A 72,089-nucleotide genomic window follows, 5' to 3' on the forward strand; every position below is an offset into this window, starting at 1 on the left:
TGGGAATGCATTACTATGGACTTTGTAGTCGGGTTGCCATGGACCTTGCGGAAGTTTGATGCAGTTTGGGTAATTGTTGACAGGTTGACCAAGTCGACACGCTTTATTCCGGTTGTGACTACGTATATTTCAGAGAGGTTGGCCCAGATTTATATTCAAGAGATAGTTCAGTTGCATGGTGTGGCAATTTCTATCATATCAGATAGAGGCCCTCAGTTTAATTCACATTTTTGGAGAGCAGTACAAAGTGAATTAGGGACCCGTGTAGAGCTCAGCACAGCCTTTCATCCGCAGACCGACGGGCAGTCAGAGCGGATAATTCAGATTTTGGAGGATATGCTCAGGGCATATGTGATTGACTTTGGAGGTCAATGGGATCGTTTCTTGCCTTTGGCCGAGTTTTCTTATAACAACAGTTACCAATCCAGCATCGAGATGGCACTATTTAAGGCTTTAATGGTCGGCGATGCCGTTCGCCCATCGGATGGTTTGAGCCCGGCGAGTCTAAGTTATATGGTACTGATTTGGTGAAAGATGCCTTGGAAAAGGTAAAGTTGATTCAGGAGCAACTTCGTACAACATAATCCAGATATAAGAGTTACGGGGATCAGAAAGCGCGTGATTTATCATTTATAGTAGGTGTAAAAGTTCTCTTGAAAGTTTCACCGATGAAGGAAATCATGATATTTGGGGAAAAGGGCAAGTTGAGCCCAAGGTTTATAGGCCCATTCGAGGTGTTGAGACGAGTTGGGGAGGTTTCTTACGAGCTTGCTTTGCCTCCCAGTCTATCGGGAGTTCATCCGGTTTTCCATGTATCTATGCTCCGGAAGTATCATGCCGACCTATCACATGTGTTAGACTTCAGCACAGTTCAGCTAGATAATAGCTTGGGTTATGAAGAGGAGCCAGTTGCCATTGTTGATAAACAAGTTCGCCAATTGAGGTCCAAGAGGATTCCTGCTGTACAAATCCAGTGGAGGGGCCAACCAGTCGAGGAAGCGACTTGGAAGGCTGAGGAAAACATGCGGAGTAGATATCCACACTTATTCAGCACTCCATGTACAATTCTAAACCCGTTCGAGGACGAACGTTTGTTTAAGAGGTGGAGAATGTAATGACCCAACCAGTCATTTTGACTTTTAGAATCCCGTTTCCCTAAATAAAACTCCCCGTATGTGCTTTATTAATTTATGACTTGCGAGGATGGTTGATTCAGATTTTCGGAAGTGATCGGGTTGAAATTGGAACAATTAGTTCCTTAGTTTGGCTTTAAAAGGCCAAGTTTGACTTCGTTCAACATTTTGAGAAAACAACCCCGGAATCGGGATTTGACGGTTTCAATAGGTTCGTATGATGATTTTGGACTTAGGCGTATGCTCGAATCGGGTTTTTACCAACCCAGGAGCATTTTGGCGCTTAATAGTGAAAGATCAACTATTTGAAGGTTTAATGTTCTTTAAATTTAATTTGGAGTAGGTTTTGGAGTAATCAAGGTCCGTTTGAATTTTCGAGTTTGTGAATAGTTCTATATGGTGATTTAAGACTTACACGCAAAATTTGGTATCATTCCGAGTAGTATAAGTATATTTCGGTGCGTTCGGAGTAAGTTTGAAAATTTTGAAATTTCTAAGTTGAATCAATTTGGTTTGGGGTATGATTCTTAGTTTTGGTGTTGTTTTACACGTTCTGAGAGTTTGAGCGAGTCCATTTTATGATTTCAAACTTGTTGGTATGTTCAGGCGGGGCCCCGGGTGTTAACTCGATGAGGCTCGAACCAATTTTGGAATTTGGAGGAAGAACTGAAGTTTCTGCTTCTGGTACTTTCTCACCTGCGCTTGGACAGGCGCAGGTGCGACCCTCGCAGATGTGAGCTTCATTCGCAGAAGCGGAAGGGGAAGGGGAGGCCTGCCATCGCAGGTGCTGAAAGTTTGGCGCACATGCAAATGCGCAGGTGCGAGAAAAGGAGCGCGGATGCAGAGCTTGGCAGCGAGGGAAATCTCGCACCTGGAGGCTTTTCGCACCTCCGCAGGTGCGAAACCACTACTGGGCAGAATGGATTAAAAATCGAGGCTCAGTCATTTTGAGCTCATTTTTCTTCCATTATTAGGCGATTTTAGAGCTTTTTGAGAGGGGATTTCAACTAGCAACTTGAAGGTAAGTTAATTCTACACACCTTGAGTTAAATATATAGATTATGGGTAGATTATTACAGTAAATCATAGAAATCAAGGGTTTAGATGAAAAATATAAATTTTTATAAAAATGAGATTTTAACCACGAAAATAGTTCTGCAATTGGATAGAAATTATATATTTGAGTTCTTACAATTATGGGTAACGTTTTCCTCTGAAAAATTCTAGAATCCGGGCACGTGGGCCCGAGGTAAATTTTAAGAATTTTACCATTTTGGATAGGGTAATTTACTTAATAGATGAATTTCGAATTATTGAGCATGTATTAATTATTTTATATAACTTTTGGATAGTTTCGGATTTTTCGGCATCGAATTGGGGGTTTTACGCGAAATTTTGATCGAAAAGTGAACTTTGAGACAAGGTAAGTCTCTTGTCTAATCTTGTGAGGGGAAATTTACTCCTTAGGTGATTAAATTAATAATTGATGCTAACTGCGGGGGCTACGCACTAGGTGACGAGAGTCCGCTAAAGTCCGAGTAGTTTAGGACTCAAATCATGAATTACGTGTGTAAATTTATTCCTTATTTGATTAAATTATTAGAAATATATTGTGAGTTGTTAGGGAAAGATATTAAAATATGGAAATATCATATACCTAATTTTCTGTTTAAATTAATTAATTGTTAAAAGAAATTGTTCGTCCTCTCGAATTAATCTTATAATAAATATACTCTCATTTCGGAGGTACATAAGAAAATGTCCTTCTTTGTTGTGGAGTGGGCCGAACGCCTCGGCAGTATAGATGCATCTATGGATCGCGCCGCACGTCCCTCGACAGTGTGCACGATACTTTGGATCGGGCCGTGCGACCTTGGAAGAAATCATGCCTAATAATAATAATAATTACACGATACCTTGATATTTTAATTGCAACTTGTGAATTTAATTAATAGATTGGAATTTGTTGCATTTGAAGGAATTTAATTATTTCTACTGGTTAAATAAAAATTTAGGTTAATTCTATGAACCATGTTGATTTAAATATTCCATTTTTATTTCAATTATTATTATTGACCCTCAGTGGGTGTCAAAGTTGACCTCTCGTCTCTACCTCTTCGAGATTAGGCTTGATACTTACTGGGTACACATTGTTTACGTACTCATGCTACACTTGCTGCACTTTTTGTGCAGGAACTGAGGCAAGCACTAGTGGAGGACCTATCATCGCACACCCACATTATCCAGAGGCTTAGTGGTGAGCTGCCTTTCTGAGCCGTTCTGTAGCTACCGATGCCTCTTCTTGTATTTGCATTCTGTCTATTTTATTTCAGGTAATATTTGGAGTTTTGTATAATCTACTAGATGCTCATACACTTGTGACACCAGGTCTTGGCACACACACTGGTAGAATTTTGATTTGTATTATTTTCTTGGATTTAAATTAATCAGTATCTTTTCTATTTTCATTAATATTGCTAGGAAAAAAGAATAAAATTACTTAGAAAATGGTTAAAGAATGATTGATATATTTAATTTACTAGTTTGGTTGGCCTAGCCGTAAGGTTAGGCGCCATCACGATCTTTATATGAAATTGGGTCGTGACAAGTTATGACTTGCAGAGATGGAGATCGAGGATGACTCGAGTAAGGAAATTCCTAAATACGGGTTATATGGCACTTTATAGAAATACGAAAATCCTGGAATGAATAAATTGTTATTTTGAAGAACGTAATGCGCACGAAGTATGAATTTGATTGGTGGTGTTAAGGCATGGTTACTTCTTTGGGGGTTGTTGTACTAATGGGGCTTGTGCCTTTCGGCCCGTTTGGGCGGTGCACTTTAGATTTGATCAAAGTGGGTGACTCCCGAGAAAATTCTAATGGGTTTCAGAATTATATATAGCAATTGAGAATGTATTCAGACTTGTGTATGGATAAAATCTGAGATTTGCATTTGAAGGGGTCGAGACTTGTGGTAATTTTGTATGACTATGGATTCTACATTTCAGTATAAGAAAGGAAATAGGTACAATTTTAAATTCACATAAGGTATTTTTAGAGTGAGTGTTACGGTTGTGGTAATTATGGGGTAATTATGATGTTGTGAGACTTTATAGAAATTCTGGTAGAAATATTTTTAGGTTTGGTGACATGCGTGGCTTGGTCGAGTTAGAGGGATTCAGTTCTGATAGCTTGGTTATGTGCAAATGGATTTCAAAGTGTTCTTAATGGTTTCTACCATAGGGTGAACCGGATATATTTTACCTATGTAGGGAACGTGTTGTGTATTATGAATTCCTCCTGGAAGGAAGCAAGATGAAGGTTACTGAATGACCGAGTATGTAATTTGCTGGTTACCCAAAGTTGATAATGAGATTCTCGTGCTTGTCACATGATGGCATGATAGATGTAGTGTGTGGCGTGAGATTAAGATTTACATGTACAAGGTGGCAATTCATTCTTGAAAGGAAGATCATGAATTTTGGACAGAATGGTCAATTTCAGATAATTAGATGAATGTTATAACTGCTCGATAATCCCTGAGAAGGGTGCGCATTTCAAAAAGGCGCATTGTGTTTTGACTTATGGATGTTCATTGGTATTGCAGTACTCACCTGGTTGATAGATTGTTGATATTCAAATTATTGCTATGTGGCACGAAAGAATTATGAAAGTATTCCTCATGGGAAGATCGTGAATGGAAGATGTGTTAGTCATTCTACTGTTGGAGTTGGGATCAGTTACGGTGATTCATGTGTTTGATGGATTTGGAGACTTGGAGTTCTTAGAAGTATATTGTTTCAGGTTGCGGCCTGTCTGAGGTGAGTATTTTATTTTAACTCAGTGGAGGCACTAGTTGCGTTAATTATTTGTGACAGCTACGCGCTATAAGTGTGCATATATATGAGGTTTGAGCCAATGTGCGAGCATCAGGGCAAATATTCATACTCGAAAGAATGCTTATGCTATGATATGCCTAGAGTTGACTGTTAAGCGTAAAGTTATAACATTTCTCGTGTTCGTACCTTTGTTGAGAACTATCTGGGCTATATTTGAGGTTACAAATAGGCTAATTCCCCTGAATAAACGGGGTAGTTACTATTTTTGCGTTAACTTGCCGATTTGAAGTGTGATAGCAGACTTTGCACATGCTTACGCTATGATGTGTTATTTATACCAGTCCAGGAGCATGAGAATCTTATTTCATTATCATATACATGTGTACTTGTTTAATTTCTCCTGTATGATATGCTGGGACTGGAGGCTTGTGACCATGCCATGCGATTTATATTATTGGCACATGAGTTGTCTGTGCCGTGTGTGGGGATTCTATTTCTATGATAATTTATCTGATTTATTAATTTCCTTCCTCTACAATTGTGCATATGTGCCTATGGTTATCCTCTTCGTGAAATTTGAGGAGTTGGTTGTAACGTTGCGGTTGTGGTGGTGCTTGTTGAACTTGCAATACGGTTCTCTTCCTTGAGACATCTCCCATATTTGGGTACACAGATTGCGCAGTTGTGGCTTGAGTTATATTGATGTGGCGTATCTGTGGGATAGTTATGTTTAATAATTAAGGTCATTGGACCTAGAATAGGTACTATCAGGTTTGATTACGGTATATTCGGGAGGATAATATTGAAAGTCGACTTAGAAAGTGATTATGGTTCTGGTTGGGACGAGAAAGCTCCATGACTTGTCTCTCTGATAATGGGTCATGAGATTTCTCCATGTTTCTTTTATTATCAGCAGTGTACGAAGGTTTTGGAATGAGGTTTGGCTTGATATGAGGTTTAATACTTGCCCTTGGTTGGTTTGGAGTAATAACTGTGATTGGGAATGGTGCTGTGAGCATGTGAGTTGTGTAGTATGTAATTTGATTATATCTGGGGTTATGGATATGGCTTGATACAACTTTCAGACTTATATGGTGTAGATATGAGATTTAGATCTTGAAAAGAATTCTGGATGTTAGAAATTGGGCTCCAAGTTTTGGGCTATGATTTTCAGTTGTGTTATGTTGTCAAGACTATATAGAATAGGGTGACATAGGATCACCCCCAGATATGTGCATGTAAGGAGGAACAATGATTTAAAGGCTTAAGAATAATTCTTGGCATGTTCGAGGACGAACGTATATTTAAGTGGGGAGATTGTAATGACCTGACCGGTCGTTTTGAGCATTTACGCTCCTTTTAACTATTTGAAATCTTGAATAACTTCCTACGAGGCATTATGACTTGTGTGAATTATAGGTTTTGGTTTTAAGGTATTTCAGAGTTAGCTTGGAAGAATGAATTTCATGTTGGAAGCTTAAGTTGAAATAGTTGATTGGGTGTTGACTTATGTGTAAACGACCCTGGAATAGAGTTTTGATGATTCCAATAGCTCCGTATGGTGATTTTGGACCTAGGAGCGTGTCCGGAAAAATATTTGGAAGCACGTAGTTAAATTAGGCTTGAAATGGCTAAAATAGAAATTTAAGTTTGGAAGTTTGATCGGGGAGTTGACTTCTTGATATCGAGGTCGGAATTTGATTCTGAAAATTTGAATAGGTATGTTATGTCGTTTATGACTTGTGTGCAAAATTTGAGGTCAATCGAACTTGATTTGATAGGTTTCAGCATCGAATGTAGAATTTGGAATTTGTTAGTTTTGAATAGGCTTGAATTGGAGCGCGATTCATTTTTTAGTGTTGTTCAATATAATCTGATGCATAAACTAAGTTTGTGTCATATTATGGGACTTGTTAGTATACTTGGTTGGGGTCCCATGGGCTCGGATGAGTTTTGGAAGAGTTTTTGGAAGAGCTTGGTGTTTTGAGCATAAGCATGTAATGATCCAAATGTCCATTTTTAGTTCTAGAGATTGAAATTCGATTTCGAGACTTCCGAGATTTTGACAATGAATTATAGGAGTGATCTGAAAAGTTTGGTCGAATTTCAACAAGTCGCGATTGAGTTTTTAGCACGAAACATGAGTTAATTGTTTAACGAGCAAAATTGGTATCACATTGAGCAAATGAGCTGCGAATTGAGTTTCGATTGAGTGACTAGGTTTGTATTATTATTTGTGACTCATAGGAACAAGAATCATCGAATTCCGAGTTCGTATGATGGAGTTAGAACCTTTTTAGTGAAAATAATAACTGTTGGTACAAGAAAGTTCTGGTGTGAACTTTTAGTGAAGGAAAATTGACTTTTAGTGACGGAAAATGGACTTTTAGTGACAGATGGGCAGAAACTTAAGGACCAAAAATGGTCATTTCCTTCATTTCGTTTTGGATTTTTGGAGGTTCTTAGGCGATTTTGAGAATTTTTTCACGACTTCAACTTGGGTAAGTGTCCTATATCCAAAAGTGATTATATTTCATAAATCCATGGTTATATTCATTATTTATTTCAGATTTAAATGGAAGAAATCAAGATTTTTGCAAAACTTTTCAAGAATGAAAATTTTAGATTTGGAGGTCGAGTTATTATCGGAATTTGATAAAATATGTATGGTTGGACTCGTAATTGAATGTGTTGTCGGATTTTGTGAGTTTCATCGGATTCCGAGATGTGGGTCCCACGTGCGAATTTTTAATTAAATTTTGGATTTTGTTGGAAAATTAGTATTTTCATATGAAATTAATTCCTGTAATTAGTATTGACTGAATTGAATAAACTATGGCTAGATTTGAGCCGTTCGGAGGCCGATTCGCAAGGCAAAGGCATAGCAGAATAAAGAATTACATAGTTCGAGGTAAGTAATAATTCTAAATTTGGTCCTGAAGGTATGAAACTACGGATTGTGTGTTATATGATCGGTTTTGGAGGTGACACACATGCTACGTGACGGACGTGCGAGCGTGCACTGCAGGAATCATGACTTGGTCAAATTCCATAGAGCTGTGTAGTTGGATAATCTGTGGTTATCTGTACATTCTCCATGTAGTAGAGAAATTGAACCACAAATCATGTTTAGATTATGTGTTGGCACTGTAGGGACCCACATACATCGTGTACATGTTGAATTATCTGCTAAATTATTATTTTGTACTCAGTCACAGTTTACTTGTTTATTTTATCTCAGTCTCTATTGTTCATTATTGATGCATCATATTATTGTTGTTTGGGCTGATTATCATGACTATTGAGAGCCTGAAAGACTTGAGAGATTTATGACTGAGTGAGGTTTTAGGGCCCGATTGTGAGATATTATACTATAGCACGTGAGTTGTCCGTGCGGATCCAGATATTATACTATAACACGTGAGTTGTTCGTGCAATACGTGAGTTGATCGTGCATCACGTGGGTTGTCCGTGCGGATCTAGATATTGATACTATAGCACGTGAGTTGTCCGTGCAGCACGTGAGTTGTCTGTGCGGATACAGATATTATACTATAGTCCGTGCAGCACACGAGTTGTCTGTGCGGATCTAGATATTATACTATAGCACGTGAGTTGTCCGTGCAGATCCATATATTATACTATAGCACGTGAGTTGTCCGTGCGGATTATAGCGCTTGGGCTGAAGGAGCCCCTCCGGAGTTTGTACACCCCCAGTGAGCATAGGTACTTACTGAGTGCGAGTGATGAGTGCTGGGTAAATGTAATGGCTGAGTGACTGTGGTCCTGAGAGGATGCATATTATTTCATTCTTATTGAACTACAATTGTCATATATTACTGTGTTGGAAATTTCCAAAAGATATTATCTTCTTTTTCAGTCAAACTTGATATGAAATTATTGTGGAGTGTTAAATATTGAACATGAAAGCATGCCCAAAATCTTATGTTGGAAATTACTGTAATTTGACTCAGCTATGAAGCTCGTCACTATCTTCAGCTATTTATTTAGTTTTGTTACTTACTGAGTTGGTTGTACTCATACTACACCTTGCACCTAGTGTGCCGATCCAGGTACCTCCGGACACGGAGGTTGCTAGTTTTTCAGAGCTTTATATGCAGAGATAATCGAGGTAGCTATTTGGCGTCCGCAGACCTTGACTCTCTTTTCTTTCAATTATTTGTATTGTTCTATATTTCCAGATAGTGTTCTATTCGCCAGACTATGTTATCATTTAGATGCTCATATACTCAGTGACACCGATTTTTGGGAGTGTTTTATGTCGGTATTAATGAAATTTTGTATTGACCTTAAATATTATATTTTTAAACCTAAAACAAATTATGGTTTATTAAGGTTGTCAACTTTCCTAGTATCGAGATAGGCGCCATCACGACAACTGAGATTTTGGGTCGTGACAGTGGTGCTCCTTCTGGGGGCAGTCTTACCACAGCAAGGGTCGTCCTTATAGGCCCACTCAGATGGCTCGTCCGGTTTATCGTGGCGCATCAGCTAGCCATGGTTCATACAGTTCTCGTCCAGGTCAGTCATCTCTCAGTGCTTTCCCAGCTCAAATCTCATCCCGTGTTCCATCGGTTCAGGGTTCATTTGTGCCAGGTCCTTCTAGAAGTTAATTATGGTTCTCGGGGTCCGATTAAGTCCCCACTACCAGCGGGGAGTTGCTTTGAGTGTGGGGAGTTTGGGCATGTATGGATACAGTTTCCCCGCCACTTGGGAGGTCCAGTTCAACAGAGGGCTTAGGTCATGACTTCCATACTAGTTACTTCACCACCCGCCCAGCCAGCTCGGGGTGGGCCTCAGGCAGTAGAGGTTGCCCTAGTGGAGGAGGCTGATCAAGTACTGGTCAGGCTTGATTCTATGTTATTCCTGCCAGGCCAAAAGCCGTTGCTTTAGATGCAGTGATCACGTGTATTGTTTCAGTGTGCCACAGAGATGCTTTCACATTATTTGACCTTGGTTCTACTTATCCCTATGTATCATCCTATTTTACTCGTTATTTGGATATGCCCCGTGAGTCCTTAGTTTCACCTTTGTATGTATCTACACAAGTGGGTGATACCATTGTTGTGGACCACGTGTATCATTCGTGTGTGGTGACCATTGGAGAGTTGGAGACTTGAGTTGATCTATTATTACTTAGTATGGTTGATTTTAACGTGATTTTGGGTATGGATTGGTTGTCTCCATGCCATGCTATGCTAGATTGTCATAAGACCTTAACGTTGGCGATGCCGGGGTTTCCAAATTTCGAGTAGAGAGGTTCTCTAGATTATGCTCCTAACAGGGTGATATCTTATCTAAAGGCCCAACAGATGGTTGGGAAGGGGTGTTTGTCATATTTGGCTTTTGTGAGGGATGTTGGTGCTGATACACCTACTATTAATTTTGTTCCGGTAGTGTGAGATTTTTCGGATGTGTTTCCTCCAGACCTGTCGGGCATGCCACCCGACAGGGATATTGATTTTGGTATTGACTTGGTGCCAAGCACTTAGCCCTTTTTTATTCCTCCGTATCGTATGGCACAAGCAAAGTAGAAGAAATTGAAATAGAAGCTTCATGAGCTTCTTGATAAAGGAGTTTATTAGGCCTAGTATGTCTCCTTGAGGTGCACCGGTTCTGTTTGTGAAGAAGAAGAATGGTACTATGCGGATGTGCATCGACTATAGGCAGTTGAACAAAGTTACAATAAAGAACAAGTATCTTTGTCATGCATTGATGATTTATTTGACCGGTTTCAGGGAGCGAGGGTATTTTCTAAGATCGATTTAAGGTCTGGGTATCACCAGTTGAAGCTTCAAGACTCGGATATTTTGAAGACGGCATTCAGGACCCGCTATGGTCACTATGAGTTCCTTGTGATGTCTTTTGGGCTGACCAACGCCCCAGCAAGATTCATACATATGATGAACAATGTATTCCAACCGTATCTTGATTCATTTGTCATAGTATTTATTGATGATATCCTGGTGTACTCACGTAGCCAGGAGGAGCATGCACATCATTTGAGGATTTTAGTACAGAGGTTAAGGGAGACGAAACTTTATACCAAGTTCTCCAAGTGTGAGTTTTGTCTTAGTTCGATGGTATTCTTGGGGAACGTGGGGTGTCCAGTGAGGGGATTAAGGTTGATCCAAAGAATATAGAGGCGGTTCAGAGTTGGTCCAAACCGTCTTCAGCTACTAAGATTCAAAATTTTCTTGGGTTTGGCCGGATATTATCATAGCTTCGTGGAGGGTTTCTCGTCCATTGCAGTATCTTTTACCAGGCTGACCCGGAAGGGTGCTCCATTTAGGTGGTCGGGTGAGTGTGAGGAGAGCTTTCTGAAGGTCAAGACTGCCTTGACCACAACTCAAGTTCTAGTTTTTCCTTTAGTGTCGGGTTCCTATACAGTGTATTGTGATGCTTCTCGGATCGGTATTGGATGTGTCTTGATGCAGGAGCATAGAGTGATTGCTTATGCTTTGCGCCAGTTGAAACCCCATGAGAAGAACTATCATGTTCATGATTTGGAGTTGGGAGCCATCATTCATGTATTAAAGGTTTTGAGGTATTATCTGTACGGTGTGTCTTGTGAGGTATTTATGAATCATTGGAGTCTCCAACACTTATTCAAATAAAAGGATCTAAATTTGAGACAACAGAGATAGTTGGAGCTATTAAAGGACTATGATATTACCATTCTGTATCATCCCAAGAAGATCAATGTGGTGGCCGATGCATCACATGTCCAGGCCTCAGACAATCAGTTCTTGAGGTTAGATGTTTCGGAGCCTAGTCGGGTTCTAGCTTGTGTGATTTCTCGGTCTTCCTTGTATGATTTCATCAGAGACCGTTAGTATGATTTTCTTATCCTCAAGGACACGGTTTAGCACAGTGATGCCAAGGAGGTTACCATTAGGGATGATGGGGGTATTTCGGATGCAGGACTTGAGGCAGCACTATTGGTGCAGGAGGATGAAGAAAAACATAGTGGGGCTTATAGCCCGGTGCCTAAATTGTCAGTAGGTGAAGTACGAGCATAAGAGACCAGGCGGATTGCTTCAGAGACTTGAGATTCTGGAGTGGAAATTGGAGCGTATCACCTTGGACTTCATAGTTGGTCTCCCATTACTTCGAGGAAGTTTGATGCTATTTGGGTAATTATGATTCGGTTGACCAAGTCCGGGCATTTCATTCCTGTTGGGGCTACTTATTCTTCGAGCGGAAGGCTGATATCTATACCTGCGAGATTGTTCGCCTTTACAGTATGTTGATGTCCATCATTTCAGATCAAGGCACACAATTTACATCATAGTTTTGGAGAGTAGTGCAACAAGAGTTAGGCACACGGGTTGAGTTGAGTACAACATTCCACCCTCAGAAGGACAGACAGTCAAAGCACACTATTCATATATTGGAGGATATGCTATGCGCTTGTGTCATGGATTTTTGGGGCACTTGGGATCAGTTTCTGCAGCTTACAGAGTTTTCCTACAACAACTGCTACCAATCGAGCATTCAGATGGCTCCGTATGAGGCTTTGTATGGGAGACGATGTCGGTCTACGGTGGGTTGGTTTAAGCTGAGTGAGGCTAGGTTATTGGGTACTGACTTGGTTCAGGATTCTTTGGACAAGGTTAAGTTGATTATGGATCGTCTTTGCATGACACAGTCTATACAAAAGATTTATGCCCATCGGAAGGTTCGTGATATTGCTTACATGGTGGGAGAGAAGGTACTACTCAACATTTCACCCATGAAGGGTGTGATGATTTTCGGGAAGAAGGGCAAGTTGAGCCCAAGGTATATTAGGCCTTTTGAAGTGCTTGAGAGGATTGGAGAAGTGGCTTACAAGCTTGTATTATCGCCTAGTCTATTGAGTATTCATATAGTGTTTTATGTACCATGCTCCAGAAGTATGTCGGTGATCCGTCTCATGTTTTGGATTTTAGTGTTGTTCAGTTGGATGGTGATTTGACTTATGATGTGGAGTCGATGGCCATTTTGGATTGGCAGGTTCGAAAGTTGAGGTCGAAGAACATAACTTCAGTGAAGGTGTAATGGAGAGGTCAGCCAGCCGAGGAGGCTACTTGGGAGACCGAGCGGGAGATATAGAGCAGTTATCCACGCCTATTTGAGACTTCAGGTATGATTCTAGACCCGTTCGAAGACGAACATTTATTTAAGAGGGGGACGATGTAACGACCCAGCCGGTCATTTTGAATGTTGTAACCCCGTTCCCCCATTTATTGCCTATTCTGTGTTTGTTTGTTGTCATGTAACTTGTCGAGGTAGTTGGTTTGGTTTCGGGGATGTTTCGTAATGAGTTGGAACACTTAGTCCCAAGGTTGGAAGCCTAAGTTGAAAGAGTTGACTGGATGTTGACTTATGTTTAGATGACTTTGGAATGACGTTTTGATGGTTCTGATAGCTCCATGTTGTGATTTTGGACTTAGGAGTGTGTCCAGATATTGATTTGGAGGTCCGTAGGTGATGTTTCTTGAAATCGCAAAAGTTGAAAAAATAGAAGTTTGGAGAGTTGAGAAGTTTGACCGAGAGTTGACTTTCTAGCTACCGAGCTCAAATTTTGGTTTCGGGAGTTGGAATAGGTCTGTTGTGTCATTTATGATTTATGTGCAAAATTTGAGGTTAATCGGAGTTGGTTTGATATGATTTAGCATCAATTTTGGAAGTTAGAAGCTCATTAGGCTTGAATCGATGCGCGATTCGTGGTTTTAGTGTTGTTTGACATGATTTAAGGCCTCTACTAAGTTTGTATGATGTTTTAGAACTTGTTGGTATGTTTGGTTGAGATCCTGGGGATCTTGGGTGTGATTCAGATCATGTTCGGCGTATTTTGTTGTTGCTGGTTTCCTTATATGCGATCCCGAGTGGAGGATCACGATCGCGAAGTGTGTTTGGCGACTAATGGAGGATTGTGCTATGCGTTCGCGAGAAGGTGTATGCGATCACGGGGTTTGGGAATGTAGTGTTACGCGAACGCTTGTGGTAGGTCGCGTTCGCGAAGAAGAAAGGAGGAGGTTGGGAGTCCACGTGACATATTCTTCACGTTCACGTTCGCGTGTGGAGTTCCGCGTTCGCGAAGAGTATTTTTGGCAGCTAGTGAATTTGTGCTTCGCGATCGTGAAGAATTTCCCCCGATCCCGAAGAAGAGCATTTGGACGGACTTTTAAATATAAAAAACTACGATTAGAGTTATATTTCATAATTGGACTTTGGGAGCTCGGATTGAGGCGATTCTTGGACGGATGTTTAAGGAATTAGTTGGAGTAAGTGATTCTAACTCGGATTTGGTTAATATACATGAATCTATCATTGTTTCTATCATTAAATTAGTGTTTTGGGTTGGAAAAATTGTAGAAACTTCATTAGCTTAAAAATGAGGATTTGCAGGCCGAGTTGTGATCAGAATTGAGTAATTTTGGACTGGTTGGATTCGGGATATAATGGATGTTCGGATTTTGTTAATTTTATCGGATTCCGAGACGTGGGCCTGGGGTTGACTTTTTGAGTTAACTTTTTGACCTTTGTTAAAAAACTTAGCCTTTTCATATGGAATTGATTCCTATAGCTTGTGTTGATTGTATCGAGTTATTTGTCGCTAGATTCGAGGCGTTTGGAGGCCGAATCGTGAGGCAAGGGATTGTTGGAGTAGATATTTTCACGGTTTGAGGTAAGTAACAGTTCTAAACTTGGTTTTGAAGGTATGAATCCCTAAATTACGTGTTACATGGTTGGTGTTGAGGTGACGCACATGCTAGGTGACGGGCGTGTGGGCATGCACCAAAGGAATTGTGAATCGGTCGATTATGTGGAACTGTGTTGTAAAATAATCTTGTTATTAATCATATATTCTCCATGTGGTAGAGAAATTGAGTTGTGATTCATGTTAGAAATCATGCTAGGCTATATATTGGTACTGTTGGGGCCCACATAGGTCGTGTTGCTGTTGAATTACTTGCTTAATTTGCAATTATGTACTTAGTCATATCTATCATTTGCATATAATATCTCAGTCTCTGTTGTCATATATTGATACATCATATCATCATTGTTTGGGTTGATTGTCATGATATTCGTGAACCCGAGAGACTGGAGAGATTGATGACTGAGTGAGGCCGAGGTCCTGATTGTGAGTATGTTTATGGGGATCAGGTTGCACGTCGCAGCATGCTTTATTGATTCATGCCATGATTGCACGTCGCAACATGCTTTATTGATTCATTCCATGATTGATTCATGCTTGGGAAGGATCCACCTCTCTAGAGTCTGACTTACCAGCAGTGAGCGCATGTACCTACTGAGCGCGAGTGAGAGTGCCAAGCGCGAGTGCTGAGCGATTGGGAGGACCGAGTGACTGTAAGGATTGAGTAACTGGGAGGACTGAGTTAGTTGATACTTCGAGAGTATGCATATGGTTTTGCCACTGCCTTGCATTACAGTTGGCATGCATAATTGACATGTAGATTTAGTGATGTATCATTCCTAAATTCAGTCACACTTGGCATATTTTATCGGTATTGAGCTTAAACTATTGAACTTGAAAGTATGTCTACATTTATGTACTATTAAATTCTGTATTTGGACTGTACCCGTTGAGCTCGTCACTGCTTTATGCCCAAGGTTAGTCTTGTTACTTATTGAGTACATTGGGTCTATTGTACACTTTGTACTTCGTGTGCAGATCTAGGTACTTCTGGGTACGGCAGCTGCTAGCTTTTGGAGCTTTATCTGTTGGAGACAATCGAGGTAGCTGCCCTGGCGTACGCATGCCTTGACTCTCCTTCTTTTCAGTTATTTTTACTGCTCTATCTTTCTAAACAGTATTTTTAGCAGTCAGTCTATGTTGTCATTTAGATGCTCATGTACTCAATGACACCCGAATTTTGAGAAATTTTGTATTGAGTCGCGGTATATTTCTTATCAGTTATTTATGAGATTTTACTCTTAAGCTTATTTTATTATGGTTTCAAACTTAAAGATGCGTGGTTTATTATTTATTGTCGGCTTGCCTAATTTTGCGATGGGCGGTATCATGACATGTGAGATTTGGGTCGTGATAAGTTGTGTCCACAACCTTTTAATATATAATACATTTCACAACCACTCCATCTTTTACTAGCATTTGTATTCTATTTATTCATATTCCACAAATAGAATACACGTCTATACGATATGCAAATTATAACACCTTCATTCATAAAGTAAATCCAACTTGCTATGGATTTTTATCTTGCCATATTATAGACCAACTTATTAATACATCCGTTTATGAAGGGTCATGTCCATATAAAAACGCACAGACGTATCTTTTCATGAAAAATCACAACCTTCTAAGTGACATCTTTTCATAAAAGAACTAAACAATATAAATTTTCAAGAAAGAATGATCTTCCGAGAAACACACGTGACCAACTTCCGAATTGGTAGTTTCGTCAACTAGTCTTTATAAGACTAAACAAATAATGAATTCAGTGACTATCATATCAATATCCACTAAAGATTTGTGGGGTCCAAAAGGTATATCATCTAGTTATTCTAAATAATATAGACATCAAGTCTAACATTGACTTTTGTCATGCATAAACTAAACAACCCCACATTTCAAATATTTATGTGCATTTTTTATTATTCGTTATCAACATATCATCCACAAATAAACACACAATGACTCCATGATTTGGAGTATTCTTAATGTAAACACATTTATTTACACTCATTAATTTTAAAACCATTTGACAATATTATTTAGTCAAGTTTCGTATGTCATTGTTTGGGTGCTTATTTAAGTCCATAAAGAGACTTAACACGTTTGCACACTTTTTTTTTTTTTCAGGAACCACAAACCCTTGGTTGTTCCATGTGGATTTTTTCTTCCAAATAAAAACTTAAAAAGCTGTTTTCACATCCATTTGAAGGATTTCAAGACCGTATACCGTAGCCAATGCTATTAACATTCATATGTACATTATACTCGTAACCGACAAGTATATATCAAAATAGTTAAGGCCTTCTCGTTGTCTACTCTCTTTGACAACAAGTCTTTACTTATACATGTCAATAGTGAGATCATCCTTTATTTTTCTCTTGAAAATCCATTTTGAATCCAACTGTTTGTTCCCTAGAGTAGTATCAACTAACTACCAAGTATGGTTATTTAATATGGATTCTATCTCATTATTGACTGTTTCTTTCCGAGGAAGACGTAACTTCTTTCAAAGTTTGAAGCTCATTTTCCAACAAGAATATCAAAAAATCTGATCTAAAGGAGTAGTTGTTGTTTGACGTTTACTACGTCTTGGATTTATCTCATTAGGTGTACTTTCCTTTGATTCTTCCTGAGGTTGCTTAGATTTTTCACTAGATGACTCAAATTTCTTTTTATACGGATAAATATTCTCAAAGAATTCAGCATTATCTGATTTTATCACTATATAAATATGAATCTCCATATTTTCTTATTTGGGAACTAGAGATAGATATGCTTCACTGTTTGTTGCATATCCTATGAAAATACAATCAACGATTTCGGTCAAATCTTTACCCTTTTAGGTTTAGAAACTTGCACTTTAGCTAAGAACCCTCATACTTTAAAATATTTTAAGTTGGGTTTCCTTCCTTTCCATTTTCATATGGAATGGATTGTGTTCTTGTATGGGGAACTCGATTGAGTATTCGGTTAACTGTAAGAATAACTCCCCCCGACAAGTTATGGGGTAAACGAGAACTTATCAACAAGACATTCATCATCTCCTTTAATGTTCTATTCTTTCTTTCCGCAATTCCATTAGATTGCGGTGAGTAAGGGACAGTCGTTTGATGAATAATGTCATATTCCAAACATATTTCTTCATAAGAAGATTCATATTCGCGGCCTAGATAATAATATTAATCTTTAAAACCATATTATTCCAGATAATGCATACAATTTATAATATGAGATCATCACATAATACACATCTATCCTATAAATTCCACAGAAATCACGCAAAGAATAAAAATTCATAAATAAATAATACGTAAGGTTAAGAAAGTGCAACCCGGTGTTTATCCCTTTCCTTAAATTGTCATCCTGTAGTTGACATTTCATAGCCAATTAAATGTAGCACCTCAAATTCTAATGCCTCTGCACCTGATGGTAACAGATCCGCCTCCAAGTCCAAAGATTTCCTCAAATCAAACACGTTGTCAAAGCTTGGAGTAAATTTGATACCACAATAGTTTCTTTAGAGGTATCTGGCACAGCCACCATTTATTAACTGATTCACTCCTTAGATTGTGACTTTTCATCAAATAGCACTTTGAATTAATACCACTACTAACAGCAGTTATATAGCACCGTATCTGTTGTGTCTTTTCGTTCTCAGGCATGAAGTATTGGAATGCAATTGCCATCACCCGAAACCAATTAAAATTCATGGTAGATTGTTTATTTGCCATCGGCAAGGCCATGTACGTAAGATGCAAGTTGGAGAATAGCGAACAGTTTTATGGCGTAGATAGATTTTAAATCCAATCTACTTCTCTCCTTTATGCACTTTTATATTCCTTCCATCTGTAATTTATTCTTTGCCAAAAACGGACTCTTCTCCTTGCCCTTTGCAATATTTGAGCAGTTGAAGGAAAAACAGATAATTGTAAAACAAATTCTAAAACTGATTTGGTTGTCTTCAAGATATAACTGGAATGTAATCGTTCAACTAGAAAATTTCGTTGTCCAATCTTCAAAGTATGTTGGGACAAAATATGCATTCCGCATATAACAAAATTATGCACCACCACCTTTATTTTACTTGAATCGTAACAAGATTTCTATCTATTAACCATACTCCACTTATTCTATTAAATTCCTTAAGATTGTTGGTATTCTATGTTCGAAAACCAGAAAATTAAAGAAGCAAAGAGACATTAGTTTAATAAACAAAACAGAAAATAATTCCGAGCTCACAAGTTGCTTGTGTGTTCTTAAGGAATTTAATTCCCTCACTATTACCCATGGTTTTGGATTAATTCCTCCCAGGATAGAACGGAATAACTATTCTGTGGAAGCGGCACTGCAAATCACAGAAATTAAGCGAACTCAACAAACGGACTAAATCACACTTGACACTTATGTTCATTTGAAAATATGCGACAATGTAGAAAAAAGGGGACAATTTTTCATATTTTCCATGTATGAAAAATGAGGCTAAGTCTCTAAATTTATAGACAATGAAAGGGTAAGATGAAGAGGTGCAATCCAAGAGGTGTCTTTTCCATTTTCATTTCTCTGTCTGTTGATTCACTACAAGTTTGAGCCTCTTGTTCGACTACTGTTTGCATATTAAAAACATTGTATTTTAGTTGATGTTTATGAACTATTTCTTTAAAAAAAAAAAAAAAAATTTAGCTATAGATTGATTTCACATATTATATTCTAGAAATAATACCTTCAAGAAAAGGGTTGTGTATGTATGATAAAGGGATGTGATACGAGTTCGAGTGTCACATACTATTGAAACCCTGTTATGTATATTCTCAGACATTGAGATTCCATTTCTATAGATTTAATAAGTTTACTTGAGTTATTTAAAGGAGCAAACATGAGGTGTTTAGATGGAAGTGTCGTGCTTTCCATTTGAAATATGTGAATACATGTATAAGATATTCATGTAGATTATTAAAGTATCTGTTAGAATCCATGCTAATAGCTGACTGTAGTTTCATTTAATATTATGCTATGAATACATGTGGTTTAGTGATCTGGTCAAATGACTGATTTATGTGATAAAATAGCATTAAGTCGTGTTAAGATTTGTCTTAATTAAGGTAGTTCTAGTTTGAGTTAGAAAGAAAACCTTCAATTATTTTGTTGCAGAACTTGTCTAATAATTTATTGTTTACCTGAAGCATGTTCTAAAACTCTAATCCCTGTCAGTTTTAGTCACCTCGTTTTCTTTAAGGCATGATGCTAAAAGATTAGTTTGAAATTCTATAGTCTGATCTGAAAGAAAGCTGCAAGCCTAAAACGGGCGCCTATAATTCCCCGTGTGGTACCAGCCATTAAAACGGCTCATGCTTTAGGGTATGTACCTCTCAATTTTTCAGTATTAACGACCCGGCCATTCGTTTTGAGTATTATAGTCTCGTTTTTCCATTTATTGCTTATTTTGTGCTCATTTGTTGTTATGTAACTTGTCGGGGTGGTTGGTTTGGTTCCGGGGATGTTTCGGAATGAGTTGGGACACTTAGTTCCAATGTTGGAAGCCTAAGTTGAAAGAGTTGACTGGATGTTGACTTATGTGTACATCACTCCGGAATGGAGCTTTGATGGTTCTGATAGCTCCGTATGGTAATTTTGGACTTAGTAGTGTGTCTAGATATTGATTGGAGGTCCGTATATGATTTTGGCTTAAATTGACGAAAGTTTGGAAAATTGAAGATTGGAGAGTTGAGAAGTTTGACCGAGAGTTGACTTTGTGGTTATCGGGCTCTGATTTTGGTTCCGAAAGTTGGAATAGGTCCGTTGTATCATTTATGACTTGTGTGCAAAATTTGAGGTCAATCGGAGTTGATTTGATAGGTTTCGACATCAATTGTAAAAGTTAGAAATTCATTAGTTTCAATAGGCTTGAATTTGGGTGTGATTCGTGTTTTTGATATTATGTGATGTGATTTGAAACTCCGACTAAGTTCATATGATGTTTTAGGATATGTTGGTATGTTCGGATCGGTCCCGGGGGCCTCGGGTGTGATTTAGATCATGTTCGACTCATTTTTGGACTTGTTGGATTTATGTTATGTCTGTTGCTGGTTTCCTTATACGCGATCGCGAGTGGAGGTCCGCGATCGCGAAGGGTTGTTTGGGTAACTGGGGAAATTATTCTACGCGTTCGCGAAAATAGGTCTGCGATCGCTAAGCCTGTGGAGTCAGTGCTACACGAACGCGTGATAGGTTCCGCGTTCGTGATGGTGTGTTGGCATTCGCGAAGAGTAATTTGGAGGGGTAGTGATTTTTGTTCTTCGCAATCGCGAGAGACTTTCCGCGATCGCGAAGGGGAGCATCTAGGAAGAATACAAAATTTCAAAAATGAGGGTTAGAGTATTATTTCACATTTGGACTTTGGGAGCTCAGATTGAGAAGATTCGTGGTGGAATTTTCAAGGAATTGATTGGGATAAGTGATTCTAATTCGGATTTGGTTAATATACATGAATCTATCATTGTTTTTACTATTTAATTAGTGTTTTGGGTTGGGAACATTGGGGGAAATTGTAGAAAATTTATAAACTATAATTTGAGGATTTAAATGCAGAGTTGAGATCGAAATTGAGTAATTTTGGTATGGTTGAACTTGTTGTTGAATGAGTGTTCGTATTTTGTTAATTTTGTTGGATTCTGAGACGTGGGCCCGGGGTTGACTTCTAACTTTTGTTAAAGAACCTAGATTTATCATATGGAATTGATTCTTATAGCTTGTGTTGATTGTATTAAGTTATTTGTGGCTAGATTCGAGTCGTTCGGATGTCGATTCGCGGGCAAGGTCTTGTTCGAGTAGAGATTTACGCGGTTTGAGGTAAGTAACACTTCTAAATTTAGTTCTGAGGGTATGAATTCCTGAAATACGTACTATGTGATTGGTGTTGAGGTGACGCACATGCCAGGTGATGGGCGTGAGGGCGTGCACCGTGGTAGTTATGACCCGGTCGATTCTCGTGGTACTGTGTAGTTATCAAACCTTGTTGCTATTCATGTGATTCCTATGTGTTAGAGTAACTAAGCTGCAACCTATGTTAGAAAACATGTTTAGACTATATGCTTTGTTTGTTAGGACCCACTGGGGTTGTTTCTGCTGTTGATTTATTTTCTTAAATGGTAATTTTGTACCCAGTCACATCCATCAATTGCCTATCATATCTCAGTATCAGTTGCTATTTATTGTTGCATCATGTATCATTGTTTGGGTTGTTTAGTATGAGATTTGTGGGCCCGAGAGACTGGAGAGATTGATGACTGAGTTGGGGCCTGAGAGCCATATTGTGAGTGAGGTTGTGGATCGGGCTGCACGCCGCAGTAGACCTTCTTGGCTTTATATATATTATTATTATGGATATGGCTACACGCCGCAGCAGGACTTATATGCTTTATATATTATTATTATGGGATCGAGCTGCACGCCGTAGCAGGCCATGTTGGATTTATATTAGCGCGTGGGCAGGATTTGCCTCTCTACAGTCTGACATACTAGCAGTGAGCGCAGGTACCATATAATGCTGAGTGACTGAGTGTGATGAGTGAGAGTGGAGATAGTAAGATTGAGTACTCTGATATTGTGAGTACGTGAGGTTATCATTGTGATGCATTACATGTGACATGCACATTTGACATGTAGATATAGAGATGTAACATTCCTCATATCAGTCATACTTGGCATATTTTATCAGTGTTGAACTTAAACTGTTTAACTTGAAAGCATGACCACATTCCTGTATTTTGTACAAACTGATTATAAGATTTCTCTGAGTTATTACTGTCGTTTTTCCTGCCATATCTATTCTGTTATTATCCGGATTTGGACTGTACCTTTCCGAGCTCGTCACTGCTTTCAGCCCAAGGTTAGTCCTGCTACTTATTAAGTATATTGGGTCGGTTGTACTTATACTATACTTTGCACTTTGTGTGTATATCCAGGTACTTCTGGGCACTGTGGTTGCTAGACTTGGAGTACTTCCAGCTTGGAGACTTTTAAGGTAGCTGCTTTGGCATCCGCAGACCTCGACTCTCTTTCTTTTCCTTTTATTTCGCACTGTTCTATCTTTCCAGACAGTTGTATTAGAAGTTTTGATTATGTTGATATTTAGTAGCTCACGTACTCAGTGACACCCGGATTTTGGGGGATTTCGTATTCATTCGTGGTATTTCTTATTAGTTATGTATGAAGATTTTCACTGCTAAACTTGTTTCATGATGTTTTTAATTCAAAATACGTAGTTATTGGTGATTATCGGCTTGCCTAGTATTGTGATAGGCGCCAACATGAAAGGTGTGATTTTGAGTCGTAACAAGTTGGTATCAGAGCCCAGGTTATATAGGTCTCACGAGTCATGAGCAGGTTTAGTAGCGTCTTGCTTATTGGTACGGAGATGTCTGTACTAATCTTCGAGAGGCTACCAAATTCTTAGGAAAATATCACTTTCTTGTATTCTTGTCGTACTGATTATTTGATTCCGGAAATAAACTTCTATTATTCTATTCACTCATAGATGGTAAGGACACGTGCTACCGAATCGGGCGAACGACCACCAGTACTACCAGCTAGTGCCGCGAGAGGTCGGGGTTGTAGTAGAGGCCGAGGTGCAGCTCATACAGCAGCTAGGGTAGCACCTATAGATCCACCGGTTGCTCCAGCTCAGGAGCAGGCACCAGATGTGGTTGAGCCGGTGGGACCAGCTCAGGTACCAGCTGCGCCCATTGTGATACCAGGCCTTCAAAAGGCTTTGGCCCAGATATTGACTGTATGAACTAGCCTTGCTCAGGCAGTTTCAGTTCCGGCCGCGCCAGCCATTTCTCAGGCCGGGGGAGGTTCTCAGACTTCCGTAGCCCGTACTCCAGAGCAGGTGGTTCAGAGATTTTAGACACGGAGCGTACTACCACCTTAGCCGGTTGTAGCGACTCAGGCCACGGTTGGTCTACCGATGACTGAGGAGGAACAGAAGAGGCTAGAGTGATCTGGGAGGCAGAGGATGCTCAGGATTTCATAGACCGATGCTAGCGGATCCTTCGCACGGCGGGTATATTGGAGACTAGTGGAGTCTCATTTAGTACTTTTCAGCTATCGGGGGCAGCCTTCAGATTGTGGGAGGCTTATGAGTTAAGCAGGCCAGCCGACACTACATCACTTACGTGGAACGAGTTCTCTGTTATCTTCTTGGAGAAATTTGTTCCACAAACCTGTAGGGAGGAGTTGCGTAGGCAGTTTGAGTAGCTACACCAGGAGGGTATGTCCGTGACCAAGTATGAGATGAGATTTTTAGAGTTGGCTTGTCACGCGATCTGGTTGGTTCCCACAGAGAGGGAGAGGATTAGGAGGTTCATTGATGGCCTCAACTATGGACTGCACTTTGTTATGACTCGGGAGATTACATCGGGTGCTAGGTTCAACGAGGTGGTTGATATTTCTAGGCGGCTAGAACAGGTTCGTAGCCAGGAGCATGAGGAGAGGGATGATAAGAGGTCTCGTGGTTCGGGTGGTTTCAGCGGTGTTTTTTCTGGAGGTCAGTCCTACCACAATAGGGGTCGTCCTTATATGCCCGCTCAGATGACTTGTACGGCTTATTGTGGTGCATCATCTTGCCATGGTTCATACAGTGCTCATCCGGGTCAGTCATCTCTCAGTGCCCTCCTAGCTCAGAGTTCATCTCGAGTTCCATCAGTTTAGGGTTCATCTGTACTAGGTTCTTCTAGTAGCTATTCTGTTTCTCGGGGTCCGATTCAGTCTCCACCACCATTGACGGATTGGAGTTTCTACGAGTGTGGGGAGTTTGGATGTGTAAGGAGGTATAGTCCCCATTTCTTGGGAGGTCCAGTTCAGCAGAGGGGTCCGGTTATGACTTTCACACCAGTTACTTCATCACCCATCCAGCCAGCTCGGGGTGGGGCTCAAGCAGCTAGAGGTGGCCCCGAGGGAGGGGGTAGGCCGATCAGGTGGCGATCAGGCTGGATGCTATACTTTCCCTGCCAGGCCAAAATTCGTTGCTTCAGAGGCAGTGGTCATATATATTTTCTCAGTATGCCACAACGATGCTTCTATATTATTTGACCCTGGTTCCGCTTATTCGTATGTATCATCACATTTTGCACATTATCTGGATATGCCCCATGAGTCCTTAGCTTCGCTTGCTCATGTATCTACGCCGGTGGGCGATTCTATTATCGTGGACCATGTGTATCGATCGTGTGTGGTGACCATTGGGTGGTTGGAGACGAGAGTTTATCTCTTATTGCTTAGTATGGTTGATTTTGATGTGATTATGGGTATGAATTAGTTGTCCCATGTCATGCTATTTTAAACTGTCAGGCTAAGACCATGATGTTAGCGATGCCGAGGTTACCTAGGATCGAGTGGAGAGGTTCTCTTGACTATGTTCCCAGTAGGGTAATTTCATATCTGAAGGCCCAACGGATGGTTGGGAAGGGGTGTTTGTCATATTTGGCTTTTGTGAGGAATGTTGGTGCTGATACTCTTATTATTGATTATGTTCCAGTAGTGTGAGACTTTTCGGATGTGTTTCCTGCAAACCTGCCGGGCATGCCACCCGACAAGGATATTGATTTTAGTATTGACTTGTTGCCGGGCACTCAACCCATTTCTATTCCTCCGTACCATATAGCACTAGCAGAGTTGAAGGGATTGAAGGAAAAGCTTTATGAGCTTCTTGATAAGGGGTTCATCAGCCCTAGTGTGTCACATTGGGGTGCACCGGTTCTGTTTGTGAAGAATAAAAATGGTACTATACGGATGTGCATTGACTATAGACAGCTGAACAAAGTTACAATCAAGAACAAATATCCTTTGTCGCGCATTGATGACTTATTTGACCAGCTTCAGTGAGCTAGAGTTTTCTCTAAGATTGATTTGAGGTCTGGTTATCACCAGTTGAAGATTTGGGACTAGGATATTCTGAAGACGCCATTCATAACCCGTTATTGTCACTATGAGTTCTTTGTGATGTATTTTGGGCTGACCACTGCCCAGAAACATTCATGCATATAATGAATAATGTATTCCAGCCATATCTTGATTCGTTTGTTATATTATTTATTGATGATATCTTGGTGTACTCACATAGCCAGGAGGAGCATACACAATATCTGAGGATTGTACTACAAAGGTTAAGGGAGGAGAAGCTATATGCCAAGTTCTCCAAGTGTGAGTTTTGGCTCAGTTCGGTGACGTTCTTGGGACACGTGTGTCCGGTGAGGGGATCAAGGTGGATCTAAAGAAGATTGAGGCAGTTCAAAGTTGGCCCAGACCATCTTTGGCTACTGAGATTTGGAGTTTTCTTGGCTTGGCGGATATTATCACCCCTTTGTGGAGGGTTTCTTGTCCATTGTAGAGCTTTTGACCAGGTTGACCCAGAAGGGTGCTCCATTCAAGTGGTCTGATAAGTATGATGAGAGATTTCAGAAGCTCAAAATCGCCTTGACCACAACTCTATTTCCAGTTTTGCCTTCAACATTAGTGTATTGTGATGCTTCTCAGATTGGTATTGGGTGTGTCTTTATGCAGGAGGGTAGAGTGATTGCTTATGCTTCACGCCAGTTGAAGCCTCATGAGAAGAACTACCCCGTTCATGATTTAGAGTTGGCAGCCATCGTTCATGCATTGAATATTTGGAGGCATTATCTCTACGGCATGTCTTTGTGAGGTATTTAAAGATCATCAAAGTCTTTAACACTTGTTCAAGCAAAAGGATCTAAATTTGAGGCAGCGGAGATGGTTGGAGCTGGTAAAGGACTATGATATTACCATTTTGTATCATCCCGGGAAGGCCAATATGGTAGCCGATGGCTTGAGTATGAAGGCGGTGAGTATGGTAGCCTTGCATTCATTCCTATTGGTGAGAGACCGCTTGCAACAGATGTTCAGGCCTTGGCCAATCAGCTTGTGAGGTTAGATGATTCGGAGCCTAGTTGGGTTCTAGCTTGTGTGGTTTCTCGGTCTTCTTTATATGATCGCATTAGAGAGCGTTAGTGTGATGACCCCCATATTCTTGTCCTTAAGGACACGGTTCAACACGGTGATGCCAAAGAGGTTTCCATTGGGGATAATGGGGTGTTACAGATGCAGGGTTGGATTTGTGTACCCAATGTAGATGGGTTACATGAGTTGATTCTTGAGGAGGTCCACAGTTCACGGTATTCCATTCATCCGGGTGCTGCGAAGATGTATCAGGACTTGAGGCAGCACTATTGGTGGAGGATGAAGAACGATATAGTGGGGTTTGTAGCTTGGTGCTTAAATTACCAGCAGGTGAAGTACGAGCACCAGAGGCCGGGCGGTTTGCTTCAGAGGCTTGAGATTCCTGAGTGAAAATAGGAGCGTATCAACATGGACTTCGTAGTTGGGCTCCCGCGGACTTTGAGGAAGTTTGATGCTATTTTGGTGATTGTGGACCGATTGATGAAGTCCGCACATTTCATTCCAGTAGGGACTACCTATCCTTCTGAGCGGTTGGATGAGATCTATATCCGCGAGATTGTTCGCCTTCACGGTATACTGGCATCCATTATTTCAGATCGGGGCACGTAGTTAACATCGTAGTTTTATGGAGAGCAATGCAATGAGAGTTAGGTACACGGGTTCAATTGAGTACATTATTCCACCCCCAGATGGGCGGATAGTCCGAGCGCACTATTCAGATATTGGAGGATATGCTACGCACTTGCGTCATGGATTTCGAGGGTTCTTGGGATCAGTATATGCCGCTTACAGAGTTTGCCTACAACAACAGCTACTAGTCGAGTATTCAAATGGCTTCGTATGAGGCCTTGTATGGGAAGTGGTGTCGATCTCTGGTTGGTTGGTTTGAGCCGGGTGAGGCTAGGCTATTGGGTACTCACTTAGTTCATGATGGTTTGGAAAAGGTTAAGTTGATTCAGGATCGGCTTTGCATGTCGCAGCCTAGACGGAAGAGTTACGCCGATCGAAAGATTCGTGATGTTGCCTACATGGTAGGGGAGAAGGTATTGCTCAGATTTTTGCCCATGAAGGGTGTTATGAGGTTCGGGAAGAAGGTCAAGGCGAGCCCTCGATATATTGGACCTTTTGAGGTGCTTGAGAGGATTGGGGAGATGGCTTACAAGCCTGCATTGCCACCTAGTATATTGAGTGTTCATCTAGTGTTTTGTTTTCCATGCTGCAGAAGTATTTCGGCGATCCGTCTCATGGTTTGGACTTCAGCAAGGTTCAGTTAGATGGGGATTTGACTTATGATGTGGAGCCGGTGGCCATTTTGAATCGGCAGGTTTTAAAGTTGAGGTCAAAGAATATAGCTTCAGTGAAGGTGCAGTGGAGGGGTCAGCCAGTCGAGGAGGCTACTTGGGAGACAGAGCGGGATATGCGGAGCAGATATACACACCTATTTGAGACCCTGGGTAAGATTCTAGACCCGTTCGGGGACGAACATTTGTATAAGAGGGTTAGAATGTAATGATCCGACCGGTCATTTTAAGTATTATAGCCCTGTTCTACCATTTACTGCTTATTCAGTGCACATTTTTTATTATGTGACTTTTCGGGGTGTTGGTTTAGTTCCGGGGATGTTTTGAATTTAGTTGGGACACTTAGTACCAAGGTTGGAAGGCTAAGTTGAAAGACTTGAGCGGATGTTGACTTATGTGTAAATGACTCCGAAATAGAGTTTTGATAGTTCTGATAGATCCGTATGGTAATTTTGGACTTAGAAGTATGTTCAGATATTTATTTGGCGGTCTGTAGATGATTTTGGCTTGAATTAGCGAAAGTTTAGAAAGTTGAATTTTGGAGAGTTGAGAAGTTTGACCGAGAGTTGACTTTGTGGTTACTGGGCTCAGATTTTAGTTTCGAAAATTGGAATAGGTCCGTTGTGTCATTTATGACTTGTGTGCAAAATTTGAGGTCAATCGGATTTAGTTTGATAGGTTTCGGCATCGATTGTAGAAGTTAGAAATCCATTAGTTTCAATAGGCTTGAATTTGGATGCGATTCGTGTTTTTAATGTTATGTGATGTGATTTGAAGCCTCGACTAAGTTCGTATGATATTTTAGAATATGTTGGTATGTTCAGATAGGGTCCCGTGCCCCTCGGGTGTGATTCGGATCATGTTCGACTCATTTTTGGACTTGTTGGATTGTTGTTATGTGTATTGCTGCTTTCCTTATATGCGATCGCGAGTGGAGTTTCGCGATCGCGAAGGGTTGTTTGTGACACGACCCAAAATCCACCATAGGTCGTGATGGCACCTAACACTGCCATAACGGCAAACCAACGATGATTGATCAACTTAATTACTCATTCTTATTACTTTTGAAATCATAATTTCCATTAGTTAAATAGTATAAAATAGAACTTATAGGGTAAAATGATAATATTACGTGAACTACAATAATCAACACCCGTATGAACTGCAAGCACTTCTGGGAGGAACAATGGAATGGAAAACCATTACAATGGTAAATACAAATTCAAGAAATGGAGTGCAACATCACTATAATCTGGACAGTCGTCAACATGTTACAAAAGGAAAACGACCAATTGTACAAGAAGCGGAGAACAAGTGTGAGACTCAAATGTATAATGCAGGAGCTTATACATCAAAATTTCAGATATTTTTTTAGTGTGCAAGTTGCAATATCAATGTTGAGTACTTCCCTCAACATGGATAATAGGAATTATGTACTTGTCAAATTTTACTTATTTCATCATGTAAGACCTCCAGACTTTCATTCTTGTTGTTTTGGATTTTTATATATAAAAAACTAGCCCTAGGCGCTTGCCTATTGGATTGCCAAAAAAAAAAAAAAAATAGTGTCACAAGTGCATGAGTATTTTCTAAGGAGTACAATAATAATAATACAACATTTGTCTAGAATGTAAATAGACAGAATAAAATAAAATAGTACGATGGAGACTTGGTGGACTGCGATGCGTGGCATGGATTGCAGCTTACATAAAGTCCCCTCAAAAGATGCACCTATGCGCCAAGATGATCCCCAAATGAACGTGTCAGATTCTGCATATTTAGTGCAGAAGTGCAGCATGAGTACGTAAATCAATGCGTACCCAGTAAGTATCTAGCCTAACCCCGGAGAAGTAGTGACGAAGGGTCGACCTCAACACTTACTAGAGGTCCAAATAAATAATATGATAATTCATAACAGATATGAAGTGCACAACAATAGTGAAGTAAATCTATAATTTCATAATTTTCCAATTAATTCTTTTAAAGTATAGATTTTTCGATCTTGTAGTCTACATTAATAGCTCAGAAAATGCCAAGTGTCAATACCAGATAAATAAGGAATACCATAAAATACCGGGCATTAGTGGAAAGTTTATCTCATGAACATTCGGACTACTAGTGATATAACACACGATTCCGCCGAGGTCGTTCGCCCCGATCCAGAATAATGTGTACACTGCCGAGGGTCGTGCGACACGAACCATAGATGCATCTATATACTGTCGAGGCATTCAGTCTGCTCCACAAGAAAGGGAAGGAAGTTACTGAATTACGAGACACGTGTTTACAATATCGTACATGAGTACAAAATGGATATAATCTTTACCGTTTCTCAAATAATTTGCCCACAACTCAAAGTGTTAAGGCTTGGCCTAGTATACATATATTTATTTCTAAATCAATTTCATTTATAACTTCAATTAATTAAGCCAGCAAATGAGTCCAAATAATTCAAATATTACATGATAAAGTCCTAAGTCTATCCGGACATAAACATGCTTTAGCTACGTACGGACTCTCGTCACCTCGTGCCTACGTAGCACCCACAACTAGTTGCACATAACAATAAATATCACAGAGGGGTAGTTTTCCCCTCACAAGGTTAGACAGGAGACTTACCTCACTCCGAAGTTGCATAACCGGCTCCAATGCCACTCAAACACCTCAACCCGATGCCCTTTTTTTCAAAACTAGTCAAACAACGTACAAACCAATCAAAATATACTCTATTACCCATAATTAATCAATTTAAACAATTCCCAACTCCGCTCGAAAAATCGATAAAGTCAACCTTCGGACCCACGTGCCCGGATTCTGAAAGTGTTTGAAGATAAACCTTACCCATAACACCACGGACTCAAATATATAATTTATTCTCAATTCTATGTCCAATTTCGTGGTCAAAATCCAAAAATATCAAATTCTAGGTTTTCTACCAAAATTCCAATTTCTTACTAATTTCCATGTTTAAATCCATATATAAAATATGTATTTAACTTGTAATAAGTGGGAATCACTTACCTTGTGTTGCTTGATGAATATCTCCCCTTGAAGCTCTCCAAAATCGTCCCAACCAAGTGAAAATTATAGAAAATGGGCCAAATCCTTCTTTTAAAAGAACACCTATGCCCAGACGACCTTTCGAATCTGCGGTCCCCAGGTTGCTTCTGCGGCTTCAATATCGCACCTACGAGAACCCAGGCCAGGTTGCCTACCGCATCTGCGGATCCTCTAGTGCTTCTGCACCCTCGCTTCTACGGCTCCTCAAGCAAAGGTGCGGTTCCGTTTCTGCGAAACTCGACTGCATCTGCGGTCCCAGACTTCCCTAGCAAATCCGCTTCTGCACTCCATTGGTCGCATTTGCGATCACGCATGCACAGGAATTTCTTCGCACCTGCGACCTCTACCCAGCTCACTCCCAACCGCTTCTGTGGTTCACTGCCTCACTTCTGCGATGTCGCTTCTGCGGTGAAGCTTCCGCAGAAGCGGTTGCACCAGCAACCAGAATTCTCCAGCTTTGCCTCATTTTCAAATTTCTATCCTATAACTATCCGGAATCCACACGAGGCCCTTGAGACCTTAACCAAATATAACAATACGTCCCAAAATACAATACGAACTTAGTCGAAGCCTTAATCCATGTCAAACAACATCAAAATCATGAATCGCGCATTAAATTAATTTATAAATTTTCAAATTTCCAAATTATATATCTTATACCGAAACGTATCAAATCAATCCGGAATGACTTTAAATTTCACACACGAGTCATAAATGACTTAACGAACCTATTCCAAGGCTTCGAACCCCAAACGGACATCAATAACATCAAAATCTACTTCAAAGCAAACTTATGAAATTCTTAAACCTTTGAAAATGCCGACCTTCCATAATAAACGCCGAAATGCTCCCGGTTGATCCGATACTCAACCCGAACATACGCCCAAGTACGAAATCATAATACGAACCTATTGGAACCTTCAAATATCGGCTCCAAGGTCTTTACTCAAAAGCGAAACCTTAGTCAAATTTTCTAACGTAAAGCTTCCAAAATTAGAATTTTCTTTCCAAATCAACACCGAACTTCCAAAAATTCAATTCCGACTACATGTACAAGTCATAATACCTGAAGTGAAACTACTCAAGGCTTCAAACTGCTGAACGACGCACTAGAGCTCAAAACAACCGGTCGGGTCGTTACATTCTCCCCCACTTAAATATACGTTCATCCTCGAACGTGCTAAGGACTACCCCCGAGTGGTCCAAAATCACTATTTAGAACTTTGTGCACATATCCGTGCCACCTCAATTCAGCTCGAGTTAGAGTGAAGATCCTCCTTTTTATTTAGTTAATATGCCTTAGAACAAAATTCCAACCTCTGAATTTCTCTACAAGACCTGATTCTAACATACGAACACCGTACCAATCACCACACACTGTACCAAAACATGATCATGCGCCTATGCTGAAATCACACCATGCACCACATAAGCTAGTTTCCCATAATAACATCCCCTAACCACAATAGTTACAATTTCACGAGAACGATGCCCACAATACACCTCATGAAACATATAAGTCCTGTTCCAACTTTCACAATATTGCCACGATAAAAGAGATGTATAGAAACTCATAATCGCATGCTGACTCAATAATTCAGGGAGTCTCCCCTCCTGACCAGAACCACTACCTCATTCTGAACTGAATAACGATATTTTCTCTTTAATGTACCTTATATAAATATGATTGCATTAATTTCAGGTCCAATAATCTCGTCTCACCCAGTACAAACTGCTTAGGCAATAAGCCGTCTCAGATACTGCCAAAAATTTTATATGACACCCACAATGCGCCAACAAGCTACATACTCGAATGTGATACATAAGGAAAAACGAACTCTGAAAAAGGACTACCCAGCCCGTGTAACGAATAAAACGGCTGGATAGATGTTATGAACCTACCTCAGGGATGAAAAACAAGACACACAAAATAAGTGTAAGGAACTATGCTCAACATCTCGTTGTTGCGGCGTGCCCGATCCAAACAATATACCCGTGGCGGGTAGTTCTAGGCTTACACCATGCTTTGTGGGTACCGTTATCTGAACATAATTGTTTATTTGCATTTAATAGAACTAAGTTGAGAACACGCCAAGTGCATAATACAAATACTGGGGAAGACGGATAGCGCCATACACTACAAAACCCAAGAACAACTAAGGTGCAATAAATGACCTGCATCTCGAGAGCCATCCTGCTCATATAACACCACAAGCTACATGGGACCCCAATACATGTGCGAGTAATCAAGCCGTTTCACAACCCACATAGCACAATAGAGGTTTACATAGAATAGCTGATGACAGAAATAACATCCAATGCCCGACGCCTCCTCCATAAGCAATGTTATGACGAACGAACACATCCGATCTGATGTAGAGCACACATTCACATTAGACCCACCAACGGACCTCACACCGATTCTGATCATACCATACTGGGCCAATAACCTTCCAAAGATCCACAATGGCCCTATTCATGACACATTAGAACAACCCTCTACTCCGGACCAAACTCCCACAGTTCACAAGTTAAGGAATAGAGCGCCTTCCAGGCATAAACCCTCACATTAACGATAGTACCAAAATCTCCGTACTTGGTTTCATTCTTTAGCAATCAAGTGACTAACATGTCACACTTATACAAATCTCCTCGTGGGGTACGCTCTCATGACCTTATGCACCAGGTAGCAAAGTCTTTACCTCCATACCAACAAACGTACTAATCTATAAAGCAATTCAAGAACCCGCAAATCAATGCACAAAGCCTCTTACACAAAACGCCATTCTTAGGTAACACTAAAGAAAATGCCAGCTTACTCCGAACATCTGAGTTTTCCCCTGCTCATCCAAGCTCGTGAAATTCTTGTCAACGCCGAACCATAACCTTAATCTTCAACTTTCAACTTTCCATGCCGCTCACTGCACCTATCATGCCACTACGCGATAATACACACATTCACCATAACCCTTGAACTATTAGTAGAATAACAGCTTCATTGGCCAGAAACCTTTCATTTAGATCATTTCAAAAAAACCAATGCAACACGCAACAGAATTCCCAAACCACAGAAAAATACAAGTCTCAAGTCGTGATCTAAACCGCCATGACTCTTACGGAATCCATTTACACAACAAGGCCAATTGAATCAAATACCTCCCAAATCACTCAAGTTATGGTGGCCCGTACGTACGTCCACAAACTACTTGTATAACCTCACACACCGAAGGAACTGATCATTGCCACAATCATGCCGATTCAACCATTACTAACCGACCCAACTTCTTTTAATTTACTCTTGACCTGACTTAGGAATTTAATAGCTCCATTCACCACATAACGATCTCAATCCACACTGATCTCGAGTGACCCGAATCGGAGACCACATCACCTCAATACCCATGAATCATCTGATACCTCCTTACGCGCATAATAGCATCTTCAACTGGTATACCCATTCTGCAAGACCTTCCGCCAGTCCGAAGCTATTTCTTCCTTTCCTCCAATACTGCACCGCATACCTGATGATAACATAGAACATTCCATGTCCCGTTCATAATCCAATGTGAAAAACTCTATCCTTAGCCACACAACGGACTCGAAATCCTTAGGCATCTGCGGTCCCTAGGTCGCTTCTGCGACAGCCGCTTCTACGGCTTAAATCTCGCACCTGCGAGAACCTAGGCCAGGTCCCTACCGCATCTGTGGCTCCTCCAGCGCTTCTGCTCCCTTGCTTCTATGGCTCCTCATGCGCAGGTGCGGTTCCGCTTCTGCGAAACTCGATCGCATCTGCGGTCCCTGACATCCACAACAAATCCGCTTCTGAGCTCCATTGGTTGCATCTGCGATCATGCAGGTGTGGAAATTATTTTGCACCTATGACCTCTGCCCAGCTCACTCCCAGCCACTTCTGCGGTTCACTGCCTCGCTTTTACGGTGAAGCTTCCGCGGAAGCGATTGCACCAGCAACCAGAATTCTCTAACTTTGCCTCATTTTCAAATTTTGATCCGATAACTATCCGGAATCCACCTGTGGCTCTCGAGACCTTAACCAAATATACCAACACGTCCCAAAATATAATACGAACTTATTCGAAGCCTTAAACCACGTCAAACAATATCAAAATCATATATCGCGCCTCGAATCAAACTTATAAATTTTCAAATTTCCGAATTCCATACCTTGTGACGAAACATATCAAATCAATCTGGAATGACTTCAAATTTCACACATGAGTCATAAATGACTTAATGAAGTTATTCCAAGGCTCGGAACCCTAAACGGACATCGATAACATCAAAATTCTCTTCAAACCAAACTTATAAAATTCTTAAACCTTTAAAAATGCCGACTTTCCATAATAAATGCCGAAATGCTCCCAGGTGATCCGAATTTTTCCAACTTAAAGCTTTCGAAATTAGAATTTTTTTCCAAATCAACTCTGAACTTACCAAAATTCAATTCCGACTACATGTATAAGTCATAATACCTGAAGTGAAGCTACTCAAGGCCTCAAACCGCTGAACGATGTGCTAGATCTCAAAACGACCGGCCGGGTCATTACAATTTGGGTGACTGGGGAAATTATTTTATGCGTTCACGAGAATAGGTCTGCGATCACAAAGCTTGGGAATTAGTGCTAGGCGAACGCGTGATAGGTGTTGCATTTGCGATGAAGGAATAGGAGGCCCGGGAGGTTAGGCGCATTGCTCTACGTGATCGCATGTGTGTGTCCACGATTGCATACCTTTGGGGGCTAGATTCGAGTCGTTCGGAGGCCGATTCACGAGGCAAGGGCTTGTTGGAGTAGAGATTTGCGCGGTTTGAGGTATGTAACACTTCTGAACTTGTTTATGAGGGTATGGATCCCTGAAATACGTGTTATGTGGTCGGTGTTGAGGTGATGCACATGCTAGGTGACAAGTGTGTGGGCGAACACCGTGGTAATTGTGACCTGATCGATTCCCGTGGTACTGTGTAGTTATCAAACCTTGTTGCTATTCATGTGATTTCTATGTGTTAGAGTAATTGAGCTGCAACCCATATTAGAAATTATGTTTAGGCTATATACTTCGTCTGTTGGGACCCGCTGGAGTCGTTTCTGCTGTTGATTTATTTGCTTAAATGGTAATTTTGCACTCAGTCACATCCATCGCATATCATATCTCAGTCTTAATTGCTATTTATTGTTGCATCATGTGTCATTGTTTGGGTTGTTTGGTATGAGATTGGTGAGCCCGAGAGACTGGTGAGAATGATGACTGAGTTGGGGCCTGAGAGCCGTGTTGTGAGTGAGGTTGTGGATCGGGCTGCACGCCGCAGCATGCCTTCTTGGCTTTATATATATTATTGTTATGGATCGGGTTGCACGTCGCAGCAAGCCTTATAGGCTGTATCTATTATTATGGGATCGGGCTGCATACTGTAGTAGGTCATATGAGCTTTATATTAGCGCTTGGACATGATCCGCCACTCCAGAGTCTGACATACCAGCAGTGAGTGCAGGTACCGTACATTATTGAGTGGTTGAGTGTGATGAGTGAGAGCTGTGATAGTCAGATTGAGTGCTCTAAGAGTGTGAATACGCGAGGTTATCATTGTGATGCATTATATGTGACATGCATTTGGGAATAATAGATTGCTTCTCGTTAATTAATTCTAACCCAGGATGTTGACGAGGAAGGAAAACTTTGAATCGAACCTTATCATGACTTTCACACTTCATCTCATGGCTGCAGTCTTTTACCTCCCAACTTGTGCAAGGTAAAACACGTGAAAACTTCCTCGATGTTTACATAAATCCAAAAAATTTAAAATATGTATCTATACATATGCTATTATTATTTAATTATAATTATGTTAAATTTATATGAATCCGTGTAAATATACTATACTAATTTCATAACTTTCTTTATATGGGTTCGAGGTTCCAACATGGCATGTTAGATAGTACTAGAATAGTAATTTTTTCTAATGTTATTCGAATATGCTGGAAATACGTTTTTATGTTTTCATCATTTGGTTGCTCTGCTTCACGTGTTCCTTATTATGTCCCCACAAAATCTTTCCTTTGATAATTTAGTACAGTACTTTCATCTCAAGTCCATGGCCAGCAAAATTCCTCTTTATATTTTTCTTTTAGTGTTTTATATGCATAAAGTTTAGATTTATATACAACCAATATATCCTAATGGATGGCTTTCTTTGTTAATAAATATAATGTGCCGGATTATAGAAAAAATACAAGCTTCTCTTGCTATGGAAAGGAAGAAAAGAATGATTTATCTTGGTGACGGAGCAGGAGATTTCTGCCCCATCTTGAAACTCAAAGAGGAAGATTTCGTAATGCTAACAAAAGATTTTCCAGTTTGGAATTAATAAACGAAAATCGCGAACTCGTAAGAGCAGAAATCCACGGGAAGAAGGAGTGAGAAGCTGCTTCAGATAGTTAAAACAATTACAGTTAACGAGAATCAATTGTTATCAGTTGACTGCAAGTTTCAGACAGTTCCAATTGAGGCCTTGCCAAAAGCTGTCCATGTGTCGTACTAAATATTGAAAGCTTTGGTTAACTTGCTTTTGATATGAATAAATTAAAGGATAGTAATGTGTGTGATTTTGTGTGCTGATTAAAATATCAAGAAAGTGTTCAACTTATAGCTAACTGATCAAGAGTTGGCTTTAATTACTTGTATTTAATGGTTTTGTTGAATTAAAATACCTAAAGTGTTCCCTGGCTTTGAGCCTATGATTCGGGCTCTGAATACCGTGGTGCAACAATGTTAACTACTTGTATCATCTCCTTCACTTTTTAATGTTAGTTAGAATTTTGCATTTTGCTCAAATTCTAACTATTGTTTCTTCTCTGTTTTCCCTCACTCGGGAAGGAAATTCTGACAACATGTCTGGGAAGAAATGAACACAATCTATTAAATGCTTACAAACTTAAAAGAAATAAAATAGCTTATTATTCTAATTTTAAAATAAGACAGAATAGTCTAATACACACCTTTACTTGTTTTGTTTTGTTATTCCGATTTTCATACTTCATAAAGTTTCATTCAGACACCTTAACTCTTTCAAAACAACTCTTTTAAACCCCTCTAGCCTCACGTGCTCTTCAAACGTACGATGCGTTGACATATTAGTGTCCAGTTCAAATTATCTATGCCACATCATCATTTTTTACTTTATTTCAAATCTTTTACTATTCAGTTTTCTTTTTCACTCCACTCTTTTCACATTATCTACATGTCCGTTCCCCGCCCTAAACAAACCCTCTCTTACATTAATCCACCTTCACAATCCCAAAAACTCTCTAGCAGATTATAGCCCCAAATACACTCAACAACTATTTTTCAAAAGCTCACTAATAAATAAAAACCAAAAGAATGAAAGAGAAGAAAATCAAACAGTTAATTCAATAAATCATTCCTAAAATCCTTACTAATTGATCCTCACTCATCCAAAAAAACAAACATCGGAACCATGCAATTCCTATTCCTTCAGCGGATACATCGATTATACTGATGGTAATTTCAAAATATAATTCAAAAAGAAGGCCAGATGCTCTTGAGAATTTTAATGATAAGAAAATTATTTAAACAAGAGAAAACTCATAATTTTTCATTAAATCTCAGTCATTGCCTTAGATCGTTGGTCAATTAGTTATTTTTTACTAATTTACCTTCAAATTCTATTATCTTCTTTTACGAATTAAATGGAAGGGAGAACCAAAGAAGGAACACAACTTTTCAACAGTATCGAAGTAATGAATTTGCGAGGAATTTGAAATAGGAGTTGAAAATCTCACTGTTGTTGCTTCGTCTAACAGTTCCTCTTGCCTGAAGAAGTATATCTTGGGACTGAACAACGATACAGGAAGGTGGACAAGAGGGGAGGGAATGAAGAGTACGGACGATGGAATTAGCAGGGGGAGGGGTTACGGGGGTGGGGATGGGAAAGTTTTCACAGCAATTATTTTTAACTATATTTATTTTAATATTTTTAAAGAAAATTTATTATTTCTACTAGCTTTATATGCGTAGATCTCACACATTTCGTCCAACTCATCCAGCTTAATGCCACATAAGATCGGTCAATGGTCAAATATGTTTATAAGGGTTGCTTTGAACAAGTTGAGGTGCCTTAATAAAACTTTAAGGGGTAGAAAGACCGGGATTTCGAAACGGGAGAAGTAAAGGTGTCTATGAGGCTATTCTGCCACAAAAATTCTTTCTTTTATTTGTCCTTTTCCCCGGTATTTTTACTTTGACAAATAACATTTTGATACCTGAAAATGGTCCAACGTTCCCAATAAATTAGCAAATCTTAAATATAAAATCTTGAATTGAAAATCATTTTTTTTTATGTATCTCTAAACATTACATTCCTGAAGTTCTTGAGGTTTAAAAGAATGGAAGAAAAAAAAAAAGGGAAGTTGAATGTAGCCTATCAACGAAAAAGAGAGGTAGTTTAACATGTATTCAATAATAATACTAAAATTTTTGGTCATGAATTATATACTCGGATCTTCCTTCTGCACAATTAATTCATCTAGATTTACCAGTCATTTAAAGAAAAAAGTTTTATTGAAAATTATACTTATATTGATCTATAGATTCCTCACCTAAATTAAAATATAACAATACACACTTTATGAGTATGCAATTATTTGTTTTTCATAAAAGTAGAATTAGATTCCTATAATCTTCATATATTAATATCAACACAATCTTCTCCATTAATGCATAAACATAAATGTGAATATTGTATGTTATAAAAATAGTTCAATGACTCAATCATGACTCAAACAATATATGAAAAATGAATTCTATGAAAATATTATTAGTGATCTTCTTTATATCTCTCTTTTGTAAATCCTTCTTTGGGTGATTTGATTGAAGATGTTTATCGAAAGTGTGATGACTACAAATTATGTGTCGAATCTCTTAGAGCGGACCCTAAGAGCTCTTTTTCTTATCATAAAAGCTTGACATGCATTATGCTTCAATTGTCTTTAGCTAAGGCTAAGAACATTTATAATGAAGTTTTAATTTTATTGCAGTAAACAATTGATGTCGTTCTCAAGCAATGCATTCAAATTTGTAAGGACAATTATGATGAAGCAATGGATCATATTACATCTTTGTCACGATCCCATTTTCTCACCTTAGTAATTCGTGATGACACCTAGTTTTTAAGACTAGGTAAGCCTAATCAACAAGGAAATATTACAGAAATAACGGCTAAAAATATGAATTAAAGTTGATAAGTCTTATAATAACTCCAATACAAAATCGCAATATAACATTCCCAAAACTCAATGAAACTGAATCATAAGCTCTACAGAAGCGTACTAAAATCTGTAATACAACACTGTTTAATAAAAGGATCAAAAAGTAATGGGAAGATAACTGAAGGTGACTCCGAGATATACGAACGTCAAGCAGGTATACCTGGAAGTCTCCAGCCACACAAACATAACTCTGAACAACATGATCAATAGTACCTGGATCTGTGCAAAAATGTGCGGAAGGGTAGCATGAGTACACCACAACGGTACCCAGTAAGTATATGTAACGACCCGATCGGTTGTTTTGTAAATTAGCGTGTTGTTCGGTGGCTTAAGGTCTCGAGCAACTTTGTACTATGTATTATGACTTTCGTCTGTGGTTGAGTTCCTATTTTGGATTTCGGATGATTCAGGATTAATTTGACAGAAGGATTCTTGCTTTAGAAGCTTATGCGGTAAGAGTTGATTGGAGTTTGACTTTTGTGTAGACGACTCCCAAATGGTATTTTGATGATTCCAAAAGCATTGTATGGTGATTTTGGACTCAGGCGTATCTCCGAATTTGAATTTGGATTTGGAGGTCCATAGGTTAATTTGATGTATTTTGGCAAAAATTGAAAAGTTGAAGGTTTGGAAGGTTGAGAGGTTTAACCGGGAGTTGCCTTTGTGGATATTAGACTCGTATTGTGATTCCAAGAGTTGGAATAGCTCCTTTATATCATTTGGGACTTGCATGCAAAACTTAACGTTGTTTCGGGTTGATTTTATATGATTCGACACAAGTTGTAGAAGTTGAAAGTTCATAAGTTCGATTTGAGGCACGATTCGTAATTTTGATGTTGTTTGAGGTGATTTGAGGCCTCAAGCAGGTTTGTATTAATTTATGAAACTTGTTGGTATGTTCGGACAGGGTCCCTTGGACACCAAATGTATTTCGGATGGGCCACAAACCTTTTTCCCATGTTTTGAAATGCTGGTTCTCTTATCTGATTTTTCTTCATCACATTAGCGTCAATGGCATCACATTTGCGTAGTGTAATTTAGAGACAGGCAGTAATTGATCTACGCATTCGCTAATAGGAGATCGCATTCGTGAAGGTTGGAAGACTTTTGACTTCGCGTTCGCATACAGTGGTCCGCGATCGCGCAGAGATAAGGCGGGAAAGGCATCAGGCATCATTTCTCTTCGCATTCGCGAGTACACACACGCGTTCGCTTAGAGTCTGAAGATCTTGGTCACTGCATTCGCGACCTTTATTCCACATTCGCAAAGCACATTTTGGAAGCTGACGGTTTTTCTCTTCGCGATCGCGATGGATGTTCCGCGATCGCGATGTATAATTCACGGGGCAGAATATAAAGAACTCTATTTCGGGGGTTTGGTCATTTTTATCATATCTTGAGTTGTAGACCTCGGATTTGAGCGATTTTTGAGGGGTTCTTCATGTGTTGGATTGGGGTAAGTGTTCTTTACCCGTATTTGATTTTATTTCATGATTTTATCTTTTTTTTAATTATTAAATTAGTGGTTTGAGTTGGGAAAAAAATGGGAATTTTGTGAAAACGTTCAAAAATGTAAAAATGATGATTTGAAGGACGAATTTATGTCGGAATTGGATAAATTTGGTATGGTTGGACTCGTATCGGAATGGGTATTCGAATTTTATGAAATTTATTGGGTGCTGAGGTGTGAGCCTGGGGTTGACCTTTTGGGTTGACTTTTTAGTTTTCATTAAAGATTGAAACTTTATTATCTAGAATTGTTTCATATGATTTTTATTAATGATATTAAGTTATTTTAACTAGATTTGAGCCGTCCGAAGGTTGTTTTATACGAGAAGGTAATTTTAGAGTATCAGTCTATCTTCTTTGAGGTAAGTATCTTGCCTAACTTTGTGTGGGGGAACAATCCCTTAGGACTTGAGTCGTTTGTGATATTTGTTATGTGAAAGCCTTGTATACGAGGTGACGAGAACGTACTCGGGCTTATATGTGGAAATTGTCCGGTTTAGACTCTTAGGCAACTTTTATGCACATTTTTGGAATTGTTAGCACATGTTATATTTTTTATTCGTCATGTCTACTATCAAATGCTTTATTTGAAGTTATTGTTACATGTCACATTCTTTATTTGTAGAGTTTGCGCTTATATGCTTTATTGGGAGTTGTTATCACTTTGTGTCATTATGTGATTTCTTTTATTGTGGAGCTACTCTTAGTTGAAATTGCCGTCACATGATATCCTTTGTTGCCGGGTTGCTCTCATGTATTTAGACATAGTACTAGTTCGTACCATCTCTTTCATTGTCAGCCTAATTCATATACTAGAGTCTGAAGTTTGTCATTCCATGGAAGTATTATCACTATCTAGGTTATCCTTAAATAATTAATTGGAATTATAGTTATTGAGAGTCATTAATCTATCCTAATCGAATTTATGTTTAAAAAGGGGTGTTGTTCCTTGTTGAGTTACTTTTCCTTTCATATTGTTGTTATTAAGATTCTATATATGTTTTGTTGAGCCATGGGCTATTTATTGTGAAAATATTGATATCGTTGAATCTTTAGAAAGGTTGTGGCCTACGGGCACTTGTGATACGAGTTGATATGTTGTGTTGTTGTGATGATAGCACCTATGATTTGTTATGTGGTTTGGTTATTGTTATACAGAGTATAAGGGTGGCATTTCACCATTGTTGTTATGCAGAGCATAAGGGTGGGATTTCACCGTTGTTGTTATGCGGGGCATAAGGGTGGCATTTCACAGTTGTTGTTATGCGGGGCATAAGGGTGGCATCTTGCTGTTGTTAAATTTACGGAGTGATACGGGTGGCTATTATGTTATTGTCCGGGCGGAGTGATATATAAGGGTGGCTATTATACGGAGTGATACGGGTGGCTATAAGAGAGATAAGAGTGGCTAATGATAATGTTAGGGCGGAGTGACACGGGTGGTTATAGGAGAGAAAAGGGTGGCTAATGATAATGTCAGGGCAGAGTGATACGGGTGTCTATCGGAGAGATAAAGGTGGCAATGTCAGGGATGATGTGTGATGGTTGGAGACATTGTGTTGGTGATTTTCGTGTGATGGCGTGTTTTTCCTTGTTTTTGTCACAAACCTTGTGTGACTTGGTTTGCTGTTTCGATGAGCTATTCGATTTCTTTGATATTACTTGTTGACTTGGGCTGCAGTAGTACACTCGCACAAGCATACACTGTAGCATGCCACTTATACTAGCTCAAGAGTATGAAACTTAAAATTTATTGATCATGCCCATGTGTTCTTGTATAATCTATTTCCATGTTGATATTGATCATGTGACCATGCCAGGAGAATTATGATTGGGAGCCTGTGATCATACTAGACGGATTACAATTGTGAGCCTGTGACTATACTGGGTAGATTGTGATTGTGAGCCTATAATAATACCGGTAGATTGTGATTGTAAGCCTGTGACCATGCCGGACGGATTGTGAATGTGAGTCTGTGATCATGCCGGAAGGATTGAGATTTTGGCACGTGAGTTGTCCGTGCGGTTGTGATGCGAGATGTGGGCATGAGGTGCCATGAGTATATGATGGTGGGTTGTGACCCATGACTTGTGACTATGAGATGAAGTACCACAGAGTGATTTCGTTGTGGAACTTGTGTTAGAACGACTTGATTAATTATTGTCCTTTGTGTTTCCTTATGTGATATTAATGATACTTCACGGTGTTTTTATTGCTTTACTGTTTATATCACTTGTTGGTTCTTGTTGCCATTTACTGATTTTCGCTTTCCGTTATTAGTTTTATACTACTATATTGCACATGTTATTTTGTCTAGTGAGTGTCTTGACTTGTACCTCGTCACTACTCCACCGAGGTTAGTCTTGATACTTACTGGGTACCGATCGTGGAGTACTCATACTATACTTATGCATATTTTTGTACAGATTCAGGTACTTTGGAGTCTGTTGATTGTTAGATAGCAGATCAGATATTGCTGTGGAGACTTCAAGGTATACCTGCCATCGCATTCACAGGCCTCAAAGTCACCTTCGAAAGTATTTTTTATATAGTTTATTTCTATTCCGGAACAGTTGTACTAAGAGATTTACTAGTGAACTCATTAGAACTTATGACATGTACTATCGGTTTTGGGATTGTTGGCTTGTATAGAAATTTCTATTTCATATTTAATAGTTATTGGTTGAATTTTGTTATTTATTTAAGTAAGCATTAGGCTTACATAGTTTTAAAGATTAGGTGCCATCGCGGCATCCTACGGAAGGAAACTGCGGTCGTGACAAGTTGATATTAGAGCCTTAGGTTCATAGGTTCTACGAGTCATAAACGAGTTTAGTAGAGTTTTACGGATCGGTAAGGAGACGTATGTACTAATCTTCGAAAGGCTATGGAACTATTAGGAAAACATCTCCACTTCGTTCATTCCTGTCGTGCGAATTTGTTGATTTCGAAGTTTGAGCCTTTGTTTCTCTATTTTATCATACATGGTGAGGACACACACTACCGGATCAGCTGAGCAGACACACGCACCCCCTACTATAGCCGCGAAAGGTCGGGGCTGAGGTAGAGGCTGAGGAGGGGCACGCGCCGCAACTAGAGAACTTGATGGAACAACAGTTGAGGAGCCGCCAGCAACTCCATTTGGGGGGGGGGATCGGCGGCACTTGTTGTTACCCCCGAACTTCAGGAAACTTTAGCGCAGTTCCTAAGCATGTTTGGTACATTGGCTCAAGTGGGATTTATCTCCGTTGCACCAGCTACTCGCTGATTGGGGGAGGAGCTCAGATTCCCACCGCCCGTACTCCAGAGCAGCGGGCTCACATTGGTTAAATTCTGGGTGTGGTGGCTGTACATTCTGTTATTCCGGATCTTAGGCCAGGGGCATCAGAGGAGGAGCAACTTAGACTTGCAAGGTTCAAGAAGTATCATCCTCCTACTTTCAGTGGTTTGGCTTCAGAGGATGCGCATGATTTTCTAGAGGAGCGCCACCGTATTCTCCGCATGCACTATTGGTATTATGGAGGCGAGTGGGGTTGGTTTTTGTAATGACGCGACCGGTCATTTTGAGCATTACAGCTCCGTTCTCCCATTTACTGCCCCGTTTGTGCTTTATAGCTGTTGTATGACTTATCAGGTTAGTTTGTTCGGGTCTGGAGAGAATTCAGAGTGAAATGAGACACTTAGTCTTTTAAATGAAAAGGTTAAGTTGGAAAAGTCGACCAGATGTTGATCTATGTGTAAATACCTCGGATTCGAATTCTAATAATTTCAGTAGCTCCGTATGGTAATTTTGGACTTAGGATCATGTCCGGAAAATTATTTGGAGGTCCGTAGTGGAATTAGACTTGAAATGGCGAAAGTTGAATTTTTGGGAAGTTTGATTGAGGGGTTGACTTTTTGATATCGGGGTCGGAATTCGATTCTGGAAATTTTGATAGGTCCGTTATGTCATTTATGACTTGTGTGTAAAATTTGATGTCAATCGAACTTGATTTGATAGGTTCCGGTGTCGTTTGTTGAAATTTGAAATTTCAAAGTTCATTAGGCTTGAATTGGGGTATGATTCGTGATTTCATTGTTTTTTGAGGTGATTTGAGGGTTCGACTAAGTTCGTATGATATTTTGGGACTTGATGGTTTGTTTGGTTGAGGTCCCGGGGGGCTCGGGTGAGTTCCGAGATGGTTTCAGATCATTTTTCCTTGTTTTGCAACTGCTGGAATTGGTGCCTGGTGTTGTTCTTTGCAAACACGAAGGGTATCACATGTTCGTGAAGAAGGATTTTGTACTGCTTGGATTTGCCCATCGCGAACGCGATGAAGGAGACGCGAACGCGAAGAAGGGAGTTGGGGAAGCCTACGCGAACGTGAGTGGGCGGACGCGAACGCGAAGAGGAAAGGGTGTTGGGGGCCTGCCTGGCGTTAAGCCTTCGCGAATGCGGCTCGTGTCTCGTGACCGCAAAGGGTAGAGGTCGGAAGGCATCGCGAATGTGATGACGATATCGCAAACGCGAAGAATGAATCTTGGCAGCACATTTTTGTGCTTCGCGAACGCGAAGCTATGGTCACGAACGCAATGAAGGCATATCTGGGCAGAATTAAAAGTCCCAAAATGGGGGTTTTGAGTTCATAACACAAAATTGAATTGGGAGCTCGGTAGAAGGTGATTTTTGGAGATATTCTTGCATGGGTGTTTGGGGTAAGTGATTCTTATCCAGTTTTGATTAATTTCCATGATTATGCCTTTGAATCCATCATTTAATGGGTGAATTAAGTTGAAAATTTTGGAAAACCCTCTCGGTTTAATTTGAAGATTTGAGGGCCGAGTTGAGGTCATATTTTGGTAAAATTAGTATGGCTAGACTCGTGGTTGAATGTGCTTTCGGATTTTGTAACTTTTGTTGGGTTCCAAGACGTGGGCCCTACGAGTGAATTTTTGGGGTGTAATTTCGTATTTTGTGGAAAATATTAGTATTTTGATATGGAATTAATTCCTATAATTTTGTGTACTGAATCAAATTAATTGTGGCTAGATTCGAGCCGTTCGAAAGTTTATACACGCAGAATGGAATTTCTGGACCATTTTTTAGCTTGCTCGACATTGGATTTGTCTTGTTCGAGGTAAGTAACTCTTCTAATCTTGGAGCTGAGGGTATGAACCCTGAATATATGTATTATATAAATTGTTGGGAGGTAATGCACATGCTAGGTGACGGGCGTGTGGGCGTGCATCATAAAAATTATGACATAATTATTTCCGGGGAATTTTATAGTCAAATAATCTTGGCATTTTCTATGCAGTTTTATGTGTTAAAGAAATTGAGTTGAGAATCATATTAAAAATCATGTTGAGGCTATGTGACAAAATTATTGGGACCCAAAGAGATCATATTGCTGTGAATTATTTGTTTAAATTGAAGATTTATACTTAGTCATATTCATTTCATTACATATCAGATCTCAGTCTTTGTTGCTATTTATTGATTCATCATATCATCATTTTAGGCTACTTTCATGACATGTGAGCCCGAGAGACTGGAGAGATTGATGACTGAGTGAGGCCGAGGGCCTTATTGTGAGGATAATTATGTGGATTGGGGCTGCCCCCTGCAGCAGGCCTTATAGGCTTTATTATAGAACGTGAGTTGTCCGTGCAGCATGTGAGTTGTCCGTGCAGATTATAGCGCTTGGGCTGAAGGAGCCCCTCCAGAGTCTGTACACATCCTCAGTGTGCGCGGGTACCTACTTAGTGCGAGTGCCGAGTGCCGAGAGCCGAGTGATTGTGAGGACTGAGTGACTGGGAGGACTGAGCGACTGGGAGGACTGAGTGAAATGATACTCCGAGAGTATGCATATGATTTTATCACTGAGTTGCATCGCATTGACATACACACATGACATACATGCATAGAGATGTATATTCCTCATGCTGTACAGTATCACATCATTCATGATTTCTCACACATGTTGAGAGATGGGCATAGTAATGCATTTGTTTTACACTGGTTATCTGGAAAGAAAATGAAACATCTTATTTATTATTGAAAGGATTTTGGGAAAATTATTGTTTTCAAACTTATTTATATTTTTGGCAACTTCAATAAACAATTTGTGTTTTCACTGACGTACTTGAAAGGAAGAACTATTTTTAGAAATCATGATTTTGCTGAGCATTTTATCTCTGAGTTACTTCTTGTATTATTTGCTTTACGTTGTTATGGACTGTTGTGGACTATTGGTTTTGGACCCGACCTTGGTAAAAGCTCGTCACTACTTTCAACCTAAGGTTAGGTTTGTTATTTATTGAGTACATGGGGTCGGTTGTACTCATACTACACTTATGCACCTTCCGTGTAGATATTGGATGTTGATGTTGTTGTACTCGACGGGAGCTGGAATTGAAGACGTACCTGCGTTCTGGATGTAGCTGTCTCTTGTTCATGGTAGCCTTAGATTTATAACAATCTGTTCATGTACATTTTGAACAGATAATGTATTATTTCATACCAGTTTTGTAAATTCTTTTCTTAGAAGCTCATAATTTGTACTACCAGTTCTTGGGGAAATGTATTGGTTTCATATATTTTCTTTAATAATTGTTATTGGAATTGAATAGTTTGTAATTGGCTTACCTAGCGGGTTGGGATAGGTGCCATCACGACTAGTTGGATTTTGGGTCATGACAGTTTTACTATATTCCAACTGTCAGGAGCAGCGTATTAGTGGTGGTGGGTTTACAAGGAGGGTAGCCCACATGGACTCAGTTATCAGAGATGTTCTTGAGAGAGTTTGTTCCCCAGACCCTTCGGGATAGATAGCGCAGAGAGTTTGAGCAGCTGCATTAGGGAACCATGACGATGTCAGAGTATGCCGTCATGTACCTACTTTTGTTCCTACAGTCAGAAAGTGAGTCCACAGATTCATTGAGGGGACCAGTTATGATCTTAGATTCTGCATGGCTCGGGAGTTGCACACTGATACTCCATTTCAGCAGGTGGTGGAGATTGCCAGGATGCTAGAGCGTATTCGGGTTGAGGAGATGGAGGCTAAGGAGACCAAGAGGTCTCGCGGTTCTGGAGGGCTTAGTGAATTCTACTCTTAAATTATGACCCATCATGAAGGAGGCTCGGGTAGTCAGCCGATTCAGTCCGTACTTCAGACTACTCATAGTGCTCTAGTTAGTCAGGGTACTCATGTGGGGCAATCATCTTTTAGTACACCACCAACATGGGGTTCTTACAACGATTATTCCAGTTATCTGGCAAAGACTCAGTACGAGCAGCCACGCCCGCAGAGGGGTTATTATAAGTGTGGTGATAATAGGCACATCATGAGAGATTGTCCCAAACTCGGGAGAAACGGATTTCATCAGGGCACTCAGGCTACGGGCTCCATTCCAGTTGCTACTCCACATGCATAGACAGTTAGGGGTGGAGGACATGGGGGTAGAGGGCACCCTAGAGGGGGACGCCCGACCCGTTGATATGTTTTCTATGATAGGGCTGAGGCCGCTGCACCAGATGATGTCATTTCAGGCATGGTTTTGATTTTTATAGATTAGCATCATTATTATCTTGATTTGGTTCTACTTATCGGGGTGAGTCCTCTTATCTTGCTTCACATATGGGTGAGTTTCGCGATTTTGTACTCTGTTTATGTGTTTATCCTTTTTTGGGAGATCCTGTAGTGATATCTCGTGTCTATTATTTTGTTTTATTCACTATTGAGAGCTATGAGACTAGAAGTGACTTTCAATTACTCATTACGGTAGGTTCTGGTGTGATTTCTATAATGTCTGGTTATGATTTGTGATTTAGATGCTCTACCGGTGTGGGGAGTTCATTACATGTTGTGATGTTATTTTGCAGAATTGAATTAGTGGTAGGGTTTGGTTGGTATGATGTGTATTGTACTTGTGACTCATAGCTGGGGATGGGATCCTCATGTTTTCATATGGTTTGATATGTTTGAACCGGGCTACGTGTTATGGTAGAGTTATATTAGGACGGGATCCTTGTGGTTAGTTCATATGTTTTGATTATCCCTTGTAGAATTGATTTGTATTATGGTACCGATAGGGAGTTGTGCATGTCGGGCTTGTTTGATAGTTCTCTTATGTGTTTCTCTTTGCATATTCAGTCACATTCGCATTGTGCTTATTGGGTTTTAGCTTGCAAGGTGCGTGCCCAGGTGGAATTAGATGTGACTTTTTGATTTGAGTGAATGGCTATGGAATCTTCATGCTTCTTGCATCGTTGTCAGTGTTGTGAGGGTTTGGAACATGGTTCTAGTTGGTTGGCCAGAGTTATGGGCATATGTGTGATGTGTCACATCATGTGGTTGTACCTCGTGGGTGTAGTCATGGGTTGTTGCAGCTGGTTCAGGCTGATACCGTGTGTCGATGTGGGAATCGGGTCTTTGGGAAATGATCGGATGGTGAAAAATTTAGTTCTAAGGCTTATTAGTGTGGGTTGGAGGAGAAATTTTCTGTTGAGAGAGTGTTTCCAGGCCTCTGTGGATTGGGGTGACGTGGGATCACCACCAAGTATATGTACTGTAAGTTCATTCAGTGATTTGATGATGTCAGAATGGTTCTTGGCACATTCGAGGATGAATGTTTGTTTAATACGGGGAGGATGTAATGACCCGACCGGTCATTTTGAGAAGTAGCGTCCTGTTAGGTGGCTTAAGGTCTCGAGCAGCTTCGTATTATGTATTATTACTTGTGTGTGTGATCGAGTTCGGATTTTGGATGATTCAGGATTGATTTGGAAGAAGGATTCTTTCTTTAGAAGCTTAAGAAGTAGGAGTTGATCAGAGTTTGACTTTTGTGTAGACGACTCAGGAATGTTGTTTTGATGGTTCAAATAGCTTTGTATGGTGATTTTGGACTGTGTCCGGATTTGTATTTGGATTTGGAGGTCCGTAGATTAATTTGAGGTATTTTGGCGAAAATTGGAAAGTTGAAGGTTTGGAAGGTTGATAGGTTTGACCGGGAGTTGACTTTGTAGATATCGGGCTCGGATTACGATTCCCAGAGTTGGAATACCTCTGTTATGTCATTTGGGACTTGCATGCAATATTTGACGTCGTTCCGGGTTGATTTGATATGATTCAGCGAAAGTTGTAGAATTTGAACGTTCATAAGTTTATTAAGTTCGATTTGAGGCGTGATTCGTAGTTTTGATGTTGTTTGAGGTGATTTGAGGCCTCGAGCAGGTCCACGTCACGTGGACCCGGGGTGTGTTTCGGATGGTCCACAGACCTTTTTTCATGTTTTGAAATGCTGGTTCTGTTATTTGATTTTTCTTCATCGCGTTCGCGTCAATGGCATCGCGTTCGCGTAGTGTAATTTGGAGGCAGGCAGTAATTGTTCTTCGCGTTCGTGAATAGGAGATCGCGTTCGCGAAGGTTGGAAGACTTTCGACTTCGCATTCGCATATAGTGGTCTGCGATTGGGCAGAGATAAGGCAGGAAGGGAATCATGCATCATTTCTCTTCGCATTCGCGAGTACACAGATGCATTCGCGTAGAGTCTAAATATCTTGGTCACCGCGTTCGCGAAGCACATTTTTGTAGCTAAAGGTTTTTCTCTTCGCGATCGCGATGGATGTTCCGCTATCCCGAGTGTATAATTCACTAGGCAGAATATAAAGAACTCTATTTCGAGGGTTTGGCCATTTTAATCATATCTTGAGTTGTAGATCTCGGATTTGAGCGATTTTTGGGGGGTTTTCATGTGTTGGTTTGGGGTAAGTGTTTTCTTTACCCGTATTTGATTTTATTTTATGATTTTATCTTTGTTTTTATCATTAAATTAGTGGTTTGAGTTGGGGAAAAATGGGAATTTTGTGAAAACTTTCAAAAATGTAAAATGATGATTTGAAGGGCAAATTGATATCGGAATTGGATAAATTTTGTATGGTTGGACTCATATCGGAATGAATATTCGGATTTTATGAATTTTATCGGGCTCCGTGGTGCGAGCCAGAGGTTGACTTTTTAATTTTCATTAATGATCGATGATTTATTATTCAGAATTGGCACGTGAGTTCTCCGTGCGATTGTGCTACGATTTGAGGACACGAGGTGCGGTTAGTATATGATGGTGGGTTGAGACCCGTGACTTGTGACTATGAGATGAAGTACCACAGAGTGATTTCGTTGTGAAACTTTTGTTAGAATGACTTGATTAATTAATTGCCCTTTGTGTTTCCTTATTTGGTTTTAATGATACTTCACTGTGTTTTTATTGCTTTGCTGTTCATATCACTTTTTAGTTCTTGTTGCCATTTATTGATTTCCGCTTTCCGTTTTTAGTTTTATATTCCTATACTGCACATGTTATTGTGTCTAGTTAGTGTCTTTACTTGTACCTCATCACTACTCCACCAAGGTTACTCTTGATACTTACTGGGTACCGACCGTGGTGTACTCATACTACACTTATGCACATGTTTGTGCAGATCCGTGTACTCCGGAGTCTGTTGATTGTTAGATAGCAGATCAAATATTGCTGCGGAGACTTCAAGGTATACCTGCCGTCGCGTTCGCAAGCCTCAGAGTCACCTTCAGATGTTATTTTTGTACAGTTTATTTCTATTCCGTAACAGTATACTTAGAGATTTTCTAGTGAATTCAGTAGAGCTTATGACTTGTACTACTGATTTTGGGATTGTTGGCTTGTATAGAAATTTCTGTTTCATATTTAATAGTTGTTGGTTTCATTTTGTCATTTATTTCAGTAAGCATTAGGCTTACCTAGACTTAAAGACTAGGTGCCGTCACGAAATCCTACAGAGGAAAACTGGGGTCGTGACAATATCAAGCCTAACCTCGGTAGAGTAGTGACGAGGCTAGGTTTTGATACCTACTAGACAGAGAATAACTTGTACAAGGTATAACATAAAACTAACAATGGAAAGAATATAAATGTAGGACTGCAACCAACGTCGAAGATAATGGAAACTCAAATGCCAGCAAGAAGTAGATGGGTAATAGAATAACAACATAATAAGAACACTGATGGGATATGAACGAACTCAATAAGGAAAATATATAACAACTCAATTAATCCAATCGTTCTCAACGTATGGAATTGCAACTAGATTTACCCTGAGGTACCACTCCTCGAAATCACAAATCATGATCCACAATTTCCAAATCTTGCACGTATGGCACCTCGTGCCCACAATAACTATCACCTTCGCACGGCAAAGTGCTCGTGCTACCATGTGTCACGACCCAAAATCTAACTAGTCGTGATGATACCTTACCCAACCCGTCAGGTAAGCCAATTAACAACTTTTCAATTTAATGAGATTTTTCAAGAAAAAATGATAATACAACTGCTTTTATACAAGAATTTCCCAAGGACTGATAGTACAAATTATGAGCTTCTAAGATGTAGAATTTGCAAAGGTGGTATGAAATAAAGTACATCATCTATTTGAGCTATAGAGGAACACATTAAAATTCTAAAGCTACCAAGATCAAGAGGCAGCTATAACCAGAATATACGTGCATCTTCAAATCCAGCTCCTGCCGTGCACAGCAACATCAACATCCAACATCTGTACGCAAGGTGCAAAAGTGTAGTATGAGTATAATCGACCGCATGTACTCAATAAGTAACAAACCTAACTTTAGGTTGAAAGTAGCGACGAGCTGGGACAAAGGTTAGAGTCCAACTCCAATGACCAGCAACAGTTCATAACAATATAATAAAGATGGTAAAAGAAATAGCTCAGCTCGTTCACAGTTACAGAAAATAGGCATGCCTTTTAAGTATAACAGTAAATCTCGAATCTTTCACCGAAAATACCAAAAATATGAATAAGTTTGAAAACTGTGATTTTTCCCAAAAACTTTCAACAACAGTTAAGAAGTTTCATTATCAGATGACATGAGAAAAGTACATCTTTATGCCTACATGTCAATGTGCATGTGAATGTCATACATGTCACAAAACCGTGTAACATGAGGGAATGCATCTCTATGCCTGTGTGCCAAGTATACATGTCAATGCAATGCACCACAGTGATGAACTCATGTACCCATACTCTCAGAGTACTCAATCTCACTATCTCACACTCCCACTCCCACTCATCACGCTCAATCACTCAACACACTCGGTCACTCAGCACTGTACAGTACCTGCTATGGTGTGCAACCCGATCATATCATGAATCAATAGAACTTGTGCTCACTATGGATATGAAGACTCCGGAGGGGCGGATCCTGCCCAAGAGCTAATATAACCTGTTGCGGCATGCAACCTGATCCACATATAGCCCTAAGACCTGTTGCGGCGCACAACCCGATCCACATATAGTCATAAGGCTTGTTGCGACATGCAACCCGATTCACACACACACACACACACACACACATACATATATATATATATATATATATATATATATATATATATATATATATAAAATACTTGTTGCGGCGTGTAGCCCGATCCTATCAATATCACTCAGAATCCGGCCCTCAGGTCCCAACTCAGTCATCAATCTCTCCAGTCTCTCGGACTCACAAATCTCTAGCCAATCAGCCCAAATAATGACAACAATATGATGTGACAACGAATGATAACAGAGATTGAGATATGATATGTAAATGAATGAACATGACTAAGTATGTAGATGAAATTTAAGCAAATAACTCAACAACAGAGATGACCTCAGTTAGTACCAACAGAATAAGCATATAGCCTAAACATGATTTTGAATATGATTCACAACTCAATTTCTCTAACACGTGGACGTTTCATGGATAGAAACAAGATTAAGTGACTACACAGTATCACAAAATCAACCGAGTCATAATTCACGCGGTGCACGCCCACACGCCCGTCACCTAGCATGTGTGTCACCTTAACACTTAGCACATAACATGTATATTCAGGGGTTCATACCCTCAGCACGAAGTTTAGAAGTGTTACTTACCTCGAACAAGTCAAATCCAATGTCGAGCAAGAAAAATGATGCTCCAAAAATGCCATGTCGCGCGTAACAACCTCCGAACGGCTCGAAAATAGCCAAAAGCAACTCAAATAAATCAAATAATGTCAAAGGAAACAAACTCAATCGATTAAGGTCGAATCTTTAATCAAAAGCCCAAAATCAACCAAAATGTCAAACCTGGGCCCGCGCCTCGGAACCCGACAAAATTCACAATTGCGACAACCCATTAAATTACGAATCCAACCATACTAGTTTCACCCCAATACGACTTCGAATCGATGTTCAAAAGTCAAAAATTCACTCTATGAAACTTTAGGCTAAAACCTCAAATTTCTCTTTAAATTTCATAATCCAATTGCCAAAAATGAAGATAAAATCACGAAATATAATTAAAATCGAGTATAAAACACTTACCCAAATCCTTGTGATAAAAAGTGCTTCAAAACTCGCCTCAATCTGAGACCCAAAACTCAAAATATGACAAAAAGAACCAAACTTTGATATATAATGAGACTGCCCAGAAATTTCGCATGTGCGGAAAAAATGCCGCACATGCGGCCTCGCAATTGCGAGCTAAAATGTCACATCTTCTACTTCAGCTCGAAGGACCATGATCGCACCTGCGGAACACCTTTCGCACCTGCGACTCCGCAGACGTCTATGCACCACCATAGAAGCGGACTCCCAACTCACGTCCACTCTTGCAGAAGCATTCCAGACCCCGCAGAAGTGCTTGCGCATCTACGCTTATTCCTCCGCAAAAGCGGAACTCACCGAGACACCTCCAAATCGCAGAAGCGAGAAGTCCATCGCATAAGCGCTTCCGCACATGCAGACAATTTTGTGCAAGTGCGATGAACCAACACCAGGACTGTCAATATGACCAAAATAAGCTAAAACTTGTCTGAAACACGTCCAAGCCCCCTCAGGACCCCGTCCAAACATGCAAACAAGTCACATAATGTAACACGGACCTACTCGAGTCTTTTAATCACACATAACAACATCAAAACGACGAATCGCATCTCAAACCAAACTTAAATGAACTTTGAACTTTCAACTTTCAAAACTCGCGTCGAAATATCAAATCAACTCGGAATGAACTCAAATTTTACACACAAGTCCCAAATGACATAATAAAGCTATTCAAATTCTCGAAACCACAATCCGACTCCAATACCATCAATGTCAACTCCCGGCCAAACTTGAAACTTTCCAAACCTTCAAATTTCCCACTTTTGCCAATTAGTCTGAATCCTTCTAGAAATATCCAAATACAAATCCGGGCATACACCCTAGTCGAAAATCACCATCCAGACCTAATAGAACCATCAAAACTCCGTTCCGAGGTAAATTTGATAAAAGTTAAACTTTCAATCTTCCGACTTAAAGCTTCAATAATGAAATTCTTTCTTCCAAATCGATTCCGAATAACCTAAAAACCAAAACCGATGATTCAGACAAGTCATAATACATCATACGGAGCTACTCATTACCTTAAACTATCGAGCGAATTGCAAATGCTCAAAACGACCGATCGGGTCGTTACATTCTCCCCCACTTAAATATACGTTCGTCCTCGAACGTGCCAAAAGTTGTTCCAAAGCCATCAAACTGCCGTGTAACCTTACCAAGCACATACCCGGGGGTGATCCCATGTCACCCTATTCCATATAGGCCCGACAACACAACATACTGAAGATCATTACTTCAACCTTAGCTCGTAAACCACAAAATCCAATTTCTAACTTTCGAAATTTCTTACAAGACCCGAACCTCGCAATCTACACACTGTATAAGTCTGAACAAGTTATATCAAGCCATAACCACGGCGATCTCGAAACACACACTAAACTTATGCTCGCTAGTCAAAATTATTATAGTATAATATCATATCCACAAGGATTGGAGTTAAACAGTATTTTTGAAGTTTCTAGTTTGATTGCTATCCAGGAGAATCAACGATCGAGGTTTTATGATAAATAACTAAATTTAACTAAGAATCTAAAGCTATTGACTAATAATAATCGAAACAAAGGTAAGCAAGGAAGTTATCACTAGGAGAAAATAAGGGTTGATGGGATAGGTGTAAGATAATTGTTTGGGATCTAACTCTAGATAATTTTCTTCTAATGTTTAAGTGGGTCTCTCGAATTCACTCAATTATTAGTTCAAACGTTGAGTAAAACCTCCTCTCTCGATTAAGTCTGAACCTCACAAGATGAACTAATTTAAGCACGTGAAGATATGCAAGAATGCGTAGTGGATTAGTCATTATGAGAACCTCTATCCATTATTATCCTAACTAGGTTTAATCAATAATTCAACTAGCCTCTTTAGATTATTAAGAATAATTAATGAACTCAACCAACAATATAATGCAAAGATATCACAAGTTATGCCTCTCTCGATTACATGAACAAGTATATATATATATATATATATATATATATATATATATATATATATATATATATATATATATATATATATATATGCAACTATTAAATCATCCAAAATAATTAAATATAAAAAAACTAGATTTATAATCCACATACAAATATCAATACATCAAATCCATCAAAACCTAAAGGGAATTACTCCAGAGATATGGAGTAATTCATCACAAATATGTTTAAAGTAATGGAAAACATAAAATGATCCAAACTCGGGTCTTGAGTGAGGATTGAATGATGAATTCCTTATGCTTTTGCTTCTCCAACTCCTCCTTAGCATCCTTAGGTCTCCAATATGTCAAAAGTCCCAAAATAACATTTTTCATGTATTTATACTAAGTAGGGTTGGGTCTAGACGAAACTACCTTCTCCTAGCCGAAATAGGATAGTTACTCTATAAAACATGCACAGGCGCGCCGCATGGGGCGACGTGCCATGCTGGGCATTAGTGGGGAAATCCATAGAGTTGATTTCTGATAGAGAGCAGGAAAATGGGCAGCCGCGACGCCCTAGTGGGATTTTCTCAGTGTACGAAATTTTCCTTGTTTTTTGATATCCAGATGTGGTCCTCGACCCTTGAACACGATCCCGGCTTAATCCCTTGGGCTTTAACTTAGACTTCAAAGCTCTAAATCACTCGAATTCATTCCATAACATCTACATAGCTCGAAATCACTCCTATAAGGCATAAACACACATTAAGTACAAAGCACTATCGATTAAAGTTCAAACACAATAAAAGTGCAGTAAATTAGAGCGCAAAAAGCGACTAAAACACGAGATTATAGCCTACCATCAACACCCCACACTTAAACCACTGCTCATCCTTGAGCAATCAAACTACACTTCATATAGATATGACATGTTTCAACAACCCTCATAACTAATCATACAAAGAATATTTAAAATAGATTAAGTACAATACCGTAACATCATAGCCTCAAGATTTGACTCAAAAGCACCATACATTATTTATAACACGCTCACTTACCCTAACACAGAGGTTAAGCATTACCTTTCCTTCGTGAATCAAGTGCCCTCACACCACAATAGAGAGTAGTTCCACACATAATGAAATTTAAGAACAATTAGGAACTCAAGATATAAAGAATTCACTCACTCTCATAAATAACATTCATATGCCACAAAAGATGCGCCATAGGCTTGTCCATAGTGTACTACTCTACTAATTGAGCTCATTCAGTCAAGGATCAATTAGGACTTTCTCTGGTTGTAATGTAGGTTGCGGGATGGGTAGGATATATTAGATATAAGAGTGACTACACCTCCCTAAGCTCTTTAATACATATATTTCATTGTTCAAAACCTCACACTTATGCCAAACCATAACTTGCAATATAGATTGACTCCCTACTTCTTTAAGCACAATTACATCAAGAGTCACCACTATCAACAAATATTTTACACAATAATACAACTATTTTTTCTTTTCTTTCTTTTTCAATTCAAGTGGCTCTTACCTTTTTTTTTAAAAACAATGCACCTTTCTCCTTATTTCATCAGTTCCACTCAAAAGCCAACCCAACCACCCAACACTTCAACTTTTGCAAAGTTCATATCAAATTCAAGTGCTCGCGAAAGGTGCAAGGTTCAAATAGACGGTCAATTAAAATAAATGGGTAAGGCTTGTACTGTGGTTGCCAAAGAAACAAGATTACATGCTCAAAGGGGTTAATACATAAAAATTAGGTGGGTAAGAGCATATAACTGACTCAACAAAGAAATGCCTATATCACTTTCAAGATTTAATATAACTACTATTTCGCTTTGCAAACACACGGGGCAAGTTCTAGACATCGATTGCAATGCACATAATAACACAAACCCTCACACACATATGAAACATAAGTCAATTAGAATTGGATTATCAAGACACTCTAGTCAAAGTAGTTAAACAAAGTTAAGATCGTGAAGTTTAAGGTACTTACACAAGAGTCAAAAACTGAGCCTAAGCATCACACTAAAGCACTCACACTATTCCCAAGGTATAATAGAGTCGAGAGATATTTCCTTCCATCCAAACCTTAGCACAAAGTTTCCTACTCCTAACAAAAATAAAAACTAACTACACCCGGTTCAAACAAAACCCTTGGAAAAGAACCGTGACACAAAGAAAAATCAAGGGGGACTTGTTACACTACCTAACAAAAGAAAATATTTTTGTCTTTTTCTTTCGACTTTAATCCCTCAAGAAACCCATTGAATAATATCCATCGTCGGGAAAAAAAGAAATATTTCTAATTTTTATGGCTTTTTCAATTATTTTCTATCTCTAACTACTACAACTAACAAAAGAAAACTAAAACTAATATACATACATACAAATACCATATCCCCCACCCCACACTTTAAGTTGTGGCATGTCTCCATGACACACAATTAAAAATCATAAGGTAAAGGCAACTTCCCTGAGCTTTCTTCTTTTCCGAAAACTTATGAACTCCACCCCTAATTCTGAATTCATTCCTCGTTTTCGCTCCTTGGAATTTTTTTGTGGAGATCATTAAGCCTAATTCTTCTGAGGATGCCTGCAAGACCCGCTCTTATCTTTCTTTCTTGTCCTCATCTTGAGAGGTGAATTACTCGTTCATGATGATCCTTAACTTGTTTCTGCATTCTTTCACAGGATCAATCCATACATATTCCTCTAAATCCCCAAAAATAAAATCCACACAATCAAGGTTAGAATAAGAAAACATAGAAAAAAGGTCAAGTGAATATTCCTTTGGTATGTCCAAGACCATTTGTTTCTCGTTCTCTTCTACTAAAGATTGCAAATGTGAAAAGGTGGATGGGAGTTTGAACTCTTCTTCCGTTGCTTCACACTCAACCACAACCTTATTTACAATCATCTCAGTTGAATCAGAGCCCTCTTGAACAGTGAAAAGCTCTCGTTGTGGATGCTCATCCTCTTGAGTAGGCTCGTTATCACAAGGTATCTCCTCTATATATTCACCATCACAATGCAATGAGATTTCTAAAAGTATACTTACTAATTGACTCACTCGCGGTGTTAGGTTCTTAATAGTTTCATCATTTTGCATAAACCTTTTTTCAACACTATTCATGAACCTATGCATAAGCGGTTCTAAACTACCATTCTCCTCTTGAGGTGGTTGTCTCACTTTGCTTTCATTCTAGTCACAATAAGGGTATTCATCCCAACCAGAGTTAGAATTGTAACCATATGAATCCTCATACCTGTATGAACTAAAAACAGAGTGATACTGCTCAAAATACAAACCACAGGAAGAATACATACCTGCTTGATAGTCAGCCGATAGATGATTTCCACCACATTTAAAACACATAGCAGATGACTGATAATGTCCAACGGCTAATCCTCAACCATTTTCTTAGGCTGGTTGCACTCCATCTTCATAGAATTTAGAGTTCAAAATCTACAGTATCTTCTTCAATTTGTTAGGTACTACAAAATAAATCTTAAAAAGAAGTTAACTAATAAAGAAAATAAAATAGAAAATAAAAGAGAAAAAAAACTAAAACCTAATTCCTGAATTAGCACCAAAAACTATTTAAATTACTATTGATTGCCAAACCCCGACAACGGCTCCAAATTTTGATGAGCACGAAACACATACTAAAATTATGCTCGCTAGTCATAGATAGTATAGTATAATATTTTATCCACATGGATTGGAGTTAAACAGTATTCTCGTAGTTTCTAGCTTGATTGCCATCCAGGAGAATCAACATTCGAGTGTTTATGATGAATAACTAAAACTAACTAAGAATCTAAAGCTATTGACTAATGACAATCGAAACAAAGGTACGCAAGGAAGTTATCACTGGGAGAAAATATGGGTTGATAGGATAGGTGCAAGATAATTATTTGGGATATAACTCTAGATAATTCACTTCTAATATTTAAGTGAGTCTCTCAAATTCACTCAATTATTAGTTCAAACGCTTAGTAGAAACTCCTCTCTAGATTAAGTCCGAACCTCACAAGATGAACCAATTTAAGCACGTGAAGATATGCAAGAATGCGTAGTGGATTGATCATTAGGAGAACCTCTCTCGATTATTCTCCTAACTAGGTTTAATCAATAATTCAACTAGCCTCTTTCAATTATTAAGAAGAATCAATGAACTCAACCAACAATATAATGCAAAGATATCACAAGTTATGCCTCTCTCGATTACATGAACAAGTGAATATAGATGCAACGATTAAATCATCCAAAATAATTCAATACATAAAACTAGAGTTATAATCCACAAACAAATATTAATACACCAATCTATCAAACCCTAAAGGGAACTACTCCATAGATATGGAGCAATTCATCACAAATATGTTTAAAGTAAAGGAAAACATAAAACGATCCAAACTCGGGTCTTGAGTTAGGATTGAATGATGAACTTCTTGTGCTTTTGCTTTTCCAACTCCTCCTTAGCCTCCCTAGGTTTCCAATATCTCAAAAGTCCCAAAAACAACGTTTTCCCATGTATTTATACTAAGTAGGGTCGGGCCCAGACGAAACCATCTTCTCCTAGACGAAATAGGTTAATTACTCTGTAAACATTGCACAGACGTGCCGCATGGAGTGGCATTAGTGGGCAAATCCAGAGAGTTGATTTATGACAGACAGTAGGAAAATGGGCAGTCGCGGCGCCCCACGCGACGCCCTAGTGTGCTTTTCTTAAAGTATAGAATTTTCCTTGCTTTTTGATATCTAGATGTGGTCCTCGACCCCCGAACACGATCCCGGCTTAATACCTTGGGCTTTTACTCAGACTTTAAAGCTCCAATCACTCGAATTCATTCCATAACATCTACATAGCTCGGAATCACTCATATAAGGCATAAACACACAATAAGTACAAATCACTAGTGATTAAAGCTCAAACACAATAAAAGTACAGTAAATTAGAGTGCAATAAGCAACTAAAACACAAGATTAAAGACTACCATCAAACCAATAATCCAAGTCACAATCACAGGATATACCATATAACTCAAATACCCATAGCAAAATTTTCGATCACAGTAGCTGCTCAAAACAACCAAATTCCGGTAATAAACCTCATATCGAACAAAACCTCGTTCTAAAATATTCGTACACTACCGATGATGAAAGAAACACACAGAACTCACAACCATTCATCAGATCAACAAGTCATGGAGCTCCCTCTCCTTCGACAAGAACTATAGCCAATTTCTAAGCCGATCAATGACATTATCCCTCCAGATATACTACAAACAAATCCGATAGTACCCGTTCTAGGTCTGATGACCTCATCTCATCACACAACCACTCTAGTGACATGCCACATCAATACAACCTAAAACCATAACCCACGCACTCCGTGCACCAATAAGCCAAACCCAAATGTAGTTAATGATGGAAAATAACTCAAACGGGAGAACCATCCTGCAAGTTCAACAAGTACCACCACAACCGCAATGCTATAAACCCATCTTACATAGTATAACTAAGACACACGAATCTAACACAAAGGATCATATCCCGACATAACCTAGCTGCAATGCGTGACCCCATCCAAACAAGTGTCCATATGAAATACCTCAAGCCACCCTGCTCAAAATCACTAACCACACGCAATTCGACATCAAGTACCCAAGGTGCATGACCATAACCACGGAGATGCAAATGACACAATGCCACACAAACCCGAAAGAACATAATCAATGCGCAATCAATCATGCAACACCCAAATACCCATCTCGCTCAGATTCCGCTATAAGGCCCCAATATAACCACACCATGTGTGCATATAACCAACGAATCACAACCTCTCATATCATAGATGGGTAACTCATAGAGCATATCAAAACACGAATAAGCTCAACTCCAACCGAATGGCACATCCCTCAATAATATCAATACGGAGCCAATCAATCCGGCCTGGTGTAGAATACACATCCTCATTGGGCCTGCTAATGGACACCAAATCCACTCTGGTCACCCACAAATAGATACATAACCCTATAAAAGTCCACAATGGTTGATCCATGACACATACTATCATCTGACTAGCTTTGGCCACATCTTTATATTCCACAACCACGAAACAATATGTTGTTGAGAACTCCTGATATCCAAGTCCATAGAACACATGAATCACCATATCTGATCTGAACCCCACCGCCCGAATATCTAGCATATCTCTCATAGATGATCATCCCATGAGGAATACTCCCATAATTCTTCCGTGCCACATAGTAAAAATTTGAATATCAACAGTCGATCAACCGGGCGAGTACTGCAATACCAATGAATCTTCTATAAATCAAAGCACGTTGCACCTTCTGATTGTACACTCTCCTCAGGAAATACCAAGTAGGAATAGTACTCATCTTGTCATCTGAACCCGTCCATGTTGCCTAAGAATTTCTGACCTTCCCTTCACAATTGACATATGACCTTGCACATGCAAATTTCAATCCCACACAACACACCACATCTATCATGCCATCATATGAAAAGTACGAGAATCTCATAATCAACTCTGGGTCACTATCAAACTATATACTCAATTAGCCAGGAACATTCCACATGATCCCATCCAGTAGAAAATCACAATACTCAACATGTTCCTCGCGCCGGTAGGAAATGTCCATCTCAAACTATGGTAAAAACCATCGAGGACTCTTCGAAACCCATTTGCACATAACCAAACCATCAGAACTGACTCTCTCTAACTCCACCAAGCCACGTAGTTCGCCGAAACCAAGAGTATTGCCACAAAACACCTGTAGAAACTCACCACATCATAAGTACCTAAAGAACCGATCATATCCATTGCCGTGTTGATCCAATCTACTACCAAGTTGTCCTGTTTCTTCTAAGTTTATTCTAAATTGCCTTCAAGCTGACACTTATTCTCACCATAATACCATGATCCTCAACCAAAACTCACCCCACGAGACCCTAGAATAAAATCACACCGCCCTAAGGCCTATAAGTCATTGTATTCCCCCTCAGGCATCCCAAAAGTACCACAATCGAGCCACCCACTCCGAAGAGTCCTTATGTGAACCTAAAACTATTTCTTTTAACTTCATGATATTGAAATGTAAAATCCATAGTGATACGAAAATACATCGAGTCCCGACACCATTTGACGCAAATCTCGGAGTCTAGCCATATACAAATCTGAATAGATTATTAATTGCTATATATAAATCTTGAATCCATTAGATCCTTCTCGAGAGTCATCTACTCTGTTCCAATCTCGACAGCACCACCCAAACAGGCCGAACGACATGTGCCCTTTTAGTAAGACAACACCCAAAGAAGTGACCCCGCCTTAGCGTAACTGAGCAAATTTCTACAACATGCGCATTACATTCGTCATGAATAATAACTCAAATCATTCCATGATTTTCATATACCTATAAAGTGTAATATAATCCGTATTCATAAATTTCCTTACTTGAGTCATCCTCGATCTCAACCTCTGCAAGTCATAACTGATTCACACGTATGCCTCAAACTGAAACCAGCACAACACATAACCATGCAATCAAATCGGTTATAGCAGACTCCCCCATTTGGCTTAAAGCCATAGATCAAAATACTCGATAACTCACAATACCCATACCTCATTAGTGTCATAATACCGCAATGAGATTTAACTAAATCCTTCATAAGTTCGTGTAACACAAACCATCTAAGATCTCAAATCATCTGCAATTCTCACATTCATCCTCGTGATAGTCATGTCAACTTTCTCAACCAATCCGAACTCAAATCGCAACACCTATACCCACTGGTAGGAAATAAAACCTCCACACAATATCATAATGATCACACATCTGTAGATTACCGTGCAGGTGATAACCCACCTCTTAGCCTCAAATTGGCATCATGCTATACCCTTTGCAACCACGATTACTATGCCATCACTAATCTTCCTGAGTCTGAACTCACAACAAGACATGAAATCTACTTCATTAAATAATTAAACAACATGAAAGATCCTTCAATACACTCATAACTCGAGACTATACGTCACATCAAGACAACAATCTAGCACCCAATAGTCCTTTTTACATCTCAAGAAAACTATTCTCGTCATAATCAAACCATCTGATCACATTCCACAGTCACATCAAGCTCATCATATAGCCATCTAGCTACTCATCAACTCACAAATTCCACTCATAGGGACGCTACCGGACATATAAGTCAAAAAGTACGTGCTTACACAATCGAAATCCCCATGATCAAGCTACAGTCATAACGCAGCCTCAAGTCCTCCAGACTAGCCCATCATAAGCACACAAAAAACACATCTCGTACCTCATCCATGAAATCACAAGCCGGCGATACATGACTGATACCGAGTGCTCATAAGTGCATACGAATGCGTGGAAGGAATTCAAAGGGTTATGTTTTAAGCTGAATCAATTCTGCACGATAAGGAAATGAAGATGGGAAATTATCCTAAATGCCCTGTAGCCTCTCGAAGATAGGTATGGACGTCATCATACCAATCCGCAAGAATCTACTAGACACTTGCTCATGACTGGTAGAACCTATGAACCTAGAGCTCTGATACCAACTTGTCACGACCCAAAATCCAACTAGTCCTGATGACACCTAACCTAACCCATCAGGTAAGCCAATTAACAACTATCCAATTTAATGAGATTTTTCAGGAAAAGAAATGATAATACAACTGCTTTTATACAAGACTTTTTCAAGGACTGGTAGTACAAATCACGAGCTTCTAAGACTTAGAATTTACAAAGTTGGTATGCAATAAAGTACATTATTTGTTTGAGCTATACAGGAATAGATTAAAATTCTAAAGCTACCAAGATCAAGAGGCACCTATGATCGGAACATAGGTACATCTTCAAATCCAGCTCCTATCGTGCACAGCAACATCAGCATCCAACATATGCACGCAAGGTGCAGAAGTGTAGTATGATTACAACGGACTGTATGTACTCAATAAGTAACTAACCTAACCTTAGGTTGAAGGTAGTGACGAGATGGGACAAGGGTCAGAGTCCAACTACAATAACCAATAACAGTTCATAACAATATAATAAAAATGGTACAAGAAACAGCTCAACTCGTTCACAGTTACGGAAAATAAGCATGCTTTTCAAGTATAACAGTAAATCTCGAATCTTTCCCCGAAAATAACAAAAATATGAGTAAGTTTAAAAACTCTTATTTTTCCCAAAAACTTTCAAGAACAATTAAGAAGTCTCATTATCAGATGGCATGAGGAAAGTACATCTCTATGCCTACATGTCAATGTGCATGTGAATGTCATATATGTCACAAAATCGTGTAACATGAGGGAATTCATCTCTATGTCTGTGTGCCAAGTATACATGTCAATGCAATGCACCACAGTGATGAACTCATGTACCCATACTCTCAAAGTACTCAATCTCACTGTCTCCCACTCCCACTCATCACACTTAATAACTCAACACACTCGGTCACTCAGTACTGTACGGTACTTGCGGCGGCACACAGCCCAATCCCATCATAAATCAATAAAACTTGCACTCACTCTGGGTGTTCAGACTCCGGAGGAGCGGATCCTGCCCAAGCACTAATATAAATTGTTGCGGCGTGCAGCGCAAATCCACATATAGCAATAAGGCTTGTTGCGGCGTGCAACCCGATCCATACACATAGATACACACACACACACACACACACACACACAGAGATATATATATAATACCTGCTACAGTGTGCAACCCGATCCTATCAATATCACTCACAATACGGCCCTAAGGACCCAACTCAGTCATCAATCTCTCCATCTCTTGGGCTCACAAATCTCGTGCCAATCAGCCCAAATAATGACAACAATATGATGTGATAATGAATGATAACAAAGACTGAGATATGATATATATATATATATATATATATATATATATATATATATATATATATATGAATGAACATGAATGAGTATGTGGATGCAATTTAAGAAAATAACTCAACAGCAGAGATGACCTCAATAGGTACCAACAAAATAAGCATATAGCCTAAACATGATTTCTAATATGATTCACACCTCAATTTCTCTAACAGGTGGAAGTTTCATGGATAGAAACAAGATTAAGTAACTACACAGTATCACAAAATCAACCGAGTCATAATTCACGACCACACGCCCGTCACCTAGCATGTGCATCACTTTAACACTAAGCACATAACATGCATATTCAGGGGTTCATACCTTCAGCACCAAGTTTAGAAGTGTTAATTACCTCGAAAAAGTGAAATCCAATGCCGAGCAAGAAAATTGATGCTCAATAAATGTCATCCCGCACGTACCGACCTCCGAACGGCTCGAAAATAGCCAAAAGCAACTCAAATAAATCAAATAATGTCAAAGGAAACAAACTCAATCGATAAAGGTCGAATCTTAATCAAAAGTCCAAAATAAACCAAAATGTCAAACCTGGGCCCGCGCCTTGGAACCCGACAAAACTCACAAATGCGACAACCCATTAAATTACGAGTCCAGCGATACTAGTTTCACCCAAATCCGACTCCGAATCGTTGTTCAAAACTCAAAAACTCACTTTATGAAACTTTAAGCTAAAACCCCCAATTTTATTTAAAAGTCATAATCAAATTACTAAAAATGAAGATAAAATCACGAAATATAATCAAAACCGAGTATAAACATTTAACCCAATCCTTGTGATGAAAATTGCTACAAAACTCCCAGCCCTAAATCTCAAAATACGACAAAAAGAACCAAACTTCAATATATAATGAGTCTGCCCAGAACTTCCGCATTCTCGGACAAAATGCCTCACCTGCGGCCTCGCAATTACGAGCTAAAATGTCGCATCTGCGACTTCAGCTTGAAGGACCATGATCTCACTTGCAGAACACCTTCCGCCCTGCGACTCCATGGAAGCATATGCACCACCGCAGAAGTGGACTCCCAGCAGAAGCGCTTGCGCATCTGTGCTTATTACCCTGCAGAAGCAAAACTCACCAAGACACCTCTGATTCGTAGAAGTGATAATTCCATCGCATAAGCGCGTCCACACCTGCAGCCAATTTTGCGTAGGTGCGATGAACCAGCACCAATACTATCAATATAACCAAAATAAGCCGAAACTTGTCCGAAACATGCCCGAGCCCCCTCGGGACGCCATCCAAACATGCCAACAAGTCAGATAACATAACACAGACCTACTCGAGTCTTCAAATCACACCTAACAACATCGAAACGGTGAATCGCACCTCAAACTAACTTAAATGAACTTTCAACTTTCAACTTCCAAAACCCGCGCCGAAACATATCAAATTAACTCGAAATGAAATAAAATTTTGCACACAAGTCCCAAATGACATAACAAAGCTATTCAAATTCCCCGGAACCACAATCCGAGTTCGATACCATCAAAGTCAACTCCCGGTCAAACTTGTGAACTTTTCAAACCTTCAAATTTCTCACTTTCGCCAATTAGTGTTTATTCCTTCTAGAAATATCCAAATGCAAATCCGGGCATATTCCCGAGTCGAAATTAACCATCTGGACCTAACAGAACCATATAAACTCTATTCCGGGGTCAAATTCACAAAAGTCAAAATGGTCAACTCTTCCGACTTAAAGCTTCAACAATGAAATTCTTTCTTCTAAATCGATTCCGAATAACCTGAAAACCAAAACCAACAATTCACATAAGTTAAAATACATCATATGGAGCTACTCATGTTCTCAAACTATCGAACGAAGTGTAAATGCTCAAAATGATCAGCCGGGTCGTTACACCATGTACGTCGCATCCGTATCAATAACAATTAAGATGATCGAGAGATATATTTAAAAATAATAATGCATAAAAACAATTGATGGTACGCTATAATATCATATTTTAGTCTCTTATTGCACTCCAATTTACTGCACTTTATTCGTTTTGAGCTTTAATTGATAGTGTGTTGCACTTATTGTGTATTTTATGTCTTGTAAGAGTGAATTCGAGCTATGTAGATATTGTGGAATGAATTTGAGTGATTTGGAGATTTTAAGCCTGAGTAAAAGCCCAAGTGATTAAGCCGGGATTGTGTTCGGGGGTTGAGAACCACATCTGGATATCAAAAACAAGGAAAATTCCGTACTATAAGAAAACCACATTGCCGCGTCGTGTTGGGTACCGCACGTGTACAATTTCATGCTGCCTATCAGAAACAAATCTTTGGATTTCCCCACTAATTCCCCGCATGGCGCGTCGCCCCATGCGGTGCGCCTGTATAATTTTTACAGAGTAATTTTCCTATTTCGGCTTGGAGGAGGTGCTTTCGTTTGGGACCGATCCTACTTGGTATAAATGCATGGAAACTATTATTTTCCGGACTTTTGACATATTGGAGACCTAGGGAAGCTAAGGAGGAGTTGGAGAAGCAAAAGCAAAAGGTGTTCATCATTCAATCCTCACTCAAGACCCGAGTTTGGATCGTTTTATGTTTTCCTTTACTTTAAACATATTTGTGATGAATTACTCCATATCTATAGAGTAGTTCTCTTTAGGTTTTCATGGATTTGGTGTATTGATGATTTTTTGTGGATTTTAACTCTAGGTTTATGCATTGAATCATTTTTGGATAATTTAAGGGTTGCATCTATATTCACTAGTTCATGTAATCCAGAGAGGCATAAGTTGTGATATCTTTGCATTATCTTGTTGGTTGAGTTCATTAATTCTTCTTATAATCGAAAAAGTCTAGTTAAATCATTGATTAAACATAGTTCGGAGGATAATCTAAAGAGGTTCTCCTAAAGACCAATCCACTATGCATTCTTGCATATCATCACGTGCTTAAATTGGTTTATCCTGTGAGGTTAAAACTTAATCGAGAGAGGAGTTTTTGCTGAACCTATGAACTAATAATTGAGTGAATTCGAGAGACTCACTTGAACATTAGAAGTGAATTATCTAGAGTTAAATCCAGAATAATTATCTTGCACCTATCCTATCAAAACCCTATCTTCTCCCATTGATAACCTTCTTTGCTTATTCCTTATTTCGATAATCATTAGTCAATAGCTTTAGATTCTTAGTTAATTTTAGTTATTCATCATATAAATCTCGATTGTTGATTCTCCTGGATAGCAAACAAGCTCGAAACTACAAAAATACTATTTAACCCCAATCCATGTGGATATGATATTATATTATACTATCGTTGACTAGCGAGCATAATTTAAGTGGTGTTTTGCACTCGTCAAATTTTGGCGTCGTTGCCAGGGATTGGCAATCAATAGTGTTTGAAATAGTTTGCAGTGCTAATTCAGGAATTTTTCTATTATTTTTATTTTATTTTTCTCTTTTTATGTTTGGTGTTCTTTGACTGTGCGCAGGTTACAGGTGAGATTGGAGCTTGACTCGAACTTCTGCGAAGGAATTGCTATCATATGAGCTAGAAATTCAAAAACTACTGCGACAGCTGAGAATGGAAAGAAATCTCACCGAAACGTTTAGAAAAGGAATCCTCAACCAAAGAACTTATGGCTGGAAACAGTGAAGATAGTGTAGATTTGGCTGCAAGAGAAACAGCCCAATGACGAGAACAAACTACACGGGATGATGAGGAAGTAGCTATTAGAGATGAAAAAATTATCTATGAAGAAGAGAGGGGTCGGAGAATAGCTCAAAATCAACCTTTGGGTGCAGATCAGTTCGGAAATATAGCTCCCATGCCTGGGAGACCACTTGGAAATTATGTTAGACCGGTCTACAATCAAGGTTTATTAAGTGTTAGACCACCTCCAATTGCAGCAAACAATTTTGAGTTAAAGCAATGGTTACTTCAAACCCTTCGGAATTGTTGTGTCTTCAGAGGGAAGCCAAACGAAGATCCAAACACATATCTAATAGATTTCAAGGAGATTATGAACACCTTTCAATATAATGGTGTGTCACAAGATGCAGTGTACTTAAGGGCATTCCCCTTCACACTCAAAGATGATGCTAAGCAGTGGCTTTGGAGATTGCCCACGAGATCAGTTAGAACTTAGGAGGAGATGACCAGAAAATTTCTTGATAAATATGTCTCCTCACCTAAAATGGGCATGTTTAGAAGAGAAATCCATAACTTCTGTAAGAAATAGAATGAAACTGTTTTTGAATCATGGGAGAGGTTTAAGAAAATTGTTAGAAAGTGCCAACATAGCGGAATTGAACTCTGGATGCAACTCCATGACTTTTGGGATGGATTGACACCAGCCTCACATAGAATATTGAGCAATGAAGTTGGGGGCCCTTTGATGAAGAAGAGTCCAGAGGAGATAGTTATAATTCTTGATGAGTTGTTTGAAGATGCAAATTAGTGGCCTTCTAAGAGTGCTGAAGAAGAAGATTGATAGATGTTCACCGGGTTGATGCTAACACATTTGTGCAGGTAGAGCTTGATGCTTTGGCTAAATATATACGGAAGCTAACCTTAGCAACAATACAAAGTGAGCCTCATGCAGCTTGTGACATATGTGGAAGAGGAAATCCTACTTATGAGTGACAAGCCTCAATTGAGGGAGTGAATGATGTGGGAAATTATAATACAATGGGTCAGAGGAACCCCGAGTTTTCATGGAGATCACCTAGAGGTACTGCAAATGCGTGGCAACAAAATAACTCTAGACCTTAGGGACAAGGAGCTCCAGTCTGCCAAAATCAATAGATGCAGCAGTTTTAGCCTCAACAGTCTAATCAGCATGGTCTAGAAGATTTAATGAAGGCCTTCATTATTAAGACAGATGAGAGGTTGGACGCTCACAGGGCAGCTATGAAAGAATTGGGCAC

At 39.5% G+C, this 72,089-nt stretch overlaps 1 pseudogene; it reads left to right on the plus strand.

Moving 5' to 3' along the window:
* The first annotated feature begins 19,220 nt into the window (after window positions 1-19,220).
* LOC142180001 (inorganic pyrophosphatase 1-like) lies at window positions 19,221-37,592 on the plus strand (annotated as a pseudogene).
* The last annotated feature ends 34,497 nt before the right edge of the window (window positions 37,593-72,089 follow it).

This window comes from Nicotiana tabacum, chromosome 4 (assembly GCF_000715075.1).
Source record: "Nicotiana tabacum cultivar K326 chromosome 4, ASM71507v2, whole genome shotgun sequence".
Lineage (NCBI taxonomy): Eukaryota > Viridiplantae > Streptophyta > Magnoliopsida > Solanales > Solanaceae > Nicotiana > Nicotiana tabacum.